Below are 72,089 nucleotides of genomic sequence, written 5' to 3'. Positions count from 1 at the left end.
CCAATCCTCACTCTAATCGTCCCTCTAACCCTAGCCCTAAACATAACCCTAACCCTAGGTCCAATCCTAACCCTAATCGTCTCTCTAACCCTAGCCCTCAACATAACCCTAACCCTAGGTCCAATCCTAACCCTAATCTTCTCTCTAACCCTAGCGTCAACATAACCCTAACCCTAGGTCCAATCCGCACTCTAATCATCCCTCTAATCCTAGCCCTAAACATAACCCTAACCCTAGGTCCAATCCTCACCCTAATCATCTCTCTAACCCTAGCCCTCAACATAACCCTAACCCTAGGTCCAATCCTCACCCTAATCGTCTCTCTAACCGTAGCCCTCAACATAACCCTAACCCTAGGTCCAATCCTCACCCTAATCGTCTCTCTAACCCTAGCCCTCAACATAACCCTAACCCTAGGTCCAATCCTAACCCTAATCGTCTCTCTAACCCTAGCCCTCAACATAACCCTAACCCTAGGTCCAATCTTCACCCTAATCGTCTCTCTAACCCTAGCCCTCAATATAACCCTAACCCTAGGTCCAATCTACACCCTAATCGTCTCTCTAACCCTAGCCCTCAACATAACCCTAACCCTAGGTCCAATCCTCACCCTAATCATCTCTCTAACCCTAGCCCTCAACATAACCCTAACCCTAGGTCCAATAATAACCCTAATCGTCTCTCTAACCCTAGCCCTCAACATAACCCTAACCCTAGGTCCAATCCTAACCCTAATCGTCTCTCTAACCCTAGCCCTCAACATAACCCTAACCCTAGGTCCAATCCTCACCCTAATCGTCTCTCTAACCCTAGCCCTCAACATAACCCTTACCCTAGGTCCAATCCTCACTCTAATCATCCCTCTAACCCTAGCCCTAAACATAACCCTAACCCTAGGTTCAATCCTCACCCTAATCGTCTGTCTAACCCTAGCCCTTAACATAACCCTAACCCTAGGTCCAATCCTCACTCTAATCGTCCCTCTAACCCTAGCCCTAAACATAACTCTAACCCTAGGTCCAATCCTAACCCTAATCGTCTCTCTAACCCTAGCCCTCAACATATCCGTAACCCTAGGTCCAATCCTCACCCTAATCGTCTCTCTAACCCTAGCCCTCAACATAACCCTAACCCTAGGTCCAATCCTCACCCTAATCATCCCTCTAACCCTAGCCCTCAACATAACCCTAACCCTAGGTCCAATCTTAACCCTAATGGTCTCTCTAATCCTAGCCCTCAACATAACCCTAACCCTAGGTCCAATCCTAACCCTAATCGTCTCTCTAACCCTAGCCCTCAACATAACCCTAACCCTAGGACCAATCCTCACCCTAATCGTCTCTCTAACCCTAGCCCTCAACATAACCCTAACCCTAGGTCCAATCCTCACTCTAATCATCCCTCTCACCCTAGCCCTAAACATAACCCTAACCCTAGGTCCAATCCTAACCCTAATCGTCTCTCTAACCCTAGCCCTAAACATAACCCTAACCCTAGGTCCAATCCTAACCCTAATCGTCTCTCTAACCGTAGCCCTCAACAATCCCTAACCCTAGGTCCAATCCTCACCCTAATCGTCACTCTAACCCTAGCCCTCAAGATAACCCTAACCCTAGGTCCAATCCTCACCCTAATCGTCTCTCTAACCCTTGCCCTCAACATAACCCTAACCCTAGGTCCAATCCTAACCCTAACCGTCTCTCTAACCCTAGCCCTCAACATAACCCTAACCCTAGGTCCAATCCTCACCCTAATCGTCTCTCTAACCCTTGCCCTTAACATAACCCTAACCCTAGGTCCAATCCTCACTCTAATCATCCCTCTAACCCTAGCCCTATACATAACCCTAACCCTAGGTCCAATCCTAACCCTAATCGTCTCTCTAACCCTAGCCCTCAACATATCCCTAACCCTAGGTCCAATCCTCACCATAATCGTCTCTCTAACCCTAGCCCTCAACATAACCCTAACCCTAGGTCCAATCGTCACTCTAATCATCCCTCGAACCCTAGCCCTAAACATAACCCTAACCCTAGGTCCAATCCTCACCCTAATCATCTCTCTAACCCTAGCCCTCAACATAACCCTAACCTTAGGTCCAATCCTAACCCTTATCGTCTATCTAACCCTAGCCCTCAACATAACCCTAACCCTAGGTCCAATCCTCACCCTAATCGTCTCTCTAACCCTAGGCCTCAACATAACCCTAACCCTAGGTACAATCCTAACCCTAATCGTCTCTCTAACCCTAGCCCCAACATAACCCTAACCCTAGGTCCAATCCTCACCCTAATCGTCTCTCTAACCCTAGCCCTTAACATAACCCTAACCCTAGGTCCAATCCTCACTCTAATCATCCCTCTAACCCTAGCCCTAAACATAACCCTAACCCTAGGTCCAATCCTAACCCTAATCGTCTGTCTAACCCTAGCCCTCAACATATCCCTAACCCTAGGTCCAATCCTCACCCTAATCGTCTCTCTAACCCTAGCCCTCAACATAACCCTAACCCTAGGTCCAATCGTCACTCTAATCATCTCTCTAACCCTCGCCCTAAACATAACCCTAATCCTAGGTCCAATTCTCACCCTAATCGTCTCTCTAACCCTAGCCCTCAACATAACCCTAAGCCTAGGTCCAATCCTCACCCTAATCGTCTCTCTATCCCTAGCCCTCAACATAACCCTAACCCTAGGTCCAATCCTCACTCTAATCATCCCTCTAACCCTAGCCCTAAACATAACCCTAACCCTAGGTCCAATCCTCACCCTAATCATCCCCCTAACCCTAGCCCTCAACATAACCCTAACCCTAGGTCCCATCTTAACCCTAATCGTCTCTCTAACCCTAGCCCTCAACATAACCCTAACCCTAGGTCCAATCCTAACCCTAATCTTCTCTCTAACCCTAACCCTCAACATAACCCTAACACTAGGTCCAATCCTCACCCTAATCGTCTCTCTAAACCTAGCCCTCAACATAATCCTAACCCTAGGTCCAATCCTAACCCTAATGGTCTCTCTAACCCTAGCCCTCAACATAACCCTAACCCTAGGTCCAATCGTCACTCTAATCATCCCTCTAACCCTAGCCCTAAACATAACCCTAACCCTAGGTCCAATCCTCACCCTAATCATCTCTCTAACCCTAGCCCTCAACATAACCCTAACCTTAGGTCCAATCCTCACCCTAATTGTCTCTCTAACCCTAGCCCTCAACATAACCCTAACCCTAGGTCCAATCCTCACTCTAATCATCCCTCTAACCCTAGCCCTAAACATAACCCTAACCCTAGGTCCAATCCTAACCCTAATCGTCTCTCTAAACCTAGCCCTCAACATATCCCTAACCCTAGGTCCAATCCTCACCCTAATCGTTTCTCTAACCCTAGCCCTCAACATAACCCTAACCCTAGGTCCAATCCTCACCCTAATCGTCTCTCTAACCCTAGCCCTCAACATATCCCTAACCTTAGGTCCAATCCTCACCCTAATCATCTCTCTAACCCTAGCCCTCAACATAACCCTAACCCTAGGTCCAATCCTCACTCTAATCATCCCTCTAACCCTAGCCCTCAACATAACCCTAACCCTATGTCCAATCTTCACTCTAATCATCCCTCTAACCCTAGCCCTCAACTTAACCCTAACCCTAGGTCCAATCCTAACCCTAATCGTCTCTCTAACCCTAGCCCTCAACATATCCCTAACCCTAGGTCCAATCCTCACCCTAATCGTCTCTCTAACCCTAGCCCTCAACATAACCCTAACCCTACGTCCAATCGTCACTCTAACCATCCCTCTAACCCTAGCCCTAAACATAACCCTAACCCTAGGTCCTATCCTCACCCTAATCATCTCCCTAACCCTAGCCCTCAACATAACCCTAACCCTAGGTCCAATCCTCACCCTAATCGTCTCTCTAACCCTAGCCCTCAACATAACCCTAACCCTAGGTCCAATCCTCACCCTAATCGTCTCTCTAACCCTAGCCCTCAACATAACCCTAACCCTAGGTCCAATCCTAACCCTAATCGTCTCTCTAACCCTAGCCCTCAACATAACCCTAACCCTAGGTCCAATCCTCACCCTAATCGTCTCTCTAACCCTAGCCCTCAACATAACCCTAACCCTAGGTCCAATCCTCACCCTAATCGTCTCTCTAACCCTAGCGCTCAACATAACCCTAACCCTAGGTCCAATCCTCACCCTAATCGTCTCTCTAACCCTAGCCCTCAACATAACCCTAACCCTAGGTCCAATCCTAACCCTAATCGTCTCTCTAACCCTAGCCCTCAACATAACCTTAACCCTAGGTCCAATCCTCACCCTAATCGTCTCTCTAACCCTAGCCCTCAACATAACCCTAACCCTAGGTCCAATCCTCACTCTAATCATCCCTCTAACCCTAGCCCTAAACATAACCCTAACCCTAGGTCCAATCCTCACCCTAATCATCCCTCTAACCCTAGCCCTCAACATAACCCTAACCCTAGGTCCAATCTTAACCCTAATGGTCTCTCTAATCCTAGCCCTCAACATAACCCTAACCCTAGGTCCAATCCTAACCCTAATCGTCTCTCTAACCCTAGCCCTCAACATAACCCTAACCCTAGGACCAATCCTCACCCTAATCGTCTCTCTAACACTAGCCCTCAACATAACCCTAACCCTAGGACCAATCCTCACTCTAATCATCCCTCTCACCCTAGCCCTAAACATAACCCTAACCCTAGGTCCAATCCTAACCCTAATCGTCTCTCTAACCCTAGCCCTAACCATAACCCTAACCCTAGGTCGAATCCTAACCCTAATCGTCTCTCTAACCCTAGCCCTCAACAATCCCTAACCCTAGGTCCAATCCTCACCCTAATCGTCACTCTAACCCTAGCCCTCAAGATAACCCTAACCCTAGGTCCAATCCTCACCCTAATCGTCTCTCTAACCCTTGCCCTCAACATAACCCTAACCCTAGGTCCAATCCTAACCCTAACCGTCTCTCTAACCCTAGCCCTCAACATAACCCTAACCCTAGGTCCAATCCTCACCCTAATCGTCTCTCTAACCCTTGCCCTCAACATAACCCTAACCCTAGGTCCAATCCTCACCCTAATCGTCTCTCTAACCCTAGCCCTCAACATAACCCTAACCCTAGGTCCAATCCTCACTCTAATCATCCCTCTAACCCTACCCCTAAACATAACCCTAACCCTAGGTCCAATCCTAACCCTAATCGTCTCTCTAACCCTAGCGCTCAACATATCCCTAACCCTAGGTCCAATCCTAACCCTAATCGTCTCTCTAACGATAGCCCTCAACATAACCCTAACCCTAGGTCCAATCCTCACTCTAATCGTCCCTCTAACCCTAGCCCTAAACATAACCCTAACCCTAGGTCCAATCCTAACCCTAATCGTCTCCCTAACCCTAGCCCTCAACATAACCCTAACCCTAGGTCCAATCCTAACCCTAATCGTCTCTCTAACCCTAGCCCTCAACATAACCCTAACCCTAGGTCCAATCCGCACTCTAATCATCCCTCTAACCCTAGCCCTAAACATAACCCTAACCCTACGTCCAATCCTCACCTAATCATCTCTCTAACCCTAGCCCTCAACATAACCCTAACCCTAGGTCCAATCCTCACCCTAATCGTCTCTCTAACCGTAGCCCTCAACATAACCCTAACCCTAGGTCCAATCCTCACCCTAATCGTCTCTCTAACCCTAGCCCTCAACATAACCCTAACCCTAGGTCCAATCCTAACCCTAATCGTCTCTCTAACCCTAGCCCTCAACATAACCCTAACCCTAGGTCCAATCCTCACCCTAATCGTCTCTCTAACCCTAGCCCTCAATATAACCCTAACCCTAGGTCCAATCTACACCCTAATCGTCTCTCTAACCCTAGCCCTCAACATAACCCTAACCGTAGGTCCAATCCTCACCCTAATCATCTCTCTAACCCTCGCCCTGAACATAACCCTAACCCTAGGTCCAATAATAACCCTAATCGTCTCTCTAACCCTAGCCCTCAACATAACCCTAAACCTAGGTCCAATCCTCACCCTAATCGTCTCTCTAACCCTAGCCCTCAACATAAGCCTAACCCTAGGTCCAATCCTCACCCTAATCGTCTCTCTAACCCTAGCCCTCAACATAACCCTAACCCTAGGTCCAATCCTCACTCTAATCATCCCTCTAACCCTAGCCCTAAACATAACCCTAACCCTAGGTCCAATCCTCACCCTAATCATCCCTCTAACCCTAGCCCTCAACATAACCCTAACCCTAGGTCCAATCTTAACCCTAATCGTCTCTCTAACCCTAGCCCTCAACATAACCCTAACCCTAGGTCCAATCCTCACCCTAATCGTCTCTCTAACCCTAGCCCTCAACGTAATCCTAACCCTAGCTCCAATCCTAACCCTAATCGTCTCTCTAACCCTAGCCCTCAACATAACCCTAACCCTAGGTCCAACCCTAACCTTAATCGTCTCTCTAACCCTAGCCCTCAACATAACCCTAACCCTAGGTCCAATCCTCACCCTAATCGTCTCTCTAACCCTAGCCCTCAACATAACCCTAACCCTAGGTCCAATCCTCACTCTAATCATCCCTCTCACCCTAGCCCTAAACATAACCCTAACCCTAGGTCCAATCCTAACCCTAATCGTCTCTCTAACCCTAGCCCTAAACATAACCCTAACCCTAGGTCCAATCCTAACCCTAATCGTCTCTCTAACCCTAGCCCTCAACATATCCCTAACCCTAGGTCCAATCCTCACCCTAATCGACTCTCTAACCCTAGCCCTCAAGATAACCCTAACCCTAGATCCAATCCTCACCCTAATCGTCTCTCTAACCCTAGCCCTCAACATAACCCTAACCCTAGGTCCAATCCTAACCCTAATCGTCTCTCTAACCCTAGCCCTCAACATAACCCTAACCCTAGGTCGAATCCTCACCCTAATCGTCTCTCTAACCCTAGCCCTTAACATAACCCTAACCCTAGGTCCAATCCTCACTCTAATCATCCCTCTAACCCTAGCCCTAAACATAACCCTAACCCTAGGTCCAATCCTCACTCTAATCATCTCTCTAACCCTAGCCCTCAACATAACCCTAACCTTAGGTCCAATCCTAACCCTAATCGTCTATCTAACCCTAGCCCTCAACATAACCCTAACCCTAGCTCCAATCCTCACCCTAATCGTCTCTCTAACCCTAGGCCTCAACATAAGCCTAACCCTAGGTCCAATCCTCACCCTAATCGTCTCTCTAACCCTAGCCCTCAACATAACCCTAACCCTAGGTCCAATCCTCACTCTAATCATCCCTCTAACCCTACCCCTAAACATAACCCTAACCCTAGGTCCAATCCTAACCCTAATCGTCTCTCTAACCCTAGCGCTCAACATATCCCTAACCCTAGGTCCAATCCTAACCCTAATCGTCTCTCTAACCATAGCCCTCAACATAACCCTAACCCTAGGTCCAATCCTCACTCTAATCGTCCCTCTAACCCTAGCCCTAAACATAACCCTAACCCTAGGTCCAATCCTAACCCTAATCGTCTCTCTAACCCTAGCCCTCAACATAACCCTAACCCTAGGTCCAATCCTAACGCTAATCGTCTCTCTAACCCTAGCCCTCAACATAACCCTAACCCTAGGTCCAATCCGCACTCTAATCATCCCTCTAATCCTAGCCCTAAACATAACCCTAACCCTAGGTTCAATCCTCACCCTAATCATCTCTCTAACCCTAGCCCTCAACATAACCCTAACCATAGGTCCAATCCTCACCCTAATCGTCTCTCTAACCGTAGCCCTCAAAATAACCCTAACCCTAGGTCCAATCCTCACCCTAATCGTCTCTCTAACCCTAGCCCTCAACATAACCCTAACCCTAGGTCCAATCCTAACCCTAATCGTCTCTCTAACCCTAGCCCTCAACATAACCCTAACCCTAGGTCCAATCCTCACCCTAATCGTCTCTCTAACCCTAGCCCTCAATATAACCCTAACCCTAGGTCCAATCTACACCCTGATCGTCTCTCTAACCCTAGCCCTCAACATAACCCTAACCCTAGGTCCAATCCTCACCCTAATCATCTCTCTAACCCTAGCCCTCAACATAACCCTAACCCTAGGTCCAATCCTAACCCTAATCGTCTCCCTAACCCTAGCCCTCAACATAACCCTAAACCTAGGTCCAATCCTAACCCTAATCGTCTCTCTAACCCTAGCCCTCAACATAACCCTAACCCTAGGTCCAATCCGCACCCTAATCATCCCTCTAACCCTAGCCCTAAACATAACCCTAACCTAGGTCCAATCCTCACCTAATCATCTCTCTAACCCTAGCCCTCAACATAACCCTAACCCTAGGTCCAATCCTCACCCTAATCGTCTCTCTAACCGTAGCCCTCAACATAACCCTAACCCTAGGTCCAATCCTCACCCTAATCGTCTCTCTAACCCTAGCCCTCAACATAACCCTAACCCTAGGTCCAATCCTAACCCTAATCGTCTCTCTAACCCTAGCCCTCAACATAACCCTAACCCTAGGTCCAATCCTCACCCTAATCGTCTCTCTAACCCTAGCCCTCAATATAACCCTAACCCTAGGTCCAATCTACACCCTAATCGTCTCTCTAACCCTAGCCCTCAACATAACCCTAACCCTAGGTCCAATCCTCACCCTAATCATCTCTCTAACCCTCGCCCTCAACATAACCCTAACCCTAGGTCCAATAATAACCCTAATCGTCTCTCTAACCCTAGCCCTCAACATAACCCTAACCCTAGGTCCAATCCTCACCCTAATCGTCTCTCTAACTCTAGCCCTCAACATAAGCCTAACCCTAGGTCCAATCCTCACCCTAATCGTCTCTCTAACCCTAGCCCTCAACATAACCCTAACCCTAGGTCCAATCCTCACTCTAATCATCCCTCTAACCCTAGCACTAAACATAACCCTAACCCTAGGTCCAATCCTCACCCTAATCATCCCTCTAACCCTAGCCCTCAACATAACCCTAACCCTAGGTCCAATCCTAACCCTAATCGTCTCTCTAACCCTAGCCCTCAACATAACCCTAACCCTAGGTCCAATCCGCACTCTAATCATCCCTCTAATCCTAGCCCTAAACATAACCCTAACCCTAGGTCCAATCCTCACCCTAATCATCTCTCTAACCCTAGCCCTCAACATAACCCTAACCCTAGGTCCAATCCTCACCCTAATCGTCTCTCTAACCGTAGCCCTCAACATAACCCTAACCCTAGGTCCAATCCTCACCCTAATCGTCTCTCTAACCCTAGCCCTCAACATAACCCTAACCCTAGGTCCAATCCTAACCCTAATCGTCTCTCTAACCCTAGCCCTCAACATAACCCTAACCCTAGGTCCAATCCTCACCCTAATCGTCTCTCTAACCCTAGCCCTCAATATAACCCTAACCCTAGGTCCAATCTACACCCTAATCGTCTCTCTAACCCTAGCCCTCAACATGACCCTAACCCTAGGTCCAATCCTCACCCTAATCATCTCTCTAACCCTAGCCCTCAACATAACCCTAACCCTAGGTCCAATAATAACCCTAATCGTCTCTCTAACCCTAGCCCTCAACATAACCCTAACCCTAGGTCCAATCCTAACCCTAATCGTCTCTCTAACCCTAGCCCTCAACATAAACCTAACCCTAGGTCCAATCCTCACCCTAATCGTCTCTCTAACCCTAGCCCTCAACATAACCCTTACCCTAGGTCCAATCCTCACTCTAATCATCCCTCTAACCCTAGCCCTAAACATAACCCTAACCCTAGGTTCAATCCTCACCCTAATCGTCTCTCTAACCCTAGCCCTTAACATAACCCTAACCCTAGGTCCAATCCTCACTCTAATCGTCCCTCTAACCCTAGCCCTAAACATAACTCTAACCCTAGGTCCAATCCTAACCCTAATCGTCTCTCTAACCCTAGCCCTCAACATATCCGTAACCCTAGGTCCAATCCTCACCCTAATCGTCTCTCTAACCCTAGCCCTCAACATAACCCTAACCCTAGGTCCAATCCTCACCCTAATCATCCCTCTAACCCTAGCCCTCAACATAACCCTAACCCTAGGTCCAATCTTAACCCTAATGGTCTCTCTAATCCTAGCCCTCAACATAACCCTAACCCTAGGTCCAATCCTAACCCTAATCGTCTCTCTAACCCTAGCCCTCAACATAACCCTAACCCTAGGACCAATCCTCACCCTAATCGTCTCTCTAACCCTAGCCCTCAACATAACCCTAACCCTAGGTCCAATCCTCACTCTAATCATCCCTCTCACCCTAGCCCTAAACATAACCCTAACCCTAGGTCCAATCCTAACCCTAATCGTCTCTCTAACCCTAGCCCTAAACATAATCCTAACCCTAGGTCCAATCCTAACCCTAATCGTCTCTCTAACCCTAGCCCTCAACAATCCCTAACCCTAGGTCCAATCCTCACCCTAATCGTCACTCTAACCCTAGCCCTCAAGATAACCCTAACCCTAGGTCCAATCCTCACCCTAATCGTCTCTCTAACCCTTGCCCTCAACATAACCCTAACCCTAGGTCCAATCCTAACCCTAACCGTCTCTCTAACCCTAGCCCTCAACATAACCCTAACCCTAGGTCCAATCCTCACCCTAATCGTCTCTATAACCCTTGCCCTTAACATAACCCTAACCCTAGGTCCAATCCTCACTCTAATCATCCCTCTAACCCTAGCCCTATACATAACCCTAACCCTAGGTCCAATCCTAAACCTAATCGTCTCTCTAACCCTAGCCCTCAACATATCCTTAACCCTAGGTCCAATCCTCACCCTAATCGTCTCTCTAACCCTAGCCCTCAACATAACCCTAACCCTAGGTCCAATCGTCACTCTAATCATCCCTCTAACCCTAGCCCTAAACATAACCCTAACCCTAGGTCCAATCCTCACCCTAATCATCTCTCTAACCCTAGCCCTCAACATAACCCTAACCTTAGGTCCAATCCTAACCCTTATCGTCTATGTAACCCTAGCCCTCAACATAACCCTAACCCTAGGTCCAATCCTCACCCTAATCGTCTCTCTAACCCTAGCCCCAACATAACCCTAACCCTAGGTCCAATCCTCACCCTAATCGTCTCTCTAACCCTAGCCCTTAACATAACCCTAACCCTAGGTCCAATCCTCACTCTAATCATCCCTCTAACCCTAGCCCTAAACATAACCCTAACCCTAGGTCCAATCCTAACCCTAATCGTCTGTCTAACCCTAGCCCTCAACATATCCCTAACCCTAGGTCCAATCCTCACCCTAATCGTCTCTCTAACCCTAGCCCTCAACATAACCCTAACCCTAGGTCCAATCGTCACTCTAATCATCTCTCTAACCCTCGCCCTAAACATAACCCTAATCCTAGGTCCAATTCTCACCCTAATCGTCTCTCTAACCCTAGCCCTCAACATAACCCTAAGCCTAGGTCCAATCCTCACCCTAATCGTCTCTCTATCCCTAGCCCTCAACATAACCCTAACCCTAGGTCCAATCCTCACTCTAATCATCCCTCTAACCCTAGCCCTAAACATAACCCTAACCCTAGGTCCAATCCTCACCCTAATCATCCCCCTAACCCTAGCCCTCAACATAACCCTAACCCTAGGTCCCATCTTAACCCTAATCGTCTCTCTAACCCTAGCCCTCAACATAACCCTAACCCTAGGTCCAATCCTAACCCTAATCTTCTCTCTAACCCTAACCCTCAACATAACCCTAACACTAGGTCCAATCCTCACCCTAATCGTCTCTCTAACCCTAGCCCTCAACATAATCCTAACCCTAGGTCCAATCCTAACCCTAATGGTCTCTCTAACCCTAGCCCTCAACATAACCCTAACCCTAGGTCCAATCGTCACTCTAATCATCCCTCTAACCCTAGCCCTAAACATAACCCTAACCCTAGGTCCAATCCTCACCCTAATCATCTCTCTAACCCTAGCCCTCAACATAACCCTAACCTTAGGTCCAATCCTCACCCTAATTGTCTCTCTAACCCTAGCCCTCAACATAACCCTAACCCTAGGTCCAATCCTCACTCTAATCATCCCTCTAACCCTAGCCCTAAACATAACCCTAACCCTAGGTCCAATCCTAACCCTAATCGTCTCTCTAAACCTAGCCCTCAACATATCCCTAACCCTAGGTCCAATCCTCACCCTAATCGTTTCTCTAACCCTAGCCCTCAACATAACCCTAACCCTAGGTCCAATCCTCACCCTAATCGTCTCTCTAACCCTAGCCCTCAACATATCCCTAACCTTAGGTCCAATCCTCACCCTAATCGTCTCTCTAACCCTAGCCCTCAACATAACCCTAACCCTAGGTCCAATCCTCACTCTAATCATCCCTCTAACCCTAGCCCTCAACATAACCCTAACCCTATGTCCAATCTTCACTCTAATCATCCCTCTAACCCTAGCCCTCAACTTAACCCTAACCCTAGGTCCAATCCTAACCCTAATCGTCTCTCTAACCCTAGCCCTCAACATAACCCTAACCCTAGGTCCAATCCGCACTCTAATCATCCCTCTAAACCTAGCCCTAAACATAACCCTAACCCTAGGTCCAATCCTCACCTAATCATCTCTCTAACCCTAGCCCTCAACATAACCCTAACCCTAGGTCCAATCCTCACCCTAATCGTCTCTCTAACCGTAGCCCTCAACATAACCCTAACCCTAGGTCCAATCCTCACCCTAATCGTCTCTCTAACCCTAGCCCTCAACATAACCCTAACCCTAGGTCCAATCCTAACCCTAATCGTCTCTCTAACCCTAGCCCTCAACATAACCCTAACCCTAGGTCCAATCCTCACCCTAATCGTCTCTCTAACCCTAGCCCTCATTATAACCCTAACCCTAGGTCCAATCTACACCCTAATCGTCTCTCTAACCCTAGCCCTCAACATAACCCTAACCCTAGGTCCAATCCTCACCCTAATCATCTCTCTAACCCTCGCCCTGAACATAACCCTAACCCTAGGTCCAATAATAACCCTAATCGTCTCTCTAACCCTAGCCCTCAACATAACCCTAACCCTAGGTCCAATCCTCACCCTAATCGTCTCTCTAACCCTAGCCCTCAACATAAGCCTAACCCTAGGTCCAATCCTCACCCTAATCGTCTCTCTAACCCTAGCCCTCAACATAACCCTAACCCTAGGTCCAATCCTCACTCTAATCATCCCTCTAACCCTAGCCCTAAACATAACCCTAACCCTAGGTCCAATCCTAACCCTAATCTTCTCTCTAACCCTAGCCCTCAGCATAACCCTAACCCTAGGTCCAATCCGCACCCTAATCGTCTCTCTAACCCTAGCCCTCAACATAATCCTAACCCTAGCTCCAATCCTAACCCTAATCGTCTCTCTAACCCTAGCCCTCAACATAACCCTAACCCTAGGTCCAACCCTAACCTTAATCGTCTCTCTAACCCTAGCCCTCAACATAACCCTAACCCTAGGACCAATCCTCACCCTAATCGTCTCTCTAACCCTAGCCCTCAACATAACCCTAACCCTAGGTCCAATCCTCACTCTAATCATCCCTCTCACCCTAGCCCTAAACATAACCCTAACCCTAGGTCCAATCCTAACCCTAATCGTCTCTCTAAACCTAGCCCTAAACATAACCCTAACCCTAGGTCCAATCCTAACCCTAATCGTCTCTCTAACCCTAGCCCTCAACATATCCTTAACCCTAGGTCCAATCCTCACCCTAATCGTCTCTCTAACCCTAGCCCTCAAGATAACCCTAACCCTAGGTCCAATCCTCACCCTAATCGTCTCTCTAACCCTACCCCTCAACATAACCCTAACCCTAGGTCCAATCCTAACCCTAATCGTCTGTCTAACCCTAGCCCTCAACATAACCCTAACCCTAGGTCCAATCCTCACCCTAATCGTCTCTCTCACCCTAGCCCTTAACATAACCCTAACCCTAGGTCCAATCCTCACTCTAATCATCCCTCTAACCCTAGCCCTAAACATAACCCTAACCCTAGGTCCAATCCTCACCCTAATCATCTCTCTAACCCTAGCCCTCAACATAACCCTAACCTTAGGTCCAATCCTAACCCTAATCGTCTATCTAACCCTAGCCCTCAACATAACCCTAACCCTAGCTCCAATCCTCACCCTAATCGTCTCTCTAACCCTAGGCCTCAACATAAGCCTAACCCTAGGTCCAATCCTCACCCTAATCGTCTCTCTAACCCTAGCCCTCAACATAACCCTAACCCTAGGTCCAATCCTCACTCTAATCATCCCTCTAACCCTACCCCTAAACATAACCCTAACCCTAGGTCCAATCCTAACCCTAATCGTCTCTCTAACCCTAGCGCTCAACATATCCCTAACCCTAGGTCCAATCCTAACCCTAATCGTCTCTCTAACCATAGCCCTCAACATAACCCTAACCCTAGGTCCAATCCTCACTCTAATCGTCCCTCTAACCCTAGCCCTAAACATAACCCTAACCCTAGGTCCAATCCTAAACCTAATCGTCTCTCTAACCCTAGCCCTCAACATAACCCTAACCCTAGGTCCAATCCTAACCCTAATCGTCTCTCTAACCCTAGCGTCAACATAACCCTAACCCTAGGTCCAATCCGCACTCTAATCATCCCTCTAATCCTAGCCCTAAACATAACCCTAACCCTAGGTCCAATCCTCACCCTAATCATCTCTCTAACCCTAGCCCTCAACATAACCCTAACCCTAGGTCCAATCCTCACCCTAATCGTCTCTCTAACCGTAGCCCTCAACATAACCCTAACCCTAGGTCCAATCCTCACCCTAATCGTCTCTCTAACCCTAGCCCTCAACATAACCCTAACCCTAGGTCCAATCCTAACCCTAATCGTCTCTCTAACCCTAGCCCTCAACATAACCCTAACCCTAGGTCCAATCCTCACCCTAATCGTCTCTCTAACCCTAGCCCTCAATATAACCCTAACCCTAGGTCCAATCTACACCCTAATCGTCTCTCTAACCCTAGCCCTCAACATAACCCTAACCCTAGGTCCAATCCTCACCCTAATCATCTCTCTAACCCTAGCCCTCAACATAACCCTAACCCTAGGTCCAATAATAACCCTAATCGTCTCTCTAACCCTAGCCCTCAACATAACCCTAACCCTAGGTCCAATCCTAACCCTAATCGTCTCTCTAACCCTAGCCCTCAACATAACCCTAACCCTAGGTCCAATCCTCACCCTAATCGTCTCTCTAACCCTAGCCCTCAACATAACCCTTACCCTAGGTCCAATCCTCACTCTAATCATCCCTCTAACACTAGCCCTAAACATAACCCTAACCCTAGGTTCAATCCTCACCCTAATCGTCTCTCTAACCCTAGCCCTTAACATAACCCTAACCCTAGGTCCAATCCTCACTCTAATCGTCCCTCTAACCCTAGCCCTAAACATAACTCTAACCCTAGGTCCAATCCTAACCCTAATCGTCTCTCTAACCCTAGCCCTCAACATATCCGTAACCCTAGGTCCAATCCTCACCCTAATCGTCTCTCTAACCCTAGCCCTCAACATAACCCTAACCCTAGGTCCAATCCTCACCCTAATCATCCCTCTAACCCTAGCCCTCAACATAACCCTAACCCTAGGTCCAATCTTAACCCTAATGGTCTCTCTAATCCTAGCCCTCAACATAACCCTAACCCTAGGTCCAATCCTAACCCTAATCGTCTCTCTAACCCTAGCCCTCAACATAACCCTAACCCTAGGACCAATCCTCACCCTAATCGTCTCTCTAACCCTAGCCCTCAACATAACCCTAACCCTAGGTCCAATCCTCACTCTAATCATCCCTCTCACCCTAGCCCTAAACATAACCCTAACCCTAGGTCCAATCCTAACCCTAATCGTCTCTCTAACCCTAGCCCTAAACATAACCCTAACCCTAGGTCCAATCCTAACCCTAATCGTCTCTCTAACCCTAACCCTCAACAATCCCTAACCCTAGGTCCAATCCTCACCCTAATCGTCACTCTAACCCTAGCCCTCAAGATAACCCTAACCCTAGGTCCAATCCTCACCCTAATCGTCTCTCTAACCCTTGCCCTCAACATAACCCTAACCCTAGGTCCAATCCTAACCCTAACCGTCTCTCTAACCCTAGCCCTCAACATAACCCTAACCCTAGGTCCAATCCTCACCCTAATCGTCTCTCTAACCCTTGCCCTTAACATAACCCTAACCCTAGGTCCAATCCTCACTCTAATCATCCCTCTAACCCTAGCCCTATACATAACCCTAACCCTAGGTCCAATCCTAACCCTAATCGTCTCTCTAACCCTAGCCCTCAACATATCCCTAACCCTAGGTCCAATCCTCACCATAATCGTCTCTCTAACCCTAGCCCTCAACATAACCCTAACCCTAGGTCCAATCGTCACTCTAATCATCCCTCTAACCCTAGCCCTAAACATAACCCTAACCCTAGGTCCAATCCTCACCCTAATCATCTCTCTAACCCTAGCCCTCAACATAACCCTAACCTTAGGTCCAATCCTAACCCTTATCGTCTATCTAACCCTAGCCCTCAACATAACCCTAACCCTAGGTCCAATCCTCACCCTAATCGTCTCTCTAACCCTAGGCCTCAACATAACCCTAACCCTAGGTCCAATCCTAACCCTAATCATCTCTCTAACCCTAGCCCCAACATAACCCTAACCCTAGGTCCAATCCTCACCCTAATCGTCTCTCTAACCCTAGCCCTTAACATAACCCTAACCCTAGGTCCAATCCTCACTCTAATCATCCCTCTAACCCTAGCCCTAAACATAACCCTAACCCTAGGTCCAATCCTAACCCTAATCGTCTGTCTAACCCTAGCCCTCAACATATCCCTAACCCTAGGTCCAATCCTCACCCTAATCGTCTCTCTAACCCTAGCCCTCAACATAACCCTAACCCTAGGTCCAATCGTCACTCTAATCATCTCTCTAACCCTCGCCCTAAACATAACCCTAATCCTAGGTCCAATTCTCACCCTAATCGTCTCTCTAACCCTAGCCCTCAACATAACCCTAAGCCTAGGTCCAATCCTCACCCTAATCGTCTCTCTATCCCTAGCCCTCAACATAACCCTAACCCTAGGTCCAATCCTCACTCTAATCATCCCTCTAACCCTAGCCCTAAACATAACCCTAACCCTAGGTCCAATCCTCACCCTAATCATCCCCCTAACCCTAGCCCTCAACATAACCCTAACCCTAGGTCCCATCTTAACCCTAATCGTCTCTCTAACCCTAGCCCTCAACATAACCCTAACCCTAGGTCAAATCCTAACCCTAATCTTCTCTCTAACCCTAACCCTCAACATAACCCTAACACTAGGTCCAATCCTCACCCTAATCGTCTCTCTAAACCTAGCCCTCAACATAATCCTAACCCTAGGTCCAATCCTAACCCTAATGGTCTCTCTAACCCTAGCCCTCAACATAACCCTAACCCTAGGTCCAATCGTCACTCTAATCATCCCTCTAACCCTAGCCCTAAACATAACCCTAACCCTAGGTCCAATCCTCACCCTAATCGTCTCTCTAACCCTAGCCCTCAACATAACCCTAACCCTAGGTCCAATCCTCACCCTAATCGTCTCTCTAACCCTAGCGCTCAACATAACCCTAACCCTAGGTCCAATCCTCACCCTAATCGTCTCTCTAACCCTAGCCCTCAACATAACCCTAACCCTAGGTCCAATCCTAACCCTAATCGTCTCTCTAACCCTAGCCCTCAACATAACCTTAACCCTAGGTCCAATCCTCACCCTAATCGTCTCTCTAACCCTAGCCCTCAACATAACCCTAACCCTAGGTCCAATCCTCACTCTAATCATCCCTCTAACCCTAGCCCTAAACATAACCCTAACCCTAGGTCCAATCCTCACCCTAATCATCCCTCTAACCCTAGCCCTCAACATAACCCTAACCCTAGGTCCAATCTTAACCCTAATGGTCTCTCTAATCCTAGCCCTCAACATAACCCTAACCCTAGGTCCAATCCTAACCCTAATCGTCTCTCTAACCCTAGCCCTCAACATAACCCTAACCCTAGGACCAATCCTCACCCTAATCGTCTCTCTAACCCTAGCCCTCAACATAACCCTAACCCTAGGACCAATCCTCACTCTAATCATCCCTCTCACCCTAGCCCTAAACATAACCCTAACCCTAGGTCCAATCCTAACCCTAATCGTCTCTCTAACCCTAGCCCTAACCATAACCCTAACCCTAGGTCGAATCCTAACCCTAATCGTCTTTCTAACCCTAGCTCTCAACAATCCCTAACCCTAGGTCCAATCCTCACCCTAATCGTCACTCTAACCCTAGCCCTCAAGATAACCCTAACCCTAGGTCCAATCCTCACCCTAATCGTCTCTCTAACCCTTGCCCTCAACATAACCCTAACCCTAGGTCCAATCCTAACCCTAACCGTCTCTCTAACCCTAGCCCTCAACATAACCCTAACCCTAGGTCCAATCCTCACCCTAATCGTCTCTCTAACCCTTGCCCTCAACATAACCCTAACCCTAGGTCCAATCCTCACCCTAATCGTCTCTCTAACCCTAGCCCTCAACATAACCCTAACCCTAGGTCCAATCCTCACTCTAATCATCCCTCTAACCCTACCCCTAAACATAACCCTAACCCTAGGTCCAATCCTAACCCTAATCGTCTCTCTAACCCTAGCGCTCAACATATCCCTAACCCTAGGTCCAATCCTAACCCTAATCGTCTCTCTAACCATAGCCCTCAACATAACCCTAACCCTAGGTCCAATCCTCACTCTAATCGTCCCTCTAACCCTAGCCCTAAACATAACCCTAACCCTAGGTCCAATCCTAACCCTAATCGTCTCCCTAACCCTAGCCCTCAACATAACCCTAACCCTAGGTCCAATCCTAACCCTAATCGTCTCTCTAACCCTAGCCCTCAACATAACCCTAACCCTAGGTCCAATCCGCACTCTAATCATCCCTCTAACCCTAGCCCTAAACATAACCCTAACCCTACGTCCAATCCTCACCTAATCATCTCTCTAACCCTAGCCCTCAACATAACCCTAACCCTAGGTCCAATCCTCACCCTAATCGTCTCTCTAACCGTAGCCCTCAACATAACCCTAACCCTAGGTCCAATCCTCACCCTAATCGTCTCTCTAACCCTAGCCCTCAACATAACCCTAACCCTAGGTCCAATCCTAACCCTAATCGTCTCTCTAACCCTAGCCCTCAACATAACCCTAACCCTAGGTCCAATCCTCACCCTAATCGTCTCTCTAACCCTAGCCCTCAATATAACCCTAACCCTAGGTCCAATCTACACCCTAATCGTCTCTCTAACCCTAGCCCTCAACATAACCCTAACCGTAGGTCCAATCCTCACCCTAATCATCTCTCTAACCCTCGCCCTGAACATAACCCTAACCCTAGGTCCAATAATAACCCTAATCGTCTCTCTAACCCTAGCCCTCAACATAACCCTAAACCTAGGTCCAATCCTCACCCTAATCGTCTCTCTAACCCTAGCCCTCAACATAAGCCTAACCCTAGGTCCAATCCTCACCCTAATCGTCTCTCTAACCCTAGCCCTCAACATAACCCTAACCCTAGGTCCAATCCTCACTCTAATCATCCCTCTAACCCTAGCCCTAAACATAACCCTAACCCTAGGTCCAATCCTCACCCTAATCATCCCTCTAACCCTAGCCCTCAACATAACCCTAACCCTAGGTCCAATCTTAACCCTAATCGTCTCTCTAACCCTAGCCCTCAACATAACCCTAACCCTAGGTCCAATCCTCACCCTAATCGTCTCTCTAACCCTAGCCCTCAACGTAATCCTAACCCTAGCTCCAATCCTAACCCTAATCGTCTCTCTAACCCTAGCCCTCAACATAACCCTAACCCTAGGTCCAACCCTAACCTTAATCGTCTCTCTAACCCTAGCCCTCAACATAACCCTAACCCTAGGACCAATCCTCACCCTAATCGTCTCTCTAACCCTAGCCCTCAACATAACCCTAACCCTAGGTCCAATCCTCACTCTAATCATCCCTCTCACCCTAGCCCTAAACATAACCCTAACCCTAGGTCCAATCCTAACCCTAATCGTCTCTCTAACCCTAGCCCTAAACATAACCCTAACCCTAGGTCCAATCCTAACCCTAATCGTCTCTCTAACCCTAGCCCTCAACATATCCCTAACCCTAGGTCCAATCCTCACCCTAATCGACTCTCTAACCCTAGCCCTCAAGATAACCCTAACCCTAGATCCAATCCTCACCCTAATCGTCTCTCTAACCCTAGCCCTCAACATAACCCTAACCCTAGGTCCAATCCTAACCCTAATCGTCTCTCTAACCCTAGCCCTCAACATAACCCTAACCCTAGGTCGAATCCTCACCCTAATCGTCTCTCTAACCCTAGCCCTTAACATAACCCTAACCCTAGGTCCAATCCTCACTCTAATCATCCCTCTAACCCTAGCCCTAAACATAACCCTAACCCTAGGTCCAATCCTCACTCTAATCATCTCTCTAACCCTAGCCCTCAACATAACCCTAACCTTAGGTCCAATCCTAACCCTAATCGTCTATCTAACCCTAGCCCTCAACATAACCCTAACCCTAGCTCCAATCCTCACCCTAATCGTCTCTCTAACCCTAGGCCTCAACATAAGCCTAACCCTAGGTCCAATCCTCACCCTAATCGTCTCTCTAACCCTAGCCCTCAACATAACCCTAACCCTAGGTCCAATCCTCACTCTAATCATCCCTCTAACCCTACCCCTAAACATAACCCTAACCCTAGGTCCAATCCTAACCCTAATCGTCTCTCTAACCCTAGCGCTCAACATATCCCTAACCCTAGGTCCAATCCTAACCCTAATCGTCTCTCTAACCATAGCCCTCAACATAACCCTAACCCTAGGTCCAATCCTCACTCTAATCGTCCCTCTAACCCTAGCCCTAAACATAACCCTAACCCTAGGTCCAATCCTAACCCTAATCATCTCTCTAACCCTAGCCCTCAACATAACCCTAACCCTAGGTCCAATCCTATCGCTAATCGTCTCTCTAACCCTAGCCCTCAACATAACCCTAACCCTAGGTCCAATCCGCACTCTAATCATCCCTCTAATCCTAGCCCTAAACATAACCCTAACCCTAGGTCCAATCCTCACCCTAATCATCTCTCTAACCCTAGCCCTCAACATAACCCTAACCCTAGGTCCAATCCTCACCCTAATCGTCTCTCTAACCGTAGCCCTCAAAATAACCCTAACCCTAGGTCCAATCCTCACCCTAATCGTCTCTCTAACCCTAGCCCTCAACATAACCCTAACCCTAGGTCCAATCCTAACCCTAATCGTCTCTCTAACCCTAGCCCTCAACATAACCCTAACCCTAGGTCCAATCCTCACCCTAATCGTCTCTCTAACCCTAGCCCTCAATATAACACTAACCCTAGGTCCAATCTACACCCTGATCGTCTCTCTAACCCTAGCCCTCAACATAACCCTAACCCTAGGTCCAATCCTCACCCTAATCATCTCTCTAACCCTAGCCCTCAACATAACCCTAACCCTAAGTCCAATCCTAACCCTAATCGTCTCCCTAACCCTAGCCCTCAACATAACCCTAAACCTAGGTCCAATCCTAACCCTAATCGTCTCTCTAACCCTAGCCCTCAACATAACCCTAACCCTAGGTCCAATCCGCACCCTAATCATCCCTCTAACCCTAGCCCTAAACATAACCCTAACCTAGGTCCAATCCTCACCTAATCATCTCTCTAACCCTAGCCCTCAACATAACCCTAACCCTAGGTCCAATCCTCACCCTAATCGTCTCTCTAACCGTAGCCCTCAACATAACCCTAACCCTAGGTCCAATCCTCACCCTAATCGTCTCTCTAACCCTAGCCCTCAACATAACCCTAACCCTAGGTCCAATCCTAACCCTAATCGTCTCTCTAACCCTAGCCCTCAACATAACCCTAACCCTAGGTCCAATCCTCACCCTAATCGTCTCTCTAACCCTAGCCCTCAATATAACCCTAACCCTAGGTCCAATCTACACCCTAATCGTCTCTCTAACCCTAGCCCTCAACATAACCCTAACCCTAGGTCCAATCCTCACCCTAATCATCTCTCTAACCCTCGCCCTCAACATAACCCTAACCCTAGGTCCAATAATAACCCTAATCGTCTCTCTAACCCTAGCCCTCAACATAACCCTAACCCTAGGTCCAATCCTCACCCTAATCGTCTCTCTAACCCTAGCCCTCAACATAAGCCTAACCCTAGGTCCAATCCTCACCCTAATCGTCTCTCTAACCCTAGCCCTCAACATAACCCTAACCCTAGGTCCAATCCTCACTCTAATCATCCCTCTAACCCTAGCACTAAACATAACCCTAACCCTAGGTCCAATCCTCACCCTAATCATCCCTCTAACCCTAGCCCTCAACATAACCCTAACCCTAGGTCCAATCTTAACCCTAATCGTCTCTCTAACCCTAGCCCTCAACATAACCCTAACCCTAGGTCCAATCCTAACCCTAATCTTCTCTCTAACCCTAGCCCTCAACATAACCCTAACCCTAGGTCCAATCCTCACCCTAATCGTCTCTCTAACCCTAGCCCTCAACATAATCCTAACCCTAGCTCCAATCCTAACCCTAATCGTCTCTCTAACCCTAGCCCTCAACATAACCCTAACCCTAGGTCCAACCCTAACCTTAATCGTCTCTCTAACCCTAGCCCTCAACATAACCCTAACCCTAGGACCAATCCTCACCCTAATCGTCTCTCTAACCCTAGCCCTCAACATAACCCTAACCCTAGGTCCAATCCTCACTCTAATCATCCCTCTCACCCTAGCCCTAAACATAACCCTAACCCTAGGTCCAATCCTAACCCTAATCGTCTCTCTAACCCTAGCCCTAAACATAACCCTAACCCTAGGTCCAATCCTAACCCTAATCGTCTCTCTAACCCTAGCCCTCAACATATCCCTAACCCTAGGTCCAATCCTCACCCTAATCGTCTCTCTAACCCTAGCCCTCAAGATAACCCTAACCCTAGGTCCAATCCTCACCCTAATCGTCTCTCTAACCCTAGCCCTCAACATAACCCTAACCCTAGGTCCAATCCTAACCCTAATCGTCTCTCTAACCCTAGCCCTCAACATAACCCTAACCCTAGGTCCAATCCTCACCCTAATCGTCTCTCTAACCCTAGCCCTTAACATAACCCTAACCCTAGGTCCAATCCTCACTCTAATCATCCCTCTAACCCTAGCCCTAAACATAACCCTAACCCTAGGTCCAATCCTCACCCTAATCATCTCTCTAACCCTAGCCCTCAACATAACCCTAACCCTAGGTCCAATCCCAACCCTAATCGTCTATCTAACCCTAGCCCTCAACATAACCCTAACCCTAGCTCCAATCCTCACCCTAATCGTCTCTCTAACCCTAGGCCTCAACATAAGCCTAACCCTAGGTCCAATCCTCACCCTAATCGTCTCTCTAACCCTAGCCCTCAACATAACCCTAACCCTAGGTCCAATCCTCACTCTAATCATCCCTCTAACCCTACCCCTAAACATAACCCTAACCCTAGGTCCAATACTCACCCTAATCGTCTCTATAACCATAGCCCTCAACATAACCCTAACCCTAGGTCCAATCCTCACCCTAATCGTCTCTCTAACCCTAGCCCTCAACATAACCCTAACCCTAGGTCCAATCCTAACCCTAATCGTCTCTCTAACCCTAGCCCTCAACATAACCCTAACCCTAGGTCCAATCCTCACCCTAATCGTCTCTCTAACCCTAGCCCTCAATATAACCCTAACCCTAGGTCCAATCTACACCCTAATCGTCTCTCTAACCCTAGCCCTCAACATAACCCTAACCCTAGGTCCAATCCTCACCCTAATCATCTCTCTAACCCTAGCCCTCAACATAACCCTAACCCTAGGTCCAATAATAACCCTAATCGTCTCTCTAACCCTAGCCCTCAACATAACCCTAACCCTAGGTCCAATCCTAACCCTAATCGTCTCTCTAACCCTAGCCCTCAACATAACCCTAACCCTAGGTCCAATCCTCACCCTAATCGTCTCTCTAACCCTAGCCCTCAACATAACCCTTACCCTAGGTCCAATCCTCACTCTAATCATCCCTCTAACCCTAGCCCTAAACATAACCCTAACCCTAGGTTCAATCCTCACCCTAATCGTCTCTCTAACCCTAGCCCTTAACATAACCCTAACCCTAGGTCCAATCCTCACTCTAATCGTCCCTCTAACCCTAGCCCTAAACATAACTCTAACCCTAGGTCCAATCCTAACCCTAATCGTCTCTCTAACCCTAGCCCTCAACATATCCGTAACCCTAGGTCCAATCCTCACCCTAATCGTCTCTCTAACCCTAGCCCTCAACATAACCCTAACCCTAGGTCCAATCGTCACTCTAATCATCCCTCGAACCCTAGCCCTAAACATAACCCTAACCCTAGGTCCAATCCTCACCCTAATCATCTCTCTAACCCTAGCCCTCAACATAACCCTAACCTTAGGTCCAATCCTAACCCTAATCGTCTCTCTAACCCTAGCCCTCAACATAACCCTAACCCTAGGTCCAATCCTCACCCTAATCGTCTCTCTAACCCTAGGCCTCAACATAACCCTAACCCTAGGTCCAATTCTCACCCTAATCGTCTCTCTAACCCTAGCCCTCAACATAACCCTAACCCTAGGTCCAATCCTCACTCTAATCCTCCCTCTAACCCTACCCCTAAACATAACCCTAACCCTAGGTCCAATCCTAACCCTAATCGTCTCTCTAACCCTAGCGCTCAACATATCCCTAACCCTAGGTCCAATCCTAACCCTAATCGTCTCTCTAACCATAGCCCTCAACATAACCCTAACCTTAGGTCCAATCCTCACTCTAATCGTCCCTCTAACCCTAGCCCTAAACATAACCCTAACCCTAGGTCCAATCCTAACCCTAATCGTCTCTCTAACCCTAGCCCTCAACATAACCCTAACCCTAGGTCCAATCCTAACCCTAATCGTCTCTCTAAACCTAGCCCTCAACATAACCCTAACCCTAGGTCCAATCCTCACTCTAATCATCCCTCTAACCATAGCCCTAAACATAACCCTAACCCTAGGTCCAATCCTCACCCTAATCGTCTCTCTAACCCTAGCCCTCAACATAACCCTAACCCTAGGTCCAATCCTCACCCTAATCGTCTCTCTAACCCTAGCCCTCAACATAACCCTAACCCTAGGTCCAATCCTCACCCTAATCGTCTCTCTAACCCTAGCCCTCAATATAACCCTAACCCTAGGTCCAATCTACACCCTAATCGTCTCTCTAACCCTAGCCCTCAACATAACCCTAACCCTAGGTCCAATCCTCACCCTAATCGTCTCTCTAACCCTAGCCCTCAACATAACCCTAACCCTAGGTCCAATAATAACCCTAATCGTCTCTCTAACCCTAGCCCTCAACATAACCCTAATCCTAGGTCCAATCCTCACCCTAATCGTCTCTCTAACCCTAGCCCTCAACATAACCCTAACCCTAGGTCCAATCCTCACCCTAATCGTCTCTCTAACCCTAGCCCTCAACATAACCCTAACCCTAGGTCCAATCCTCACTCTAATCATCCCTCTAACCCTAGCCCTAAAGATAACCCTAACTCTAGGTCCAATCCTCACCCTAATCATCCCCCTAACCCTAGCCCTCAACATAACCCTAACCCTAGGTCCAATCTTAACACTAATCGTCTCTCTAACCCTAGCCCTCAACATAACCCTAACCCTAGGTCCAATCCTAACCCTAATCTTCTCTCTAACCCTAGCCCTCAACATAACCCTAACCCTAGGTCCAATCCTCACCCTAATCGTCTCTCTAACCCTAGCCCTCAACATAATCCTAACCCTAGGTCCAATCCTAACCCTAATCGTCTCTCTAACCCTAGCCCTCAACATAACCCTAACCCTAGGTCCAATCGTCACTCTAATCATCCCTCTAACCCTAGCCCTAACCATAACCCTAACCCTAGGTCCAATCCTCACCCTAATCATCTCTCTAACCCTAGCCCTCAACATAACCCTAACCTTAGGTCCAATCCTAATCCTAATCGTCTCTCTAACCCTAGCCCTCAACATAACCCTAACCCTAGGTCCAATCCTCACCCTAATCGTCTCTCTAACCCTAGCCCTCAACATAACCCTAACCCTAGGTCCAATACTCACCCTAATCGTCTCTCTAACCCTAGCCCTCAACATAACCCTAACCCTAGGTCCAATCCTCACTCTAATCATCCCTCTAACCCTACCCCTAAACATAACCCTAACCCTAGGTCCAATCCTAACCCTAATCGTCTCTCTAACCCTAGCCCTCAACATATCCCTAACCCTAGGTCCAATCCTCACCCTAATCGTCTCTCTAACCCTAGCCCTCAACATAACCCTAACCCTAGGTCCAATCCTCACTCTAATCATCCCTCTAATCCTAGCCCTAAACATAACCCTAACCCTAGGTCCAGTCCTAACCCTAACCGTCTCTCTAACCCTAGCCCTCAACATATCCCTAACCCTAGGTCCAATCCTCACCCTAATCGTCTCTCTAACCCTAGCCCTCAACATAACCCTAACCCTAGGTCCAATCCTCACTCTAATCATCCCCCTAACCCTAGCCCTAAACATAACCCTAACCCTAGGTCCAATCCTCACCCTAATCATCTCTCTAACCCTAGTCATCAACATATCCCTAACCCTAGGTCCAATCCTCACCCTAATCGTCTGTCTAACTCTAGCCCTCAACATAACCCTAACCCTAGGTCCAATCGTCACTCTAATCATCTCTCTAACCCTAGCCCTGAACATAACCCTAACCTTAGATCCAATCCTAACCCTAATCGTCTCTCTAACCCTAGCCCTCAACATAACCCTAACCCTAGGTCCAATCCTCACCCTAATCTTCTCTCTAACCCTAGCCCTCAACATAACCCTAACCCTAGGTCCAATCCTCACCCTAATCGTCTCTCTAACCCTAGCCCTCAACATAACCCTAACCCTAGGTCCAATTCCCACTCTAATCATCCCTCTAACCCTAGCCCTAAACATAACCCTAACCCTAGGTCCAATCCTAACCCTAATCGTCTCTCTAACCCTAGCCCTCAACATATCCCTAACCCTAGGTCCAATCCTCACCCTAATAGTCTCTCTATCCCTAGCCCTCAACATAACCCTAACCCTAGGTCCAATACTCACCCTAATCGTCTCTCTAACCCTAGCCCTCAACATAATCCTAACCCTAGGTCCAATCCTAACCCTAATCGTCTCTCTAACCCTAGCCCTCAACATAACCCTAACCCTAGGTCCAATCCTAATCCTAATCGTCTCTCTAACCCTAGCCCTCAACATAACCCTAACCCTAGGTCCAATCCTCACTCTAATCATCCCTCTAACCCTAGCCCTAAACATAACCCTAACCCTAGGTCCAATCCTCACCCTAATCATCTCTCTAACCCTAGCCCTCAACATAACCCTAACCCTAGGTCCAATCCTCACCCTAATCGTCTCTCTAACCCTAGCCCTCAACATAACCCTAACCCTAGGTCCAATCCTCACCCTAATCGTCTCTCTAACCCTAGCCCTCAACATAACCCTAACCCTAGGTCCAATCCTAACCCTAATCGTCTCTCTAAACCTAGCCCTCAACATAACCCTAACCCTAGGTCCAATCCTCACCCTAATCGTCTCTCTAACCCTAGCCCTCAACATAACACTAACCCTAGGTCCAATCCTCACCCTAATCGTCTCTCTAACCCTAGCCCTCAACATAACCCTAACCCTAGGTCCAATCCTCACCCTAATCGTCTCTCTAACCCTAACCCTCAACATAACCCTACCCTAGGTCCAATCCTAACCGTAATCGTCTCTCTAACCCTAGCCCTCAACATAACCCTAACCCTAGGTCCAATCCTCACCCTAATCGTCTCTCTAACCCTAGCCCTCAACATAACCCTAACCCTAGGTCCAATCCTCACTCTAATCATCCATCTAACCCTAGCCCTAAACATAACCCTAACCCTAGGTCCAATCCTCACCCTAATCATCCCTCTAACCCTAGCCCTCAACATAACCCTAACCCTAGGTCCAATCTTAACCCTAATCGTCTCTCTAACCCTAGCCCTCAACATAACCCTAACCCTAGGTCCAATCCTAACCCTAATCGTCTCTCTAACCCTAGCCCTCAACATATCCCTAACCCTAGGTCCAATCCTCACCCTAATCTTCTCTCTAACCCTAGCCCTCAACATAACCCTAACCCTAGGTCCAATCGTCACTCTAATCATCCCTCTAACCCTAGCCCTAAACGTAACACTAACCCTAGGTCCAATCCTCACCCTAATCATCTCTCTAACCCTAGCCCTCAACATAACACTAACCTTAGGTCCAATCCTAACCCTAATCGTCTCTCTAACCCTAGCCCTCAACACATCCCTAACCCTAGGTCCAATCCTCACCCTAATCGTCTCTCTAACCCTAGCCCTCAACATAACCCTAACCCTAGGTCCAATCCTCACCCTAATCATCTCTCTAACCCTAGTCCTCAACATAACCCTAACCCTAGGTCCAATCCTAACCCTAATCGTCTCTCTAACCCTAGCCCTCAACATAAACCTAACCCTAGGTCCAATCCTAACCCTAATCGTCTCTCTAACCCTAGCCCTCAACATATCCCTAACCCTAGGTCCAATCCTCACCCTAATCGTCTCTCTAACCCTAGCCCTCAACATAACCCTAACCCTAGGTCCAATCGTCACTCTAATCATCCCTCTAACCCTAGCCCTAAACATAACCCTAACCCTAGGTCCAATCCTCACCCTAATCATCTAACCCTAGCCCTCAACATAACCCTAACCTTAGGTCCAATCCTAACCCTAATCGTTTCTCTAACCCTAGCCCTCAACATAACCCTAACCCTAGGTCCAATCCTAACCCTAATCGTCTCTCTAACCCTAGCCCTCATCATAACCCTAACCCTAGGTCCAATCCTCACCCTAATCATCTCTCTAACCCTAGCCCTCAACATAACCCTAACCCTAGGTCCAATCCTCTCTCTAATCATCCCTCTAACCCTAGCCCTCAACATAACCCTAACCCTAGGTCCAATCCTAACCCTAATCGTCTCTCTAACCCTAGCCCTCAACATATCCCTAACCCTAGGTCCAATCCTCACCCTAATCGTCTCTCTAACCCTAGCCCTCAACATAACCCTAACCCTAGGTCCAATCGTCACTCTAATCATCCCTCTAACCCTAGCCCTAAACATAACCCTAACCCTAGGTCCAATCCTCACCCTAATCATCTAACCCTAGCCCTCAACATAACCCTAACCTTAGGTCCAATCCTAACCCTAATCGTCTCTCTAACCCTAGCCCTCAACATAACCCTAACGCTAGGTCCAATCCTCACCCTAATCGTCTCTCTAACCCTAGCCCTCAACATAACCCTAACCCTAGGTCCAATCCTCACCCTAATCGTCTCTCTAACCCTAGCCCTCAACATAACCCTATCCCTAGGTCCAATCCCCACTCTAATCATCCCTCTAACCCTAGCCCTATACATAACCCTAACCCTAGGTCCAATCCTAACCCTAATCGTCTCTCTAACCCTAGCCCTCAACATATCCCTAACCCTAGGTCCAATCCTCACCCTAATCGTCTCTCTATCCCTAGCCCTCAATATAACCCTAACCCTAGGTCCAATACTCACCCTTTTCGTCTCTATAACCCTAGCCCTCAACATAATCCTAACCCTAGGTCCAATCCTAACCCTAATCGTCTCTCTAATCCTAGCCCTCAACATAACCCTAACCCTAGGTCCAATCCTAACCCTAATCGTCTCTCTAACCCTAGCCCTCAACATAACCCTAACCCTAGGTCCAATCCTCACCCTAATCGTCTCTCTAACCCTAGCCCTCAACATAACCCTAACCCTAGGTCCAATCCTCACCCTAATCGTCTCTCTAACCCTAGCCCTCAACATAACCCTAACCCTAGGTCCAATCCTCACCCTAATCGTCTCTCTAACCCTAACCCTCAACATAACCCTACCCTAGGTCCAATCCTAACCGTAATCGTCTCTCTAACCCTAGCCCTCAACATAACCCTAACCCTAGGTCCAATCCTCACCCTAATCGTCTCTCTAACCCTAGCCCTCAACATAACCCTAACCCTAGGTCCAATCCTCACTCTAATCATCCCTCTAACCCTAGCCCTAAACATAACCCTAACCCTAGGTCCAATCCTCACCCTAATCATCCCTCTAACCCTAGCCCTCAACATAACCCTAACCCTAGGTCCAATCTTAACCCTAATCGTCTCTCTAACCCTAGCCCTCAACATAACCCTAACCCTAGGTCCAATCCTAACCCTAATCTTCTCTCTAACCCTAGCCCTCAACATAACCCTAACCCTAGGTCCAATCCTCACCCTAATCATCTCTCTAACCCTAGCCCTCAACATAATCCTAACCCTAGGTCCAATCCTAACCCTAATCGTCTCTCTAACCCTAGCCCTCAACATAACCCTAACCCTAGGTCCAACCCTAACCCTAATCGTCTCTCTAACCCTAGCCCTCCACATAACCCTAACCCTAGGTCCAATCCTCACCCTAATCGTCTCTCTAACCCTAGCCCTCAACATAACCCTAACCCTAGGTCCAATCCTCACTCTAATCATCCCTCTAACCCTAGCCCTAAACATAACCCTAACCCTAGGTCCAATCCTAACACTAATCGTCTCTCTAACCCTAGCCCTCAACATATCCCTAACCCTAGGTCCAATCCTCACCCTAATCTTCTCTCTAACCCTAGCCCTCAACATAACCCTAACCCTAGGTCCAATCGTCACTCTAATCATCCCTCTAACCCTAGCCCTAAACGTAACACTAACCCTAGGTCCAATCCTCACCCTAATCATCTCTCTAACCCTAGTCCTCAACATAAACCTAACCCTAGGTCCAATCCTAACCCTAATCGTCTCTCTAACCCTAGCCCTCAACATATCCCTAACCCTAGGTCCAATCCTCACCCTAATCGTCTCTCTAACCCTAGCCCTCAACATAACCCTAACCCTAGGTCCAATCGTCACTCTAATCATGCCTCTAACCCTAGCCCTAAACATAACCCTAACCCTAGGTCCAATCCTCACCCTAATCATCTAACCCTAGCCCTCAACATAACCCTAACCTTAGGTCCAATCCTAACCCTAATCGTCTCTCTAACCCTAGCCCTCAACATAACCCTAACCCTAGGTCCAATCCTAACCCTAATCGTCTCTCTAACCCTAGCCCTTATCATAACCCTAAACCTAGGTCCAATCCTCACCCTAATCATCTCTCTAACCCTAGCCCTCAACATAACCCTAACCCTAGGTCCAATCCTCTCTCTAATCATCCCTCTAACCCTAGCCCTCAACATAACCCTAACCCTAGGTCCAATCCTAACCCTAATCGTCTCTCTAACCCTAGCCCTCAACATATCCCTAACCCTAGGTCCAATCCTCACCCTAATCGTCTCTCTAACCCTAGCCCTCAACATAACCCTAACCCTAGGTCCAATCGTCACTCTAATCATCCCTCTAACCCTAGCCCTAAACATAACCCTAACCCTAGGTCCAATCCTCACCCTAATCATCTAACCCTAGCCCTCAACATAACCCTAACCTTAGGTCCAATCCTAACCCTAATCGTCTCTCTAACCCTAGCCCTCAACATAACCCTAACGCTAGGTCCAATCCTCACCCTAATCGCCTCTCTAACCCTAGCCCTCAACATAACCCTAACCCTAGGTCCAATCCTCACCCTAATCGTCTCTCTAACCCTAGCCCTCAACATAACCCTATCCCTAGGTCCAATCCCCACTCTAATCATCCCTCTAACCCTAGCCCTATACATAACCCTAACCCTAGGTCCAATCCTAACCCTAATCGTCTCTCTAACCCTAGCCCTCAACATATCCCTAACCCTAGGTCCAATCCTCACCCTAATCGTCTCTCTATCCCTAGCCCTCAATATAACCCTAACCCTAGGTCCAATACTCACCCTTATCGTCTCTATAACCCTAGCCCTCAACATAATCCTAACCCTAGGTCCAATCCTAACCCTAATCGTCTCTCTAATCCTAGCCCTCAACATAACCCTAACCCTAGGTCCAATCCTAACCCTAATCGTCTCTCTAACCCTAGCCCTCAACATAACCCTAACCCTAGGTCCAATCCTCACTCTAATCATCCCTCTAACCCTAGCCCTAAACATAACCCTTACCCTAGGTCCAATCTTCACCCTAATCATCTCTCTAACCCTAGTCTCAACATAACCCTAACCCTAGGTCCAATCCTAACCCTAATCGTCTCTCTAACCCTAGCCCTAAACATAACCCTAACCCTAGGTCCAATCCTAACAATAATCGTCTATCTAACCCTAGCCCTCAACATAACCCTAACCCTAGGTCCAATCCTCACCCTAATCATCTCTCTAACCCTAGCCCTCAACATAACCCTAACCCTAGGTCCAATCCTCACTCTAATCATCCCTCTAACCCTAGCCCTCAACATAACCCTAACCCTAGGTCCAATCCTAACCCTAATCGTCTCTCTATCCCTAGCCCTCAAAATATCCCTAACCCTAGGTCCAATCCTCACCCTAATCGTCTCTCTAACCCTAGCCCTCAACATAACCCTAACCCAAGGTCCAACCGTCACTCTAATCATCCCTCTAACCCTAGCCCTAAACATAACCCTAACCCTAGGTCCAATCCTCACCCTAATCATCTCTCTAACCCTAGCCCTCAACATAACCCTAACCTTAGGTCCAATCCTAACCCTAATCGTCTCTCTAACCCTAGCCATCAACATAACCCTAACCCTAGGTCCAATCCTCACCCTAATCGTCTCTCTAACCCTAGCCCTCAACATAACCCTAACCCTAGGTCCAATCCTCACCCTAATCGTCTCTCTAACCCTAGCCCTCAACATAACCCTATCCCTAGGTCCAATCCCCACTCTAATCATCCCTCTAACCCTAGCCCTATACATAACCCTAACCCTAGGTCCAATCCTAACCCTAATCGTCTCTCTAACCCTAGCCCTCAACATATCCCTAACCCTAGGTACAATCCTCACCCTAATCGTCTCTCTATCCCTAGCCGTCAACATAACCCTAACCCTAGGTCCAATACTCACCCTTATCGTCTCTATAACCCTAGCCCTCAACATAATCCTAACCCTAGGTCCAATCCTAACCCTAATCGTCTCTCTAACCCTAGCCCTCAACATAACCCTAACCCTAGGTCCAATCCTAACCCTAATCGTTTCTCTAACCCTAGCCCTCAACATAACCCTAACCCTAGGTCCAATCCTCACTCTAATCATCCCTCTAACCCTAGCCCTAAACATAACCCTAACCCTAGGTCCAATCCTCACCGTAATCATCTCTCTAACCGTAGCCCTCAACATAACCCTAACCCTAGGTCCAATACTCACCCTTATCGTCTCTATAACCCTAGCCCTCAACATAATCCTAACCCTAGGTCCAATCCTAACCCTAATCGTCTCTCTAACCCTAGCCCTCAACATAACCCTAACCCTAGGTCCAATCCTAACCCTAATCGTCTCTCTAACCCTAGCCCTCAACATAACCCTAACCCTAGGTCCAATCCTCACCCTAATCGTCTCTCTAACCCTAGCCCTCAACATAACCCTAACCCTAGGTCCAATCCTCACCCTAACCGTCTCTCTAACCCTAGCCCTCAACAGAACCCTAACCCTAGGTCCAATCCTCACCCTAATCGTCTCTCTAACCCTAGCCCTCAACATAACCCTAACCCTAGGTCCAATCCTCACTCTAATCATCCCTCTAACCCTAGCCCTCAACATAACCCTAACCCTAGGTCCAATCCTAACCCTAATCGTCTCTCTAACCCTAGCCCTCAACATATCCCTAACCCTAGGTCCAATCGTCACCCTAATCGTCTCTCTAACCCTAGCCCTCAACATAACCCTAACCCTAGGTCCAATCGTCACTCTAATCATCCCTCTAACCCTAGCCCTAAACATAACCCTAACCCTAGGTCCAATCCTCACCCTAATCATCTCTCTAACCCTAGCCCTCAACATAACCCTAACCTCAGGTCCAATCCTAACCCTAATCGTCTCTCTAACCCTAGCCCTCAACATAACCCTAACCCTAGGTCCAATCCTCACGCTAATCGTCTCTCTAACCCTAGCCCTCAACATAACCCTAACCCTAGGTCCAATCCTCACCCTAATCGTCTCTCTAACCCTAGCCCTCAACATAACCCTAACCCTAGGTCCAATCCCCACTCTAATCATCCCTCTAACCCTAGCCCTCAACATAACCCTAACCCTAGGTCCAATCCTCACCCTAATCGTCTCTCTAACCCTAGCCCTCAACATAACCCTAACCCTAGGTCCAATCCTCACTCTAATCATCCCTCTAACCCTAGCCCTAAACATAACCCTAACCCTAGGTCCAATCCTCACCCTAATCATCCCTCTAACCCTAGCCCTCAACATAACCCTAACCCTAGGTCCAATCCTCACCCTAATCGTCTCTCTTAACCTAGCCCTCAACATAACCCTAACCCTAGGTCCAATCCTAACCCTAATCGTCTCTCTAACCCTAGCCCTCAACATATCCCTAACCCTAGGTCCAATCCTCACCCTAATCGTCTCTCTAAACCTAGCCCTCAACATAACCCTAACCTTAGGTCCAATCCTCACCCTAATCGTCTCTCTAACCCTAGCCCTCAACATAACCCTAACCCTAGGTCCAATCTTAACCCTAATCGTCTCTCTAAACCTAGCCCTCAACATAACCCTAACCCTAGGTCCAATCCTAACCCTAATCTTCTCTCTAACCCAACCCTCAACATAACCCTAACCCTAGGTCCAATCCTCACCCTAATCGTCTCTCTAACCCTAGCCCTCAACATAATCCTAACGCTAGGTCCAATCCTAACCCTAATCGTCTCTCTAACCCTAGCCCTCAACATAACCCTAACCCTAGGTCCAACCCTAACCCTAATCGTCTCTCTAACCCTAGCCCTCAACATAACCCTAACCCTAGGTCCAATCCTCATCCTAATCGTCTCTCTAACCCTAGCCCTGAACATAACCTTAACCCTAGGTCCAATCCCCACTCTAATCATCCCTCTAACGCTAGCCCTAAACATAACCCTAACCCTAGGTCCAATCCTCACCCTAATCGTCTCTCTAACCCTAGCCCTCAACATATCCCTAACCCTAGGTCCAATCCTCACCCTAATCGTCTCTCTATCCCTAGCCCTCAACATAACCCTAACCCTAGGTCCAATACTCACCCTAATCGTCTCTATAACCCTAGCCCTCAACATAATCCTAACCCTAGGTCCAATCCTAACCCTAATCGTCTCTCTAACCCTATCCCTCAACATAACCCTAACCCTAGGTCCAATCCTAACCCTAATCGTCTATCTAACCCTAGCCCTCAACATAACCCTAACCCTAGGTCCAATCCTCACTCTATTCATCCCTCTAACCCTAGCCCTAAACATAACCCTAACCCTAGGTCCAATCCTCACCCTAATCATCTCTCTAACCCTAGCCCTCAACATAACCCTAACCCTAGGTCCAATCCTCACCCTAATCGTCTCTCTAACCCTAGCCCTCAACATAACCCTAACGCTAGGTCAAATCCTCACCCTAATCGTCTCTCCAACCCTAGCCCTCAACATAACACTAACCCTAGGTCCAATCCTAACCCTAATCGTCTCTCTAACCCTAGCCCTCAACATAACCCTAACCCTAGGTCCAATCCTCACCCTAATCGTCTCTCTAACCCTAGCCCTCAACATAACGCTAACCCTAGGTCCAATCCTCACCCTAATCGTCTCTCTAACCCTAGCCCTCAACATAACCCTAACCCTAGGTCCAATCCTCACCCTAATCGTCTCTCTAACCCTAGCCCTCAACATAACCCTAACCCTAGGTCCAATCCTCACTCTAATCATCCCTCTAAACCTAGCCCTCAACATAACCCTAACCCTAGGTCCAATCCTAACCCTAATCGTCTCTCTAACCCTAGCCCTCAACATATCCCTAACCCTAGGTCCAATCCTCACCCTAATCGTCTCTCTAACCCTAGCCCTCAACATAACCCTAACCCTAGGTCCAATCCTCACCCTAATCGTCTCTCTAACCCTAGCCCTCAACATAACCCTAACCCTAGGTCCAATCCTCACTCTAATCATCCCTCTAACCCTAGCCCTAAACATAACCCTAACCCTAGGTCCAATCCTAACCCTAATCGTCTCTCTAACCCTAGCCCTAAACATAACCCTAACCCTAGGTCCAATCCTAACACTAATCGTCTCTCTAACCCTAGCCCTCAACATAACCCTAACCCTAGGTCCAATCCTCACCCTAATCGTCTCTCTAACCCTAGCCCTCAACATAACCCTAACCCTAGGTCCAATCCTCACCCTAATCGTCTCTCTAACACTAGCCCTCAACATAACCCTAACCCTAGGTCCAATCCTAACCCTAATCGTCTCTCTAACCCTAGCCCCAACATAACCCTAACCCTAGGTCCAATCCTCACCCTAATCGTCTCTCTAACCCTAGCCCTTAACATAACCCTAACCCTAGGTCCAATCCTCACTCTAATCATCCCTCTAACCCTAGCCCTAAACATAACCCTAACCCTAGGTCCAATCCTAACCCTAATCGTCTCTCTAAACCTAGCCCTCAACATATCCCTAACCCTAGGTCCAATCCTCACCCTAATCGTCTCTCTAACCCTAGCCCTCAACATAACCCTAAACCTAGGACCAATCCTCACCCTAATCGTCTCTCTAACCCTAGCCCTCAACATATCCCTAACCTTAGGTTCAATCCTCACCCTAATCGTCTCTCTAACCCTAGCCCTCAACATAACCCTAACCCTAGGTCCAATCCTCACTCTAATCATCCCTCTAACCCTAGCCCTCAACATAACCCTAACCCTATGTCCAATCTTCACTCTAATCATCCCTCTAACCCTAGCCCTCAACTTAACCCTAACCCTAGGTCCAATCCTAACCCTAATCGTCTCTCTAACCCTAGCCCTCAACATATCCCTAACCCTAGGTCCAATCCTCACCCTAATCGTCTCTCTAACCCTAGCCCTCAACATAACCCTAACCCTACGTCCAATCGTCACTCTAACCATCCCTCTAACCCTAGCCCTAAACATAACCCTAACCCTAGGTACAATCCTTACCCTAATCATCTCTCTAACCCTAGCCCTCAACATAACCCTAACCCTAGGTCCAATCCTCACCCTAATCGTCTCTCTAACCCTAGCCCTCAACATAACCCTAACCCTAGGTCCAATCCTCACCCTAATCGTCTCTCTAACCCTAGCCCTCAACATAACCCTAACCCTAGGTCCAATCCTAACCCTAATCGTCTCTCTAACCCTAGCCCTCAACATAACTCTAACCCTAGGTCCAATCCTCACCCTAATCGTCTCTCTAACCCTAGCCCTCAACATAACCCTAACCCTAGGTCCAATCCTCACCCTAATCGTCTCTCTAACCCTAGCGCTCAACATAACCCTAACCCTAGGTCCAATCCTCACCCTAATCGTCTCTCTAACCCTAGCCCTCAACATAACCCTAACCCTAGGTCCAATCCTAACCCTAATCGTCTCTCTAACCCTAGCCCTCAACATAACCTTAACCCTAGGTCCAATCCTCACCCTAATCGTCTCTCTAACCCTAGCCCTCAACATAACCCTAACCCTAGGTCCAATCCTCACTCTAATCATCCCTCTAACCCTAGCCCTAAACATAACCCTAACCCTAGGTCCAATCCTCACCCTAATCATCCCTCTAACCCTAGCCCTCAACATAACCCTAACCCTAGGTCCAATCTTAACCCTAATGGTCTCTCTAATCCTAGCCCTCAACATAACCCTAACCCTAGGTCCAATCCTAACCCTAATCGTCTCTCTAACCCTAGCCCTCAACATAACCCTAACCCTAGGACCAATCCTCACCCTAATCGTCTCTCTAACCCTAGCCCTCAACATAACCCTAACCCTAGGTCCAATCCTCACTCTAATCATCCCTCTCACCCTAGCCCTAAACATAACCCTAACCCTAGGTCCAATCCTAACCCTAATCGTCTCTCTAACCCTAGCCCTAAACATAACCCTAACCCTAGGTCCAATCATAACCCTAATCGTCTCTCTAACCCTAGCCCTCAACAATCCCTAACCCTAGGTCCAATCCTCACCCTAATCGTCACTCTAACCCTAGCCCTCAAGATAACCCTAACCCTAGGTCCAATCCTCACCCTAATCGTCTCTCTAACCCTTGCCCTCAACATAACCCTAACCCTAGGTCCAATCCTAACCCTAACCGTCTCTCTAACCCTAGCCCTCAACATAACCCTAACCCTAGGTCCAATCCTCACCCTAATCGTCTCTCTAACCCTTGCCCTTAACATAACCCTAACCCTAGGTCCAATCCTCACTCTAATCATCCCTCTAACCCTAGCCCTATACATAACCCTAACCCTAGGTCCAATCCTAACCCTAATCGTCTCTCTAACCCTAGCCCTCAACATATCCCTAACCCTAGGTCCAATCCTCACCCTAATCGTCTCTCTAACCCTAGCCCTCAACATAACCCTAACCCTAGGTCCAATCGTCACTCTAATCATCCCTCTAACCCTAGCCCTAAACATAACCCTAACCCTAGGTCCAATTCTCACCCTAATCATCTCTCTAACCCTAGCCCTCAACATAACCCTAACCTTAGGTCCAATCCTAACCCTTATCGTCTATCTAACCCTAGCCCTCAACATAACCCTAACCCTAGGTCCAATCCTCACCCTAATCGTCTCTCTAACCCTAGGCCTCAACATAACCCTAACCCTAGGTCCAATCCTCACCCTAATCGTCTCTCTAACCCTAGCCCTCAACATAACCCTAACCCTAGGTCCAATCCTCACTCTAATCATCCCTCTAACCCTACCCCTAAACATAACCCTAACCCTAGGTCCAATCCTAACCCTAATCGTCTCTCTAACCCTAGCGCTCAACATATCCCTAACCCTAGGTCCAATCCTAACCCTAATCGTCTCTCTAACCATAGCGCTCAACATAACCCTAACCCTAGGTCCAATCCTCACTCTAATTGTCCCTCTAACCCTAGCCCTAAACATATCCCTAACCCTAGGTCCAATCCTAACCCTAATCGTCTCCCTAACCCTAGCCCTCAACATAACCCTAACCCTAGGTCCAATCCTAACCCTAATCGTCTCTCTAACCCTAGCCCTCAACATAACCCTAACCCTAGGTCCAATCCGCACTCTAATCATCCCTCTAACCCTAGCCCTAAACATAACCCTAACCCTAGGTCCAATCCTCACCTAATCATCTCTCTAACCCTAGCCCTCAACATAACCCTAACCCTAGGTCCAATCCTCACCCTAATCGTCTCTCTAACCGTAGCCCTCAACATAACCCTAACCCTAGGTCCAATCCTCACCCTAATCGTCTCTCTAACCCTAGCCCTCAACATAACCCTAACCCTAGGTCCAATCCTAACCCTAATCGTCTCTCTAACCCTAGCGCTCAACATAACCCTAACCCTAGGTCCAATCCTCACCCTAATCATCTCTCTAACCCTCGCCCTGAACATAACCCTAACCCTAGGTCCAATAATAACCCTAATCGTCTCTCTAACCCTAGCGCTCAACATATCCCTAACCCTAGGTCCAATCCTAACCCTAATCGTCTCTCTAACCATAGCGCTCAACATAACCCTAACCCTAGGTCCAATCCTCACTCTAATTGTCCCTCTAACCCTAGCCCTAAACATATCCCTAACCCTAGGTCCAATCCTAACCCTAATCGTCTCCCTAACCCTAGCCCTCAACATAACCCTAACCCTAGGTCCAATCCTAACCCTAATCGTCTCTCTAACCCTAGCCCTCAACATAACCCTAACCCTAGGTCCAATCCGCACTCTAATCATCCCTCTAACCCTAGCCCTAAACATAACCCTAACCCTAGGTCCAATCCTCACCTAATCATCTCTCTAACCCTAGCCCTCAACATAACCCTAACCCTAGGTCCAATCCTCACCCTAATCGTCTCTCTAACCGTAGCCCTCAACATAACCCTAACCCTAGGTCCAATCCTCACCCTAATCGTCTCTCTAACCCTAGCCCTCAACATAACCCTAACCCTAGGTCCAATCTACACCCTAATCGTCTCTCTAACCCTAGCCCTCAACATAACCCTAACCCTAGGTCCAATCCTCACCCTAATCATCTCTCTAACCCTCGCCCTGAACATAACCCTAACCCTAGGTCCAATAATAACCCTAATCGTCTCTCTAACCCTAGCCCTCAACATAACCCTAACCCTAGGTCCAATCCTCACCCTAATCGTCTCTCTAACCCTAGCCCTCAACATAAGCCTAACCCTAGGTCCAATCCTCACCCTAATCGTCTCTCTAACCCTAGCCCTCAACATAACCCTAACCCTAGGTCCAATCCTCACTCTAATCATCCCTCTAACCCTCGCCCTAAACATAACCCTAACCCTAGGTCCAATCCTCACCCTAATCATCCCTCTAACCCTAGCCCTCAACATAACCCTAACCCTAGGTCCAATCTTAACCCTAATCGTCTCTCTAACCCTAGCCCTCAACATAACCCTAACCCTAGGTCCAATCCTAACCCTAATCTTCTCTCTAACCCTAGCCCTCAACATAACCCTAACCCTAGGTCCAATCCTCACCCTAATCGTCTCTCTAACCCTAGCCCTCAACATAATCCTAACCCTAGCTCCAATCCTAACCCTAATCGTCTCTCTAACCCTAGCCCTCAACATAACCCTAACCCTAGGTCCAACCCTAACCTTAATCGTCTCTCTAACCCTAGCCCTCAACATAACCCTAACCCTAGGACCAATCCTCACTCTAATTGTCCCTCTAACCCTAGCCCTAAACATAACCCTAACCCTAGGTCCAATTCTCACCCTAATCATCTCTCTAACCCTAGCCCTCAACATAACCCTAACCTTAGGTCCAATCCTAACCCTTATCGTCTATCTAACCCCAGCCCTCAACATAACCCTAACCCTAGGTCCAATCCTCACCCTAATCGTCTCTCTAACCCTAGGCCTCAACATAACCCTAACCCTAGGTCCAATCCTCACCCTAATCGTCTCTCTAACCCTAGCCCTCAACATAACCCTAACCCTAGGTCCAATCCTCACTCTAATCATCCCTCTAACCCTACCCCTAAACATAACCCTAACCCTAGGTCCAATCCTAACCCTAATCGTCTCTCTAACCCTAGCGCTCAACATATCCCTAACCCTAGGTCCAATCCTAACCCTAATCGTCTCTCTAACCATAGCGCTCAACATAACCCTAACCCTAGGTCCAATCCTCACTCTAATTGTCCCTCTAACCCTAGCCCTAAACATATCCCTAACCCTAGGTCCAATCCTAACCCTAATCGTCTCCCTAACCCTAGCCCTCAACATAACCCTAACCCTAGGTCCAAACCTAACCCTAATCGTCTCTCTAACCCTAGCCCTCAACATAACCCTAACCCTAGGTCCAATCCGCACTCTAATCATCCCTCTAACCCTAGCCCTAAACATAACCCTAACCCTAGGTCCAATCCTCACCTAATCATCTCTCTAACCCTAGCCCTCAACATAACCCTAACCCTAGGTCCAATCCTCACCCTAATCGTCTCTCTAACCGTAGCCCTCAACATAACCCTAACCCTAGGTCCAATCCTCACCCTAATCGTCTCTCTAACCCTAGCCCTCAACATAACCCTAACCCTAGGTCCAATCCTAACCCTAATCGTCTCTCTAACCCTAGCCCTCAACATAACCCTAACCCTAGGTCCAATCCTCACCCTAATCATCTCTCTAACCCTCGCCCTGAACATAACCCTAACCCTAGGTCCAATAATAACCCTAATCGTCTCTCTAACCCTAGCGCTCAACATATCCCTAACCCTAGGTCCAATCCTAACCCTAATCGTCTCTCTAACCATAGCGCTCAACATAACCCTAACCCTAGGTCCAATCCTCACTCTAATTGTCCCTCTAACCCTAGCCCTAAACATATCCCTAACCCTAGGTCCAATCCTAACCCTAATCGTCTCCCTAACCCTAGCCCTCAACATAACCCTAACCCTAGGTCCAATCCACACCCTAATCGTCTCTCTAACCCTAGCCCTCAACATAACCCTAACCCTAGGTCCAATCCGCACTCTAATCATCCCTCTAACCCTAGCCCTAAACATAACCCTAACCCTAGGTCCAATCCTCACCTAATCATCTCTCTAACCCTAGCCCTCAACATAACCCTAACCCTAGGTCCAATCCTCACCCTAATCGTCTCTCTAACCGTAGCCCTCAACATAACCCTAACCCTAGGTCCAATCCTCACCCTAATCGTCTCTCTAACCCTAGCCCTCAACATAACCCTAACCCTAGGTCCAATCTACACCCTAATCGTCTCTCTAACCCTAGCCCTCAACATAACCCTAACCCTAGGTCCAATCCTCACCCTAATCATCTCTCTAACCCTCGCCCTGAACATAACCCTAACCCTAGGTCCAATAATAACCCTAATCGTCTCTCTAACCCTAGCCCTCAACATAACCCTAACCCTAGGTCCAATCCTCACCCTAATCGTCTCTCTAACCCTAGCCCTCAACATAAGCCTAACCCTAGGTCCAATCCTCACCCTAATCGTCTCTCTAACCCTAGCCCTCAACATAACCCTAACCCTAGGTCCAATCCTCACTCTAATCATCCCTCTAACCCTAGCCCAAAACATAACCCTAACCCTAGGTCCAATCCTCACCCTAATCATCCCTCTAACCCTAGCCCTCAACATAACCCTAACCCTAGGTCCAATCTTAACCCTAATCGTCTCTCTAACCCTAGCCCTCAACATAACCCTAACCCTAGGTCCAATCCTAACCCTAATCTTCTCTCTAACCCTAGCCCTCAACATAACCCTAACCCTAGGTCCAATCCTCACCCTAATCGTCTCTCTAACCCTAGCCCTCAACATAATCCTAACCCTAGCTCCAATCCTAACCCTAATCGTCTCTCTAACCCTAGCCCTCAACATAACCCTAACCCTAGGTCCAACCCTAACCTTAATCGTCTCTCTAACCCTAGCCCTCAACATAACCCTAACCCTAGGACCAATCCTCACCCTAATCGTCTCTCTAACCCTAGCCCTCAACATAACCCTAACCCTAGGTCCAATCCTCACTCTAATCATCCCTCTCACCCTAGCCCTAATCATAACCCTAACCCTAGGTCCAATCCTAACCCTAACCGTCTCTCTAACCCTAGCCCTCAACATAACCCTAACCCTAGGTCCAATCCTCACCCTAATCGTCTCTCTAACCCTTGCCCTTAACATAACCCTAACCCTAGGTCCAATCCTCACTCTAATCATCCCTCTAACCCTAGCCCTATACATAACCCTAACCCTAGGTCCAATCCTCACTCTAATCATCCCTCTAACCCTAGCCCTCAACATATCCCTAACCCTAGGTCCAATCCTCACCCTAATCGTCTCTCTAACCCTAGCCCTCAACATAACCCTAACCCTAGGTCCAATCGTCACTCTAATCATCCCTCTAACCCTAGCCCTAAACATAACCCTAACCCTAGGTCCAATCCTCACCCTAATCATCTCTCTAACCCTAGCCCTCAACATAACCCTAACCTTAGGTCCAATCCTAACCCTTATCGTCTATCTAACCCTAGCCCTCAACATAACCCTAACCCTAGGTCCAATCCTCACCCTAATCGTCTCTCTAACCCTAGGCCTCAACATAACCCTAACCCTAGGTCCAATCCTCACCCTAATCGTCTCTCTAACCCTAGCCCTCAACATAACCCTAACCCTAGGTCCAATCCTCACTCTAATCATCCCTCTAACCCTACCCCTAAACATAACCCTAACCCTAGGTCCAATCCTAACCCTAATCGTCTCTCTAACCCTAGCGCTCAACATATCCCTAACCCTAGGTCCAATCCTAACCCTAATCGTCTCTCTAACCATAGCGCTCAACATAACCCTAACCCTAGGTCCAATCCTCACTCTAATTGTCCCTCTAACCCTAGCCCTAAACATATCCCTAACCCTAGGTCCAATCCTAACCCTAATCGTCTCCCTAACCCTAGCCCTCAACATAACCCTAACCCTAGGTCCAATCCTAACCCTAATCGTCTCTCTAACCCTAGCCCTCAACATAACCCTAACCCTAGGTCCAATCCGCACTCTAATCATCCCTCTAACCCTAGCCCTAAACATAACCCTAACCCTAGGTCCAATCCTCACCTAATCATCTCTCTAACCCTAGCCCTCAACATAACCCTAACCCTAGGTCCAATCCTCACCCTAATCGTCTCTCTAACCGTAGCCCTCAACATAACCCTAACCCTAGGTCCAATCCTCACCCTAATCGTCTCTCTAACCCTAGCCCTCAACATAACCCTAACCCTAGGTCCAATCCTAACCCTAATCGTCTCTCTAACCCTAGCCCTCAACATAACCCTAACCCTAGGTCCAATCCTCACCCTAATCGTCTCTCTAACCCTAGCCCTCAATATAACCCTAACCCTAGGTCCAATCTACACCCTAATCGTCTCTCTAACCCTAGCCCTCAACATAACCCTAACCCTAGGTCCAATCCTCACCCTAATCATCTCTCTAACCCTCGCCCTGAACATAACCCTAACCCTAGGTCCAATAATAACCCTAATCGTCTCTCTAACCCTAGCCCTCAACATAACCCTAACCCTAGGTCCAATCCTCACCCTAAAGGTCTCTCTAACCCTAGCCCTCAACATAAGCCTAACCCTAGGTCCAATCCTCACCCTAATCGTCTCTCTAACCCTAGCCCTCAACATAACCCTAACCCTAGGTCCAATCCTCACTCTAATCATCCCTCTAACCCTAGCCCTAAACATAACCCTAACCCTAGGTCCAATCCTCACCCTAATATACCCTCTAACCCTAGCCCTCAACATAACCCTAACCCTAGGTCCAATCTTAACCCTAATCGTCTCTCTAACCCTAGCCCTCTACATAACCCTAACCCTAGGTCCAATCCTAACCCTAATCTTCTCTCTAACCCTAGCCCTCAACATAACCCTAACCCTAGGTCCAATCCTCACCCTAATCGTCTCTCTAACCCTAGCCCTCAACATAATCCTAACCCTAGCTCCAATCCTAACCCTAATCGTCTCTCTAACCCTAGCCCTCAACATAACCCTAACCCTAGGTCCAACCCTAACCTTAATCGTCTCTCTAACCCTAGCCCTCAACATAACCCTAACCCTAGGACCAATCCTCACCCTAATCGTCTCTCTAACCCTAGCCCTCAACATAACCCTAACCCTAGGTCCAATCCTCACTCTAATCATCCCTCTCACCCTAGCCCTAAACATAACCCTAACCCTAGGTCCAATCCTAACCCTAATCGTCTCTCTAAACCTAGCCCTAAACATAACCCTAACCCTAGGTCCAATCCTAACCCTAATCGTCTCTCTAACCCTAGCCCTCAACATATCCCTAACCCTAGGTCCAATCCTCACCCTAATCGTCTCTCTAACCCTAGCCCTCAAGATAACCCTAACCCTAGGTCCAATCCTCACCCTAATCGTCTCTCTAACCCTAGCCCTCAACATAACCCTAACCCTAGGTCCAATCCTAACCCTAATCGTCTCTCTAACCCTAGCCCTCAACATAACCCTAACCCTAGGTCCAATCCTCACCCTAATCGTCTCTCTAACCCTAGCCCTTAACATAACCCTAACCCTAGGTCCAATCCTCACTCTAATCACCCCTCTAACCCTAGCCCTAAACATAACCCTAACCCTAGGTCCAATCCTCACCCTAATCATCTCTCTAACCCTAGCCCTCAACATAACCCTAACCTTAGGTCCAATCCTAACCCTAATCGTCTATCTAACCCTAGCCCTCAACATAACCCTAACCCTAGCTCCAATCCTCACCCTAATCGTCTCTCTAACCCTAGGCCTCAACATAAGCCTAACCCTAGGTCCAATCCTCACCCTAATCGTCTCTCTAACCCTAGCCCTCAACATAACCCTAACCCTAGGTCCAATCCTCACTCTAATCATCCCTCTAACCCTACCCCTAAACATAACCCTAACCCTAGGTCCAATCCTAACCCTAATCGTCTCTCTAACCCTAGCGCTCAACATATCCCTAACCCTAGGTCCAATCCTAACCCTAATCGTCTCTCTAACCATAGCCCTCAACATAACCCTAACCCTAGGTCCAATCCTCACTCTAATCGTCCCTCTAACCCTAGCCCTAAACATAACCCTAACCCTAGGTCCAATCCTAACCCTAATCGTCTCTCTAACCCTAGCCCTCAACATAACCCTAAGCCTAGGTCCAATCCTAACCCTAATCGTCTCTCTAACCCTAGCCCTCAACATAACCCTAACCCTAGGTCCAATCCGCACTCTAATCATCCCTCTAATCCTAGCCCTAAACATAACCCTAACCCTAGGTCCAATCCTCACCCTAATCATCTCTCTAACCCTAGCCCTCAACATAACCCTAACCCTAGGTCCAATCCTCACCCTAATCGTCTCTCTAACCGTAGCCCTCAACATAACCCTAACCCTAGGTCCAATCCTCACCCTAATCGTCTCTCTAACCCTAGCCCTCAACATAACCCTAACCCTAGGTCCAATCCTAACCCTAATCGTCTCTCTAACCCTAGCCCTCAACATAACCCTAACCCTAGGTCCAATCTACACCCTAATCGTCTCCCTAACCCTAGCCCTCAACATAACCCTAACCCTAGGTCCAATCCTCACCCTAATCATCTCTCTAACCCTAGCCCTCAACATAACCCTAACCCTAGGTCCAATAATAACCCTAATCGTCTCTCTAACCCTAGCCCTCAACATAACCCTAACCCTAGGTCCAATCCTAACCCTAATCGTCTCTCTAACCCTAGCCCTCAACATAACCCTAACCCTAGGTCCAATCCTCACCCTAATCGTCTCTCTAACCCTAGCCCTCAACAGAACCCTTACCCTAGGTCCAATCCTCACTCTAATCATCCCTCTAACCCTAGCCCTAAACATAACCCTAACCCTAGGTTCAATCCTCACCCTAATCGTCTCTCTAACCCTAGCCCTTAACATAACCCTAACCCTAGGTCCAATCCTCACTCTAATCGTCCCTCTAACCCTAGCCCTAAACATAACTCTAACCCTAGGTCCAATCCTAACCCTAATCGTCTCTCTAACCCTAGCCCTCAACATATCCGTAACCCTAGGTCCAATCCTCACCCTAATCGTCTCTCTAACCCTAGCCCTCAACATAACCCTAACCCTAGGTCCAATCCTCACCCTAATCATCCCTCTAACCCTAGCCCTCAACATAACCCTAACCCTAGGTCCAATCTTAACCCTAATGGTCTCTCTAATCCTAGCCCTCAACATAACCCTAACCCTAGGTCCAATCCTAACCCTAATCGTCTCTCTAACCCTAGCCCTCAACATAACCCTAACCCTAGGACCAATCCTCACCCTAATCGTCTCTCTAACCCTAGCCCTCAACGTAACCCTAACCCTAGGTCCAATCTCACTCTAATCATCCCTCTCACCCTAGCCCTAAACATAACCCTAACCCTAGGTCCAATCCTAACCCTAATCGTCTCTCTAACCCTAGCCCTAAACATAACCCTAACCCTAGGTCCAATCCTAACCCTAATCGTCTCTCTAACCCTAGCCCTCAACAATCCCTAACCCTAGGTCCAATCCTCACCCTAATCGTCACTCTAACCCTAGCCCTCAAGATAACCCTAACCCTAGGTCCAATCCTCACCCTAATCGTCTCTCTAACCCTTGCCCTCAACATAACCCTAACCCTAGGTCCAATCCTAACCCTAACCGTCTCTCTAACCCTAGCCCTCAACATAACCCTAACCCTAGGTCCAATCCTCACCCTAATCGTCTCTCTAACCCTTGCCCTTAACATAACCCTAACCCTAGGTCCAATCCTCACTCTAATCATCCCTCTAACCCTAGCCCTATACATAACCCTAACCCTAGGTCCAATCCTAACCCTAATCGTCTCTCTAACCCTAGCCCTCAACATATCCCTAACCCTAGGTCCAATCCTCACCCTAATCGTCTCTCTAACCCTAGCCCTCAACATAACCCTAACCCTAGGTCCAATCGTCACTCTAATCATCCCTCTAACCCTAGCCCTAAACATAACCCTAACCCTAGGTCCAATCCTAACCCTAATCGTCTATCTAAACCTAGCCCTCAACATATCCCTAACCCTAGGTCCAATCCTCACCCTAATCGTCTCTCTAACCCTAGCCCTCAACATAACCCTAACCCTAGGTCCAATCCTCACCCTAATCGTCTCTCTAACCCTAGCCCTCAACATATCCCTAACCTTAGGTCCAATCCTCACCCTAATCGTCTCTCTAACCCTAGCCCTCAACATAACCCTAACCCTAGGTCCAATCCTCACTCTAATCATCCCTCTAACCCTAGCCCTCAACATAACCCTAACCCTATGTCCAATCTTCACTCTAATCATCCCTCTAACCCTAGCCCTCAACTTAACCCTAACCCTAGGTCCAATCCTAACCCTAATCGTCTCTCTAACCCTAGCCCTCAACATATCCCTAACCCTAGGTCCAATCCTCACCCTAATCGTCTCTCTAACCCTAGCCCTCAACATAAACCTAACCCTACGTCCAATCGTCACTCTAACCATCCCTCTAACCCTAGCCCTAAACATAACCCTAACCCTAGGTCCAATCCTCACCCTAATCATCTCTCTAACCCTAGCCCTCAACATAACCCTAACCCTAGGTCCAATCCTCACCCTAATCGTCTCTCTAACCCTAGCCCTCAACATAACCCTAACCCTAGGTCCAATCCTCACCCTAATGGTCTCTCTAATCCTAGCCCTCAACATAACCCTAACCCTAGGTCCAATCCTAACCCTAATCGTCTCTCTAACCCTAGCCCTCAACATAACCCTAACCCTAGGACCAATCCTCACCCTAATCGTCTCTCTAACCCTAGCCCTCAACGTAACCCTAACCCTAGGTCCAATCTCACTCTAATCATCCCTCTCACCCTAGCCCTAAACATAACCCTAACCCTAGGTCCAATCCTAACCCTAATCGTCTCTCTAACCCTAGCCCTAAACATAACCCTAACCCTAGGTCCAATCCTAACCCTAATCGTCTCTCTAACCCTAGCCCTCAACAATCCCTAACCCTAGGTCCAATCCTCACCCTAATCGTCACTCTAACCCTAGCCCTCAAGATAACCCTAACCCTAGGTCCAATCCTCACCCTAATCGTCTCTCTAACCCTTGCCCTCAACATAACCCTAACCCTAGGTCCAATCCTAACCCTAACCGTCTCTCTAACCCTAGCCCTCAACATAACCCTAACCCTAGGTCCAATCCTCACCCTAATCGTCTCTCTAACCCTTGCCCTTAACATAACCCTAACCCTAGGTCCAATCCTCACTCTAATCATCCCTCTAACCCTAGCCCTATACATAACCCTAACCCTAGGTCCAATCCTAACCCTATTCGTCTCTCTAACCCTAGCCCTCAACATATCCCTAACCCTAGGTCCAATCCTCACCCTAATCGTCTCTCTAACCCTAGCCCTCAACATAACCCTAACCCTAGGTCCAATCGTCACTCTAATCATCCCTCTAACCCTAGCCCTAAACATAACCCTAACCCTAGGTCCAATCCTAACCCTAATCGTCTATCTAAACCTAGCCCTCAACATATCCCTAACCCTAGGTCCAATCCTCACCCTAATCGTCTCTCTAACCCTAGCCCTCAACATAACCCTAACCCTAGGTCCAATCCTCACCCTAATCGTCTCTCTAACCCTAGCCCTCAACATATCCCTAACCTTAGGTCCAATCCTCACCCTAATCGTCTCTCTAACCCTAGCCCTCAACATAACCCTAACCCTAGGTCCAATCCTCACTCTAATCATCCCTCTAACCCTAGCCCTCAACATAACCCTAACCCTATGTCCAATCTTCACTCTAATCATCCCTCTAACCCTAGCCCTCAACTTAACCCTAACCCTAGGTCCAATCCTAACCCTAATCGTCTCTCTAACCCTAGCCCTCAACATATCCCTAACCCTAGGTCCAATCCTCACCCTAATCGTCTCTCTAACCCTAGCCCTCAACATAAACCTAACCCTACGTCCAATCGTCACTCTAACCATCCCTCTAACCCTAGCCCTAAACATAACCCTAACCCTAGGTCCAATCCTCACCCTAATCATCTCTCTAACCCTAGCCCTCAACATAACCCTAACCCTAGGTCCAATCCTCACCCTAATCGTCTCTCTAACCCTAGCCCTCAACATAACCCTAACCCTAGGTCCAATCCTCACCCTAATCGTCTCTCTAACCCTAGCCCTCAACATAACCCTAACCCTAGGTCCAATCCTAACCCTAATCGTCTCTCTAACCCTAGCCCTCAACATAACCCTAACCCTAGGTCCAATCCTCACCCTAATCGTCTCTCTAACCCTAGCCCTCAACATAACCCTAACCCTAGGTCCAATCCTCACCCTAATCGTCTCTCTAACCCTAGCGCTCAACATAACCCTAACCCTAGGTCCAATCCTCACCCTAATCGTCTCTCTAACCCTAGCCCTCAACATAACCCTAACCCTAGGTCCAATCCTAACCCTAATCGTCTCTCTAACCCTAGCCCTCAACATAACCTTAACCCTAGGTCCAATCCTCACCCTAATCGTCTCTCTAACCCTAGCCCTCAACATAACCCTAACCCTAGGTCCAATCCTCACTCTAATCATCCCTCTAACCCTAGCCCTAAACATAACCCTAACCCTAGGTCCAATCCTCACCCTAATCATCCCTCTAACCCTAGCCCTCAACATAACCCTAACCCTAGGTCCAATCTTAACCCTAATGGTCTCTCTAATCCTAGCCCTCAACATAACCCTAACCCTAGGTCCAATCCTAACCCTAATCGTCTCTCTAACCCTAGCCGTCAACATAACCCTAACCCTAGGACCAATCCTCACCCTAATCGTCTCTCTAACCCTAGCCCTCAACATAACCCTAACCCTAGGACCAATCCTCACTCTAATCATCCCTCTCACCCTAGCCCTAAACATAACCCTAACCCTAGGTCCAATCCTAACCCTAATCGTCTCTCTAACCCTAGCCCTAACCATAACCCTAACCCTAGGTCGAATCCTAACCCTAATCGTCTCTCTAACCCTAGCCCTCAACAATCCCTAACCCTAGGTCCAATCCTCACCCTAATCGTCACTCTAAACCTAGCCCTCAAGATAACCCTAACCCTAGGTCCAATCCTCACCCTAATCGTCCCTTTAACCCTTGCCCTCAACATAACCCTAACCCTAGGTCCAATCCTAACCCTAACCGTCTCTCTAACCCTAGCCCTGAACATAACCCTAACCCTAGGTCCAATCCTCACCCTAATCGTCTCTCTAACCCTTGCCCTCAACATAACCCTAACCCTAGGTCCAATCCTCACCCTAATCGTCTCTCTAACCCTAGCCCTCAACATAACCCTAACCCTAGGTCCAATCCTCACTCTAATCATCCCTCTAACCCTACCCCTAAACATAACCCTAACCCTAGGTCCAATCCTAACCCTAATCGTCTCTCTAACCCTAGCGCTCAACATATCCCTAACCCTAGGTCCAATCCTAACCCTAATCGTCTCTCTAACCATAGCCCTCAACATAACCCTAACCCTAGGTCCAATCCTCACTCTAATCGTCCCTCTAACCCTAGCCCTAAACATAACCCTAACCCTAGGTCCAATCCTAACCCTAATCGTCTCCCTAACCCTAGCCCTCAACATAACCCTAACCCTAGGTCCAATCCTAACCCTAATCGTCTCTCTAACCCTAGCCCTCAACATAACCCTAACCCTAGGTCCAATCCGCACTCTAATCATCCCTCTAACCCTAGCCCTAAACATAACCCTAACCCTAGGTCCAATCCTCACCTAATCATTTCTCTAACCCTAGCCCTCAACATAACCCTAACCCTAGGTCCAATCCTCACCCTAATCGTCTCTCTAACCGTAGCCCTCAACATAACCCTAACCCTAGGTCCAATCCTCACCCTAATCGTCTCTCTAACCCTAGCCCTCAACATAACCCTAACCCTAGGTCCAATCCTAACCCTAATCGTCTCTCTAACCCTAGCCCTCAACATAACCCTAACCCTAGGTCCAATCCTCACCCTAATCGTCTCTCTAACCCTAGCCCTCAATATAACCCTAACCCTAGGTCCAATCTACACCCTAATCGTCTCTCTAACCCTAGCCCTCAACATAACCCTAACCCTAGGTCCAATCCTCACCCTAATCATCTCTCTAACCCTCGCCCTGAACATAACCCTAACCCTAGGTCCAATAATAACCCTAATCGTCTCTCTAACCCTAGCCCTCAACATAAACCTAAACCTAGGTCCAATCCTCACCCTAATCGTCTCTCTAACCCTAGCCCTCAACATAAGCCTAACCCTAGGTCCAATCCTCACCCTAATCGTCTCTCTAACCCTAGCCCTCAACATAACCCTAACCCTAGGTCCAATCCTCACTCTAATCATCCCTCTAAACCTAGCCCTAAACATAACCCTAACCCTAGGTCCAATCCTCACCCTAATCATCCCTCTAACCCTAGCCCTCAACATAACCCTAACCCTAGGTCCAATCTTAACCCTAATCGTCTCTCTAACCCTAGCCCTCAACATAACCCTAACCCTAGGTCCAATCCTAACCCTAATCTTCTCTCTAACCCTAGCCCACAACATAACCCTAACCCTAGGTCCAATCCTCACCCTAATCGTCTCTCTAACCCTAGCCCTCAACATAATCCTAACCCTAGCTCCAATCCTAACCCTAGCCCTCAACATAACCCTAACCCTAGGTCCAACCCTAACCTTAATCGTCTCTCTAACCCTAGCCCTCAACATAACCCTAACCCTAGGACCAATCCTCACCCTAATCGTCTCTCTAACCCTAGCCCTCAACATAACCCTAACCCTAGGTCCAATCCTCACTCTAATCATCCCTCTCATCCTAGCCCTAAACATAACCCTAACCCTAGGTCCAATCCTAACCCTAATCGTCTCTCTAACCCTAGCCCTAAACATAACCCTAACCCTAGGTCCAATCCTAACCCTAATCGTCTCTCTAACCCTAGCCCTCAACATATCCCTAACCCTAGGTCCAATCCTCACCCTAATCGTCTCTCTAACCCTAGCCATCAAGATAACCCTAACCCTAGATCCAATCCTCACCCTAATCGTCTCTCTAACCCTAGCCCTCAACATAACCCTAACCCTAGGTCCAATCCTAACCCTAATCGTCTCTCTAACCCTAGCCCTTAACATAACCCTAACCCTAGGTCCAATCCTCACTCTAATCATCCCTCTAACCCTAGCCCTAAACATAACCCTAACCCTAGGTCCAATCCTCACCCTAATCATCTCTCTAACCCTAGCCCTCAACATAACCCTAACCTTAGGTCCAATCCTAACCCTAATCGTCTATCTAACCCTAGCCCTCAACATAACCCTAACCCTAGCTCCAATCCTCACCCTAATCGTCTCTCTAACCCTAGGCCTCAACATAAGCCTAACCCTAGGTCCAATCCTCACCCTAATCGTCTCTCTAACCCTAGCCCTCAACATAACCCTAACCCTAGGTCCAATCCTCACTCTAATCATCCCTCTAACCCTACCCCTAAACATACCCCTAACCCTAGGTCCAATCCTAACCCTAATCGTCTCTCTAACCCTAGCGCTCAACATATCCCTAACCCTAGGTCCAATCCTAACCCTAATCGTCTCTCTAACCATAGCCCTCAACATAACCCTAACCCTAGGTCCAATCCTCACTCTAATCGTCCCTCTAACCCTAGCCCTAAACATAACCCTAACCCTAGGTCCAATCCTAACCCTAATCGTCTCTCTAACCCTAGCCCTCAACATAACCCTAACCCTAGGTCCAATCCTAACCCTAATCGTCTCTCTAACCCTAGCCCTCAACATAACCCTAACCCTAGGTCCAATCCGCACTCTAATCATCCCTCTAATCCTAGCCCTAAACATAACCCTAACCCTAGGTCCAATCCTCACCCTAATCATCTCTCTAACCCTAGCCCTCAACATAACCCTAACCCTAGGTCCAATCCTCACCCTAATCGTCTCTCTAACCGTAGCCCTCAAAATAACCCTAACCCTAGGTCCAATCCTCACCCTAATCGTCTCTCTAACCCTAGCCCTCAACATAACCCTAACCCTAGGTCCAATCCTAACCCTAATCGTCTCTCTAACCCTAGCCCTCAACATAACCCTAACCCTAGGTCCAATCCTCACCCTAATCGTCTCTCTAACCCTAGCCCTCAATATAACCCTAACCCTAGGTCCAATCTACACCCTAATCGTCTCTCTAACCCTAGCCCTCAACATAACCCTAACCCTAGGTCCAATCCTCAAGCTAATCATCTCTCTAACTCTCGCCCTCAACATAACCCTAACCCTAGGTCCAATAATAACCCTAATCGTCTCTCTAACCCTAGCCCTCAACATAACCCTAACCCTAGGTCCAATCCTCACCCTAATCGTCTCTCTAACCCTAGCCCTCAACATAAGCCTAACCCTAGGTCCAATCCTCACCCTAATCGTCTCTCTAACCCTAGCCCTCAACATAACCCTAACCCTAGGTCCAATCCTCACTCTAATCATCCCTCTAACCCTAGCCCTAAACATAACCCTAACCCTAGGTCCAATCCTCACCCTAATCATCCCTCTAACCCTAGCCCTCAACATAACCCTAACCCTAGGTCCAATCTTAACCCTAATCGTCTCTCTAACCCTAGCCCTCAACATAACCCTAACCCTAGGTCCAATCCTAACCCTAATCTCTCTAACCCTAGCCCTCAACATAACCCTAACCCTAGGTCCAATCCTCACTCTAATCATCCCTCTCACCCTAGCCCTAAACATAACCCTAACCCTAGGTCCAATCCTAACCCTAATCGTCTCTCTAACCCTAGCCCTAAACATAACCCTAACCCTAGGTCCAATCCTAACCCTAATCGTCTCTCTAACCCTAGCCCTCAACATATCCCTAACCCTAGGTCCAATCCTCACCCTAATCGTCTCTCTAACCCTAGCCCTCAAGATAACCCTAACCCTAGGTCCAATCCTCACCCTAATCCTCTCTCTAACCCTAGCCCTCAACATAACCCTAACCCTAGGTCCAATCTAACCCTAATCGTCTCTCTAACCCTAGCCCTCAACATAACCATAACCCTAGGTCCAATCCTCACCCTAATCGTCTCTCTAACCCTAGCCCTTAACATAACCCTAACCCTAGGTCCAATCCTCACTCTAATCATCCCTCTAACCCTAGCCCTAAACATAACCCTAACCCTAGGTCCAATCCTCACCGTAATCATCTCTCTAACCCTAGCCCTCAACATAACCCTAACCTTAGGTCCAATCCCAACCCTAATCGTCTATCTAACCCTAGCCCTCAACATAACCCTAACCCTAGCTCCAATCCTCACCCTAATCGTCTCTCTAACCCTAGGCCTCAACATAAGCCTAACCCTAGGTCCAATCCTCACCCTAATCGTCTCTCTAACCCTAGCCCTCAACATAACCCTAACCCTAGGTCCAATCCTCACTCTAATCATCCCTCTAACCCTACCCCTAAACATAACCCTAACCCTAGGTCCAATACTCACCCTAATCGTCTCTATAACCCTAGCCCTCAACATAACCCTAACCCTAGGTCCAATCCTCACCCTAATCGTCTCTCTAACCCTAGCCCTCAACATAACCCTAACCCTAGGTCCAATCCTAACCCTAATCGTCTCTCTAACCCTAGCCCTCAACATAACCCTAACCCTAGGTCCAATCCTCACCCTAATCGTCTCTCTAACCCTAGCCCTCAATATAACCCTAACCCTAGGTCCAATCTACACCCTAATCGTCTCTCTAACCCTAGCCCTCAACATAACCCTAACCCTAGGTCCAATCCTCACCCTAATCATCTCTCTAACCCTAGCCCTCAACATAACCCTAACCCTAGGTCCAATAATAACCCTAATCGTCTCTCTAACCCTAGCCCTCAACATAACCCTAACCCTAGGTCCAATCCTAACCCTAATCGTCTCTCTAACCCTAGCCCTCAACATAACCCTAACCCTAGGTCCAATCCTCACCCTAATCGTCTCTCTAACCCTAGCCCTCAACATAACCCTTACCCTAGGTCCAATCCTCACTCTAATCATCCCTCTAACCCTAGCCCTAAACATAACCCTAACCCTAGGTTCAATCCTCACCCTAATCGTCTCTCTAACCCTAGCCCTTAACATAACCCTAACCCTAGGTCCAATCCTCACTCTAATCGTCCCTCTAACCCTAGCCCTAAACATAACTCTAACCCTAGGGTCAATCCTAACCCTAATCGTCTCTCTAACCCTAGCCCTCAACATATCCGTAACCCTAGGTCCAATCCTCACCCTAATCGTCTCTCTAAACCTAGCCCTCAACATAACCCTAACCCTAGGTCCAATCGTCACTCTAATCATCCCTCGAACCCTAGCCCTAAACATAACCCTAACCCTAGGTCCAATCCTCACCCTAATCATCTCTCTAACCCTAGCCCTCAACATAACCCTAACCTTAGGTCCAATCCTAACCCTAATCGTCTCTCTAACCCTAGCCCTCAACATAACCCTAACCCTAGGTCCAATCCTCACCCTAATCGTCTCTCTAACCCTAGGCCTCAACATAACCCTAACCCTAGGTCCAATTCTCACCCTAATCGTCTCTCTAACCCTAGCCCTCAACATAACCCTAACCCTAGGTCCAATCCTTACTCTAATCATCCCTCTAACCCTACCCCTAAACATAACCCTAACCCTAGGTCCAATCCTAACCCTAATCGTCTCTCTAACCCTAGCGCTCAACATATCCCTAACCCTAGGTCCAATCCTAACCCTAATCGTCTCTCTAACCATAGCCCTCAACATAACCCTAACCTTAGGTCCAATCCTCACTCTAATCGTCCCTCTAACCCTAGCCCTAAACATAACCCTAACCCTAGGTCCAATCCTAACCCTAATCGTCTCTCTAACCCTAGCCCTCAACATAACCCTAACCCTAGGTCCAATCCTAACCCTAATCGTCTCTCTAACCCTAGCCCTCAACATAACCCTAACCCTAGGTCCAATCCTCACTCTAATCATCCCTCTAACCATAGCCCTAAACATAACCCTAACCCTAGGTCCAATCCTCACCCTAATCGTCTCTCTAACCCTAGCCCTCAACATAACCCTAACCCTAGGTCCAATCCTCACCCTAATCGTCTCTCTAACCCTAGCCCTCAACATAACCCTAACCCTAGTTCCAATCCTAATCCTAATCGTCTCTCTAACCCTAGCCCTCAACTTAACCCTAACCCTAGGTCCAATCCTCACCCTAATCGTCTCTCTAACCCTAGCCCTCAATATAACCCTAACCCTAGGTCCAATCTACACCCTAATCGTCTCTCTAACCCTAGCCCTCAACATAACCCTAACCCTAGGTCCAATCTTCACCCTAATCGTCTCTCTAACCCTAGCCCTCAACATAACCCTAACCCTAGGTCCAATAATAACCCTAATCGTCTCTCTAACCCTAGCCCTCAACATAACCCTAACCCTAGGTCCAATCCTCACCCTAATCGTCTCTCTAACCCTAGCCCTCAACATAACCCTAACCCTAGGTCCAATCCTCACCCTAATCGTCTCTCTAACCGTAGCCCTCAACATAACCCTAACCCTAGGTCCAATCCTCACTCTAATCATCCCTCTAACCCTAGCCCTAAAGATAACCCTAACTCTAGGTCCAATCCTCACCCTAATCATCCCCCTAACCCTAGCCCTCAACATAACCCTAACCCTAGGTCCAATCTTAACACTAATCGTCTCTCTAACCCTAGCCCTAACATAACCCTAACCCTAGGTCCAATCCTAACCCTAATCTTCTCTCTAACCCTAGCCCTCAACATAACCCTAACCCTAGGTCCAATCCTCACCCTAATCGTCTCTCTAACCCTAGCCCTCAACATAATCCTAACCCTAGGTCCAATCCTAACCCTAATCGTCTCTCTAACCCTAGCCCTCAACATAACCCTAACCCTAGGTCCAATCGTCACTCTAATCATCCCTCTAACCCTAGCCGTAACCATAACCCTAACCCTAGGTCCAATCCTCACCCTAATCATCTCTCTAACCCTAGCCCTCAACATAACCCTAACCTTAGGTCCAATCCTCACCCTAATCGTCTCTCTAACCCTAGCCCTCAACATAACCCTAACCCTAGGTCCAATACTCACCCTAATCGTCTCTCTAACCCTAGCCCTCAACATAACCCTAACCCTAGGTCCAATCCTCACTCTAATCATCCCTCTAACCCTACCCCTAAACATAACCCTAACCCTAGGTCCAATCCTAACCCTAATCGTCTCTCTAACCCTAGCCCTCAAGATATCCCTAACCCTAGGTCCAATCCTCACCCTAATCGTCTCTCTAACCCTAGCCCTCAACATAACCCTAACCCTAGGTCCAATTCCCACTCTAATCATCCCTCTAACCCTAGCCCTAAACATAACCCTAACCCTAGGTCCAATCCTAACCCTAATCGTCTCTCTAACCCTAGCCCTCAACATATCCCTAACCCTAGGTCCAATCCTCACCCTAATAGTCTCTCTATCCCTAGCCCTCAACATAACCCTAACCCTAGGTCCAATACTCACCCTAATCGTCTCTCTAACCCTAGCCCTCAACATAATCCTAACCCTAGGTCCAATCCTAATCCTAATCGTCTCTCTAACCCTAGCCCTCAACATAACCCTAACCCTAGGTCCAATCCTCACTCTAATCATCCCTCTAACCCTAGCCCTAAACATAACCCTAACCCTAGGTCCAATCCTCACCCTAATCATCTCTCTAACCCTAGCCCTCAACATAACCCTAACCCTAGGTCCAATCCTCACCCTAATCGTCTCTCTAACCCTAGCCCTCAACATAACCCTAACCCTAGGTCCAATCCTCACCCTAATCGTCTCTCTAACCCTAGCCCTCAACATAACCCTAACCCTAGGTCCAATCCTAACCCTAATCGTCTCTCTAAACCTAGCCCTCAACATAACCCTAACCCTAGGTCCAATCCTCACCCTAATCGTCTCTCTAACCCTAGCCCTCAACATAACCCTAACCCTAGGTCCAATCCTCACCCTAATCGTCTCTCTAACCCTAGCCCTCAACATAACCCTAACCCTAGGTCCAATCCTCACCCTAATCGTCTCTCTAACCCTAACCCTCAACATAACCCTACCCTAGGTCCAATCCTAACCGTAATCGTCTCTCTAACCCTAGCCCTCAACATAACCCTAACCCTAGGTCCAATCCTCACCCTAATCGTCTCTCAAACCCTAGCCCTCAACATAACCCTAACCCTAGGTCCAATCCTCACTCTAATCATCCCTCTAACCCTAGCCCTAAACATAACCCTAACCCTAGGTCCAATCCTCACCCTAATCATCCCTCTAACCCTAGCCCTCAACATAACCCTAACCCTAGGTCCAATCTTAACCCTAATCGTCTCTCTAACCCTAGCCCTCAACATAACCCTAACCCTAGGTCCAATCCTAACCCTAATCTTCTCTCTAACCCTAGCCCTCAACATAACCCTAACCCTAGGTCCAATCCTCACCCTAATCATCTCTCTAACCCTAGCCCTCAACATAATCCTAACCCTAGGTCCAATCCTAACCCTAATCGTCTCTCTAACCCTAGCCCTCAACATAACCCTAACCCTAGGTCCAACCCTAACCCTAATCGTCTCTCTAACCCTAGCCCTCCACATAACCCTAACCCTAGGTCCAATCCTCACCCTAATCGTCTCTCTAACCCTAGCCCTCAACATAACCCTAACCCTAGGTCCAATCCTCACTCTAATCATCCCTCTAACCCTAGCCCTAAACATAACCCTAACCCTAGGTCCAATCCTAACCCTAATCGTCTCTCTAACTCTAGCCCTCAACATATCCCTAACCCTAGGTCCAATCCTCACCCTAATCTTCTCTCTAACCCTAGCCCTCAACATAACCCTAACCCTAGGTCCAATCGTCACTCTAATCATCCCTCTAACCCTAGCCCTAAACGTAACACTAACCCTAGGTCCAATCCTCACCCTAATCATCTCTCTAACCCTAGCCCTCAACATAACCCTAACCTTAGGTCCAATCCTAACCCTAATCGTCTCTCTAACCCTAGCCCTCAACACATCCCTAACCCTAGGTCCAATCCTCACCCTAATCGTCTCTCTAACCCTAGCCCTCAACATAAACCTAACCCTAGGTCCAATCCTAACCCTAATCGTCTCTCTAACCCTAGCCCTCAACATATCCCTAACCCTAGGTCCAATCCTCACCCTAATCGTCTCTCTAACCCTAGCCCTCAACATAACCCTAACCCTAGGTCCAATCGTCACTCTAATCATCCCTCTAACCCTAGCCCTAAACATAACCCTAACCCTAGGTCCAATCCTCACCCTAATCATCTAACCCTAGCCCTCAACATAACCCTAACCTTAGGTCCAATCCTAACCCTAATCGTCTCTCTAACCCTAGCCCTCAACATAACCCTAACCCTAGGTCCAATCCTAACCCTAATCGTCTCTCTAACCCTAGCCCTCATCATAACCCTAACCCTAGGTCCAATCCTCACCCTAATCATCTCTCTAACCCTAGCCCTCAACATAACCCTAACCCTAGGTCCAATCCTCTCTCTAATCATCCCTCTAACCCTAGCCCTCAACATAACCCTAACCCTAGGTCCAATCCTAACCCTAATCGTCTCTCTAACCCTAGCCCTCAACATATCCCTAACCCTAGGTCCAATCCTCACCCTAATCGTCTCTCTAACCCTAGCCCTCAACATAACCCTAACCCTAGGTCCAATCGTCACTCTAATCATCCCTCTAACCCTAGCCCTAAACATAACCCTAACCCTAGGTCCAATCCTCACCCTAATCATATAACCCTAGCCCTCAACATAACCCTAACCTTAGGTCCAATCCTAACCCTAATCGTCTCTCTAACCCTAGCCCTCAACATAACCCTAACGCTAGGTCCAATCCTCACCCTAATCGTCTCTCTAACCCTAGCCCTCAACATAACCCTAACCCTAGGTCCAATCCTCACCCTAATCGTCTCTCTAACCCTAGCCCTCAACATAACCCTATCCCTAGGTCCAATCCCCACTCTAATCATCCCTCTAACCCTAGCCCTATACATAACCCTAACCCTAGGTCCAATCCTAACCCTAATCGTCTCTCTAACCCTAGCCCTCAACATATCCCTAACCCTAGGTCCAATCCTCACCCTAATCGTCTCTCTATCCCTAGCCCTCAATATAACCCTAACCCTAGGTCCAATATTCACCCTTATCGTCTCTATAACCCTAGCCCTCAACATAATCCTAACCCTAGGTCCAATCCTAACCCTAATCGTCTCTCTAATCCTAGCCCTCAACATAACCCTAACCCTAGGTCCAATCCTAACCCTAATCGTCTCTCTAACCCTAGCCCTCAACATAACCCTAACCCTAGGTCCAATCCTCACTCTAATCATCCCTCTAACCCTAGCCCTAAACATAACCCTTACCCTAGGTCCAATCCTCACCCTAATCATCTCTCTAACCCTAGTCCTCAACATAACCCTAACCCTAGGTCCAATCCTAACCCTAATCGTCTCTCTAACCCTAGCCCTCAACATAACCCTAACCCTAGGTCCAATCCTAACAATAATCGTCTATCTAACCCTAGCCCTCAACATAACCCTAACCCTAGGTCCAATCCTCACCCTAATCATCTCTCTAACCCTAGCCCTCAACATAACCCTAACCCAAGGTCCAATCGTCACTCTAATCATCCCTCTAACCCTAGCCCTAAACATAACCCTAACCCTAGGTCCAATCCTCACCCTAATCATCTCTCTAACCCTAGCCCTCAACATAACCCTAACCTTAGGTCCAATCCTAACCCTAATCGTCTCTCTAACCCTAGCCATCAACATAACCCTAACCCTAGGTCCAATCCTCACCCTAATCGTCTCTCTAACCCTAGCCCTCAACATAACCCTAACCCTAGGTCCAATCCTCACCCTAATCGTCTCTCTAACCCTAGCCCTCAACATAACCCTATCCCTAGGTCCAATCCCCACTCTAATCATCCCTCTAACCCTAGCCCTATACATAACCCTAACCCTAGGTCCAATCCTAACCCTAATCGTCTCTCTAACCCTAGCCCTCAACATATCCCAAACCCTAGGTCCAATCCTCACCCTAATCGTCTCTCTATCCCTAGCCGTCAACATAACCCTAACCCTAGGTCCAATACTCACCCTTATCGTCTCTATAACCCTAGCCCTCAACATAATCCTAACCCTAGGTCCAATCCTAACCCTAATCGTCTCTCTAACCCTAGCCCTCAACATAACCCTAACCCTAGGTCCAATCCTAACCCTAATCGTCTCTCTAACCCTAGCCCTCAACATAACCCTAACCCTAGGTCCAATCCTCACTCTAATCATCCCTCTAACCCTAGCCCTAAACATAACCTTAACCCTAGGTCCAATCCTCACCGTAATCATCTCTCTAACCCTAGCCCTCAACATAACCCTAACCCTAGGTCCAATCCTCACCCTAATCGTCTCTCTAACCCTAGCCCTCAACATATCCCTAACCCGAGGTCCAATCGTCACCCTAATCGTCTCTCTAACCCTAGCCCTCAACATAACCCTAAACCTAGGTTCAATCGTCACTCTAATCATCCCTCTAACCCTAGCCCTAAACATAACCCTAACCCTAGGTCCAATCCTCACCCTAATCATCTCTCTAACCCTAGCCCTCAACATAACCCTAACCTCAGGTCCAATCCTAACCCTAATCGTCTCTCTAACCCTAGCCCTCAACATAACCCTAACCCTAGGTCCAATCCTCACGCTAATCGTCTCTCTAACCCTAGCCCTCAACATAACCCTAACCCTAGGTCCAATCCTCACCCTAATCGTCTCTCTAACCCTAGCCCTCAACATAACCCTAACCCTAGGTCCAATCCCCACTCTAATCATCCCTCTAACCCTAGCCCTCAACATAACCCTAACCCTAGGTCCAATCCTCACCCTAATCGTCTCTCTAACCCTAGCCCTCAACATAACCCTAACCCTAGGTCCAATCCTCACTCTAATCATCCCTCTAACCCTAGCCCTAAACATAACCCTAACCCTAGGTCCAATCCTCACCCTAATCATCCCTCTAACCCTAGCCCTCAACATAACCCTAACCCTAGGTCCAATCCTCACCCTAATCGTCTCTCTTAACCTAGCCCTCAACATAACCCTAACCCTAGGTCCAATCCTAACCCTAATCGTCTCTCTAACCCTAGCCCTCAACATATCCCTAACCCTAGGTCCAATCCTCACCCTAATCGTCTCTCTAAACCTAGCCCTCAACATAACCCTAACCTTAGGTCCAATCCTCACCCTAATCGTCTCTCTAACCCTAGCCCTCAACATAACCCTAACCCTAGGTCCAATCTTAACCCTAATCGTCTCTCTAACCCTAGCCCTCAACATAACCCTAACCCTAGGTCCAATCCTAACCCTAATCTTCTCTCTAACCCAACCCTCAACATAACCCTAACCCTAGGTCCAATCCTCACCCTAATCGTCTCTCTAACCCTAGCCCTCAACATAATCCTAACGCTAGGTCCAATCCTAACCCTAATCGTCTCTCTAACCCTAGCCCTCAACATAACCCTAACCCTAGGTCCAACCCTAACCCTAATCGTCTCTCTAACCCTAGCCCTCAACATAACCCTAACCCTAGGTCCAATCCTCATCCTAATCGTCTCTCTAACCCTAGCCCTGAACATAACCCTAACCCTAGGTCCAATCCCCACTCTAATCATCCCTCTAACGCTAGCCCTAAACATAACCCTAACCCTAGGTCCAATCCTCACCCTAATCGTCTCTCTAACCCTAGCCCTCAACATATCCCTAACCCTAGGTCCAATCCTCACCCTAATCGTCTCTCTATCCCTAGCCCTCAACATAACCCTAACCCTAGGTCCAATACTCACCCTAATCGTCTCTATAACCCTAGCCCTCAACATAATCCTAACCCTAGGTCCAATCCTAACCCTAATCGTCTCTCTAACCCTAGCCCTCAACATAACCCTAACCCTAGGTCCAATCCTAACCCTAATCGTCTCTCTAACCCTAGCCCTCAACATAACCCTAACCCTAGGTCCAATCCTCACTCTATTCATCCCTCTAACCCTAGCCCTAAACATAACCCTAACCCTAGGTCCAATCCTCACCCTAATTATCTCTCTAACCCTAGCCCTCAACATAACCCTAACCCTAGGTCCAATCCTCACCCTAATCGTCTCTCTAACCCTAGCCCTCAACATAACCCTAACGCTAGGTCAAATCCTCACCCTAATCGTCTCTCTAACCCTAGCCCTCAACATAACCCTAACCCTAGGTCCAATCCTAACCCTAATCGTCTCTCTAACCCTAGCCCTCAACATAACCCTAACCCTAGGTCCAATCCTCACCCTAATCGTCTCTCTAACCCTAGCCCTCAACATAACCCTAACCCTAGGTCCAATCCTCACCCTAATCGTCTCTCTAACCCTAGCCCTCAACATAACCCTAACCCTAGGTCCAATCCTCACCCTAATCGTCTCTCTAACCCTAGCCCTCAACATAACCCTAACCCTAGGTCCAATCCTCACTCTAATCATCCCTCTAACCCTAGCCCTCAACATAACCCTAACCCTAGGTCCAATCCTAACCCTAATCGTCTCTCTAACCCTAGCCCTCAACATATCCCTAACCCTAGGTCCAATCCTCACCCTAATCGTCTCTCTAACCCTAGCCCTCAACATAACCCTAACCCTAGGTCCAATCGTCACTCTAATCATCCCTCTAACCCTAGCCCTAAACATAACGCTAACTCTAGGTCCAATCCTCACCCTAATCATCTCTCTAACCCTAGCCCTCAACAAAACCCTAACCTTAGGTCCAATCCTAACCCTAATCGTCTCTCTAACCCTAGCCCTCAACATAACCCTAACCCTAGGTCCAATCCTCACCCTAATCGTCTCTCTAACCCTAGCCCTCAACATAACCCTAACCCTAGGTCCAATCCTCACCCTAATCGTCTCTCTAACCCTAGCCCTCAACATAACCCTAACCCTAGGTCCAATCCCCACTCTAATCATCCCTCTAACCCTCGCCCTAAACATAACCCTAACCCTAGGTCCAATCCTAACCCTAATCGTCTCTCTAACCCTATCCCTCAACATATCCCTAACCCTAGGTCCAATCCTCACCCTAATCGTCTCTCTATCCCTAGCCCTCAACATAACCCTAACCCTAGGTCCAATACTCACCCTAATCGTCTCTATAACCCTAGCCCTCAACATAATCCTAACCCTAAGTCCAATCCTAACCCTAATCGTCTCTCTAACCCTAGCCCTCAACATAACCCTAACCCTAGGTCCAATCCTAACCCTAATCGTCTCTCTAACCCTAGCCCTCAACATAACCCTAACCCTAGGTCCAATCCTCACACTAATCATCCCTCTAACCCTAGCCCTAAACATAACCCTAACTCTAGGTCCAATCCTCACCCTAATCATCTCTCTAAACCTAGCCCTCAACATAACCCTAACCCTAGGTCCAATCCTCACCCTAATCGTCTCTCTAACCCTAGCCCTCAACATAACCCTAACCCTAGGTCCAATCCTCACCCTAATCGTCTCTCTAACCCTAGCCCTCAACATATCCCTAACCCTAGGTCCAATCCTCACCCTAATCGTCTCTCCAACCCTAGCCCTCAACATAACCCTAACCCTAGGTCCAATCGTCACTCTAATCATCCCTCTAACCCTAGCCCTAAACATAACCCTAACCCTAGGTCCAATTCTCACCCTAATCATCTCTCTAACCCTAGCCCTCAACATAACCCTAACCTTAGGTCCAATCCTCACCCTAATCGTCTCTCTAACCCTAGCCCTCAACATAACCCTAACAATAGTTCCAATCCTCACCCTAATCGTCTCTCTAACCCTAGCCCTCAACATAACCCTAACCTTAGGTCCAATCCTCACCCTAATAGTCTCTCTAACCCTAGGCCACAACATAACCCCAACCCTAGGTCCAATCCTCACCCTAATCGTCTCTCTAACCCTAGCCCTCAACATAACCCTAACCCTAGGTCCAATCCTCACCCTAATCGTCTCTCTAACCCTAGCCCTCAACATAACCCTAACCCTAGTTCCAATCCTCACCCTAATCGTCTCTCTAACCCTAGCCGTCAACATAACCCTAACCCTAGGTCCAATCCTCACTCTAATCATCCCTCTAACCCTACCCCTAAACATAACCTTAACCCTAGTTCCAATCCTAACCCTAATCGTCTCTCTATCCCTAGCGCTCAACATATCCCTAACCCTAGGTCCAATCCTAACCCTAATCGTCTCTCTAACCTTAGCCCTCAACATAACCCTAACCCTAGGTCCAATCCTCACTCTAATCGTCCCTCTAACCCTAGCCCTAAACATAATCCTAACCCTAGGTCCAATCCTAACCCTAATCGTCTCTCTAACCCTAGCCCTCAACATATCCATAACCCTAGGTCCAATCCTCACCCTAATCGTCTCTCTAACCCTAGCCCTCAACATAACCCTAACCCTAGGTCCAATCCTCACCCTAATCGTCTCTCTAACCCTAGCCCTCAACATAACCCTAACCCTAGGTCCAATCCCCACTCTAATCATCCCTCTAACCCTAGCCCTAAACATAACCCTAACCCTAGGTCCAATCCTAACCCTAATCGTCTCTCTAACCCTAGCCCTCAACATATCCCTAACCCTAGGTCCAATCCTCACCCTAATCGTCTCTCTATCCCTAGCCCTCAACATAAGCCTAACCCTAGGTCCAATACTCACCCTAATCGTCTCTCTAACCCTAGCCGTCAACATAATCCTAACCCTAGGTCCAATCCTAACCCTAATCGTCTCTCTAACCCTAGCCCTCAACATAACCCTAACCCTAGGTCCAATCCTAACCCTAATCGTCTCTCTAACCCTAGCCCTAAACATAACCCTAACCCTAGGTCCAATCCTCACTCTAATTATCCCTCTAACCCTAGCCCTAAACATAACCCTAACCCTAGGTCCAATCCTCACCCTAATCATCTCTCTAACCCTAGCCCTCAACATAACCCTAACCCTAGGTCCAATCCTCACCCTAATCGTCTCTCTAACCGTAGCCCTCAACATAACCCTAACCCTAGGTCCAATCCTCACCCTAATCGTCTCTCTAACCCTAGCCCTCAACATAACCCTAACCCTAGGTCCAATCCTAAGCCTAATCGTCTCTCTAACCCTAGCCCTCAACATAACCCTAACCCTAGGTCCAATCCTCACCCTAATCGTCTCTCTAACCCTAGCCCTCAATATAACCCTAACCCTAGGTCCAATCCTCACCCTAATCGTCTCTCTAACCCTAGCCCTCAACATAACCCTAACCCTAGGTCCAATCCTAACCCTAATCGTCTCTCTAACCCTAGCCCTCAACATAACCCTAACCCTAGGTCCAATCCTCACCCTAATCGTCTCTCTAACCCTAGCCCTCAACATAACCCTAACACTAGGTCCAATCCTCACCCTAATCGTCTCTCTAACCCTAGCCCTCAACATAACCCTAACCCTAGGTCCAATCCTCACCCTAATCGTCTCTCTAACCCTAGCCCTCAACATAACCCTAACCCTAGGTCCAATCCTCACTCTAATCATCCCTCTAACCCTAGCCCTCAACATAACCCTAACCCTAGGTCCAATCCTAACCCTAATCGTCTCTCTAACCTTAGCCCTCAACATATCCCTAACCCTAGGTCCAATCCTCACCCTAATCGTCTCTCTAACCCTAGCCCTCAACATAACCCTAACCCTAGGTCAAATCGTCACTCTAATCATCCCTCTAACCCTAGCCCTAAACATAACGCTAACTCTAGGTCCAATCCTCACCCTAATCATCTCTCTAACCCTAGCCCTCAACAAAACCCTAACCTTAGGTCCAATCCTAACCCTAATCGTCTCTCTAACCCTAGCCCTCAACATAACCCTAACCCTAGGTCCAATCCTCACCCTAATCGTCTCTCTAACCCTAGCCCTCAACATAACCCTAACCCTAGGTCCAATCCTCACCCTAATCGTCTCTCTAACCCTAGCCTTCAACATAACCCTAACCCTAGGTCCAATCCCCACTCTAATCATCCCTCTAACCCTAGCCCTAAACATAACCCTAACCCTAGGTCCAATCCTAACCCTAATCGTCTCTCTAACCCTATCCCTCAACATATCCCTAACCCTAGGTCCAATCCTCACCCTAATCGTCTCTCTATCCCTAGCCCTCAACATAACCCTAACCCTAGGTCCAATACTCACCCTAATCGTCTCTATAACCCTAGCCCTCAACATAATCCTAACCCTAGGTCCAATCCTAACCCTTATCGTCTCTCTAACCCTAGCCCTCAACATAACCCTAACCCTAGGTCCAATCCTAACCCTAATCGTCTCTCTAACCCTAGCCCTCAACATAACCCTAACCCTAGGTCCAATCCTCACACTAATCATCCCTCTAACCCTAGCCCTAAACATAACCCTAACCCTAGGTCCAATCCTCACCCTAATCATCTCTCTAACCCTAGCCCTCAACATAACCCTAACCCTAGGTCCAATCCTCACCCTAATCGTCTCTCTAACCCTAGCCCTCAACATATCCCTAACCCTAGGTCCAATCCTCACCCTAATCGTCTCTCTAACCCTAGCCCTCAACATAACCCTAACCCTAGGTCCAATCGTCACTCTAATCATCCCTCTAACCCTAGCCCTAAACATAACCCTAACCCTAGGTCCAATCCTCACCCTAATCATCTCTATAACCCTAGCCCTCAACATAACCCTAACCCTAGGTCCAATCCTCACCCTAATCGTCTCTCTAACCCTAGCCCTCAACATAACCCTAACCCTAGGTCCAATCCTCACTCTAATCATCCCTCTAACCCTACCCCTAAACATAACCTTAACCCTAGTTCCAATCCTAACCCTAATCGTCTCTCTATCCCTAGCGCTCAACATATCCCTAACCCTAGGTCCAATCCTAACCCTAATCGTCTCTCTAACCTTAGCCCTCAACATAACCCTAACCCTAGGTCCAATCCTCACTCTAATCGTCCCTCTAACCCTAGCCCTAAACATAACCCTAACCCTAGGTCCAATCCTAACCCTAATCGTCTCTCTAACCCTAGCCCTCAACATATCCATAACCCTAGGTCCAATCCTCACCCTAATCGTCTCTCTAACCCTAGCCCTCAACATATCCCTAACCCTAGGTCCAATCCTCACCCTAATCGTCTCTCTAACCCTAGCCCTCAACATAACCCTAACCCTAGGTCCAATCCTAACCCTAATCGTCTCTCTAACCCTAGCCCTCAACATGACCCTAACCCTAGGTCCAATCCTCACCCGAATCGTCTCTCTAACCCTAGCCCTCAACATAACCCTAACCCTAGGTCCAATCCTCACTCTAATCATCCCTCTAACCCTAGCCCTAAACATAACCCTAACCCTAGGTTCAATCCTCACCCTAATCGTCTCTCTAACCCTAGCCCTCAACATAACCCTAACCCTAGGTCCAATCCTAACCCTAATCGTCTCTCTAACCCTAGCCCTCAACATAACCCTAACCCTAGGTCCAATCCTCACCCTAATCATCTCTCTAACCCTAGCCCTCAACATAACCCTAACCCTAGGTCCAATCCTCACCCTAATCGTCTCTCTAACCCTAGCCCTCAACATAACCCTAACCCTAGGTCCAATCCTCACCCTAATCGTCTCTCTAACCCTAGCCCTCAACATAACCCTAACCCTAGGTCCAATCCTCACTCTAATCATCCCTCTAACCCTAGCCCTCAACATAACCCTAACCCTAGGTCCAATCCTCACCCTAATCATCTCTCTAACCCTAGCCCTCAACATAACCCTAACCCTAGGTCCAATCCTAACCCTAATCGTCTCTCTAACCCTAGCCCTCAACATAACCCTAACCCTAGGTCCAATCCTAACCCTAATCGTCTCTCTAACCCTAGCCCTCAACATAACCCTAACCCTAGGTCCAATCCTCACCCTAATCGTCTCTCTAACCCTAGCCCTCAACATAATCCTAACCCTAGGTCCAATCCTAACCCTAATCGTCTCTCTAACCCTAGCCCTCAACATAACCCTAACCCTAGGTCCAATCCTCACCCTAATCGTCTCTCTAACCCTAGCCCTCTACATAACCCTAACCCTAGGTCCAATCCTCACCCTAATAGTCTCTCTAACCCTAGCCCTCAACATAACCCTAACCCTAGGTCCAATCCTAACCCTAATCGTCTCTCTAACCCTAGCCCTCAACATAACCCTAACCCTAGGTCCAATCCTCACCCTAATCGTCTCTCTAACCCTAGCCCTCAACATAACCCTAACCCTAGGTCTAATCCTCACCCTAATCGTCTATCTAACCCTGGCCCTCAACATAACCCTAACCCTAGGTCCAATCCTGACTGTAATCATCCCTCTAAGCCTAGCCCTAAACATAACCCTAACCCTATGTCCAATCCTCACCCTAATCATCTCTCTAACCCTAGCCCTCAACATAACCCTAACCCTAGGTCCAATCCTCACCCTAATCGTCTCTCTAACCCTAGCCCTCAACATAACCCTAACCCTAGGTCCAATCCTAACCCTAATCGTCTCTCTAACCCTAGCCCTAACATAACCCTAACCCTAGGTCCAATCCACACCCTAATCGTCTCTCTAACCCTAGCCCTCAACATAACCCTAACCCTAGGTCCAATCCTCACCCTAATCGTCTCTCTAAACCTAGCCCTCAACATAACCCTAACCCTAGGTCCAATCCTCACCCTAATCGTCTCTCTAACCCCAGCCCTCAACATAACCCTAACCCTAGGTCCAATCCTAACCCTAATCGTCTCCCTAACCCTAGCCCTCAACATAGCCCTAACCCTAGGTCCAATCCTAACCCTAATCGTCTCTCTAACCCTAGCCCTCAACATAACCCTAACCCTAGGTCCAATCCTCACCCTGATCGTCTCTCTAACCCTAGACCTCAACATACCCCTAACCCTAGGTCCAATCCTCACCCTAATCGTCTCTCTAACCCTAGCCCTCAACATAATCCTAACCCTAGGTCCAATCCTAACCCTAATCGTCTCTCTAACCCTAGCCCTCAACATAACCCTAACCCTATGTCCAATCCTAACCCTAATCGTCTCTCTAACCCTAGCCCTCAACATAACCCTAACCCTAGGTCCAATCCTAACCCTAATCGTCTCTCTAACCCAAGCCTTCAACATAACCCTAACCCTAGGTCCAATCCTCACCCTAATTGTCTCTCTAACCCTAGCCCTCAACATAATCCTAACCCTAGGTCCAATCCTAACCCTAATCGTCTCTCTAACCCTAGCCCTCAACATAACACTAACCCTAGGTCCAATCCTAACCCTAATCGTCTCTCTAACCCTAGCCCTCAACATAACCCTAAC

This window comes from Miniopterus schreibersii, assembly GCF_964146895.1.
Source record: "Miniopterus schreibersii genome assembly, chromosome: 3".
In the NCBI taxonomy this organism is placed as follows: domain Eukaryota; kingdom Metazoa; phylum Chordata; class Mammalia; order Chiroptera; family Miniopteridae; genus Miniopterus; species Miniopterus schreibersii.
Note: the sequence above shows the minus strand (reverse complement) of the source record.